Genomic DNA, 72,089 nt, shown 5'->3' on the forward strand with positions numbered 1-72,089 from the left:
CCTATACGGATTGTCCTGCACAGTGGCAGATATGTAAATACGGGGTTTCCATACCATTTCTTGCGCATTACGGTTCGAACACTCGAACACCTATACGGATTCTCCTGCACAGTGGCAGATATGTAAATACGGGGTTTCCGTACCATTTCTTGCGCATTACGGTTCGAACACTCGAACACCTATACGGATTGTCCTGCACAGTGGCAGATATGTAAATACGGGGTTTCCGTACCATTTCTTGCGCAATACGGTTCGAACACTCGAACACCTATACGGATTCCCCTGCACAGTGGCAGATATGTAAATACGGGGTTTCCGTACCATTTCTTGCGCATTACGGTTCGAACACTCGAACACCTATACGGATTGTCCTGCACAGTGGCAGATATGTAAATACGGGGTTTCCGTACCATTTCTTGCGCAATACGGTTCGAACACTCGAACACCTATACGGATTCTCCTGTACAGTGGCAGATATGTAAATACGGGGTTTACATACCATTTCTTGCGCATTACGGTTCGAACACTCGAACACCTATACGGATTCTCCTGCACAGTGGCAGATATGTAAATATGGGGTTTTCGTACCATTTCTTGCGCATTACGGTTCTAACACTCGAAACACCTATACGGATTCTCCTGCACAGTGGCAGATATGTAAATACGGGGTTTCCGTACCATTTCTTGCGCATTACGGTTCGAACACTCGAACACCTATACGGATTCTCCTACACAGTGGCAGATATGTAAATACGGGGTTTACATACCATTTCTTGCGCATTACGGTTCGAACACTCGAACACCTATACGGATTCCCCTGCACAGTGGCAGATATGTAAATACGGGGTTTCCGTACCATTTCTTGCGCATTACGGTTCGAACACTCGAACACCTATACGGATTGTCCTGCACAGTGGCAGATATGTAAATACGGGGTTTCCGTACCATTTCTTGCGCATTACGGTTCGAACACTCGAACACCTCTACGGATTGTCCTGCACAGTGGCAGATATGTAAATACGGGGTTTACTTACCATTTCTTGCGCATTACGGTTCGAACACTCGAACACCTATACGGATTCTCCTGCACAGTGGCAGATATGTAAATACGGGGTTTACCTATCATTTCTTGCGCATTACGGTTCGAACTCTCGAACACCTATACGGATTCTCCTGCATAGTGGCAGATATGTAAATACGGGGTTTCCGTACCATTTCTTGCGCATTACGGTTCGAACACTCGAACACCTATACGGATTCTCCTGCACAGTGGCAGATATGTAAATACGGGGTTTCGGGACCATTTCTTGCACATTACGGTTCGAACACTCGAACACCTATACGGATTGTCCTGCACAGTGGCAGATATGTAAATACGGGGTATACATACCATTTCTGGGGTATTACGGTTCGAACACTCGAACAGCTATACGGATTCTCCTGCATAGTGGCAGATATGTAAATACGGGGTTTCCGTACCATTTCTTGCGCATTACGGTTCGAACACTCGAACACCTATACGGATTGTCCTGCACAGTGGCAGATATGTAAATACGTGGTTTCCGTACCATTTCTTGCGCATTACGGTTCAAACACTCGAACACCTATACGGATTGTCCTGCACAGTGGCAGATATGTAAATACGGGGTTTCCATACCATTTCTTGCGCATTACGGTTCGAACACTCGAACACCTATACGGATTGTCCTGCACAGTGGCAGATATGTAAATACGGGGTTTCTGTACCATTTCTTGCGCAATACGGTTCGAACACTCGAACACCTATACGGATTCTCCTGTACAGTGGCAGATATGTAAATACGGGGTTTACATACCATTTCTTGCGCATTACGGTTCGAACACTCGAACACCTATACGGATTCTCCTGCACAGTGGCAGATATGTAAATATGGGGTTTTCGTACCATTTCTTGCGCATTACGGTTCTAACACTCGAAACACCTATACGGATTCTCCTGCACAGTGGCAGATATGTAAATACGGGGTTTCCGTACCATTTCTTGCGCATTACGGTTCGAACACTCGAACACCTATACGGATTCTCCTACACAGTGGCAGATATGTAAATACGGGGTTTACATACCATTTCTTGCGCATTACGGTTCGAACACTCGAACACCTATACGGATTCCCCTGCACAGTGGCAGATATGTAAATACGGGGTTTCCGTACCATTTCTTGCGCATTACGGTTCGAACACTCGAACACCTATACGGATTGTCCTGCACAGTGGCAGATATGTAAATACGGGGTTTCCGTACCATTTCTTGCGCATTACGGTTCGAACACTCGAACACCTCTACGGATTGTCCTGCACAGTGGCAGATATGTAAATACGGGGTTTACTTACCATTTCTTGCGCATTACGGTTCGAACACTCGAACACCTATACGGATTCTCCTGCACAGTGGCAGATATGTAAATACGGGGTTTACCTATCATTTCTTGCGCATTACGGTTCGAACTCTCGAACACCTATACGGATTCTCCTGCATAGTGGCAGATATGTAAATACGGGGTTTCCGTACCATTTCTTGCGCATTACGGTTCGAACACTCGAACACCTATACGGATTCTCCTGCAAAGTGGCAGATATGTAAATACGGGGTTTCGGGACCATTTCTTGCACATTACGGTTCGAACACTCGAACACCTATACGGATTGTCCTGCACAGTGGCAGATATGTAAATACGGGGTATACATACCATTTCTGGGGTATTACGGTTCGAACACTCGAACAGCTATACGGATTCTCCTGCATAGTGGCAGATATGTAAATACGGGGTTTCCGTACCATTTCTTGCGCATTACGGTTCGAACACTCGAACACCTATACGGATTGTCCTGCACAGTGGCAGATATGTAAATACGTGGTTTCCGTACCATTTCTTGCGCATTACGGTTCAAACACTCGAACACCTATACGGATTGTCCTGCACAGTGGCAGATATGTAAATACGGGGTTTCCATACCATTTCTTGCGCATTACGGTTCGAACACTCGAACACCTATACGGATTCTCCTGCACAGTGGCAGATATGTAAATACGGGGTTTCCGTACCATTTCTTGCGCATTACGGTTCGAACACTCGAACACCTATACGGATTCTCCTGCACAGTGGCAGATTTGTAAATACGTGGTTTCCGTACCATTTCTTGCACATTACGGTTCGAACACTCGAACACCTATACGGATTCTCCTGCACAGTGGCAGATATGTAAATACGGGGTTTTCGTACCATTTCTTGCGCATTACGGTTCTAACACTCGAACACCTATACGGATTCTCCTGCACAGTGGCAGATATGTAAATACGGGGTTTCCGTACCATTTCTTGCGCATTACGGTTCTAACACTCGAACACCTATACGGATTGTCCTGCACAGTGGCAGATATGTAAATACGGGGTTTCCGTACCATTTCTTGCGCATTACGGTTCGAACACTCGAACACCTATACGGATTCTCCTGCACAGTGGCAGATATGTAAATACGGGGTTTCGGGACCATTTCTTGCACATTACGGTTCGAACACTCGAACACCTATACGGATTGTCCTGCACAGTGGCAGATATGTAAATACGGGGTTTACATACCATTTCTGGGGCATTACGGTTCGAACACTCGAACAGCTATACGGATTCTCCTGCATAGTGGCAGATATGTAAATACGGGGTTTCCGTACCATTTCTTGCGCATTACGGTTCGAACACTCGAACACCTATACGGATTGTCCTGCACAGTGGCAGATATGTAAATACGGGGTTTCCGTACCATTTCTTGCGCATTACGGTTCGAACACTCGAACACCTATACGGATTCTCCTGCACAGTGGCAGATATGTAAATACGTGGTTTCCGTACCATTTCTTGCGCATTACGGTTCGAACACTCGAACACCTATACGGATTGTCCTGCACAGTGGCAGATATGTAAATACGGGGTTTACATACCATTTCTGGCGCATTACGGTTCGAACACTCGAACAGCTATACGGATTCTCCTGCATAGTGGCAGATATGTAAATACGGGGTTTCCGTACCATTTCTTGCGCATTACGGTTCGAACACTCGAACACCTATACGGATTCTCCTGCACAGTGGCAGATATGTAAATACGGGGTTTACATACCATTTCTTGCGCATTATGGTTTGAACACTCGAACACCTATACAGATTCTCCTGCACAGTGGCAGATATGTAAATACGGGGTTTCGGGACCATTTCTTGCACATTACGGTTCGAACACTCGAACACCTATATGGATTCTCCTGCACAGTGGCAGATATGTAAATACGGGGTTTAGATACCATTTCTTGCGCATTACGGTTCGAACACTCGAACACCTATACGGATTCTCCTGCACAGTGGCAGATATGTAAATACGAGGTTTCCGTACCATTTCCTGCGCATTACGGTTCGAACACTCGAACACCTATACGGATTCTCCTGCATAGTGGCAGATATGTAAATACGGGGTTTACATACCATTTCTTGCTCATTACGGTTCGAACACTCGAACACCTATACGGATTGTCCTGCACTGTGGCAGATATGTAAATACGGGGTTTCGGGACCATTTCTTGCACATTACGGTTCGAACACTCGAACACCTATATGGATTCTCCTGCAGAGTGGCAGATATGTAAATACGGGGTTTACATACCATTTCTAACGCATTACAGTTCGAACACTCGAACACCTATACGGATTCCCCTGCACAGTGGCAGATATGTAAATACGGGGTTTCCGTACCATTTCTTGCGCATTACGGTTCGAACACTCGAACACCTATACGGATTGTCCTGCACAGTGGCAGATATGTAAATACGGGGTATACATACCATTTCTGGGGTATTACGGTTCGAACACTCGAACAGCTATACGGATTCTCCTGCATAGTGGCAGATATGTAAATACGGGGTTTCCGTACCATTTCTTGCGCATTACGGTTCGAACACTCGAACACCTATACGGATTGTCCTGCACAGTGGCAGATATGTAAATACGTGGTTTCCGTACCATTTCTTGCGCATTACGGTTCGAACACTCGAACACCTATACGGATTGTCCTGCACAGTGGCAGATATGTAAATACGGGGTTTCCATACCATTTCTTGCGCATTACGGTTCGAACACTCGAACACCTATACGGATTCTCCTGCACAGTGGCAGATATGTAAATACGGGGTTTCCGTACCATTTCTTGCGCATTACGGTTCGAACACTTGAACACCTATACGGATTCTCCTGCACAGTGGCAGATTTGTAAATACGTGGTTTCCGTACCATTTCTTGCGCATTACGGTTCGAACACTCGAACACCTATACGGATTCTCCTGCACAGTGGCAGATATGTAAATACGGGGTTTTCGTACCATTTCTTGCGCATTACGGTTCTAACACTCGAACACCTATACGGATTCTCCTGCACAGTGGCAGATATGTAAATACGGGGTTTCCGTACCATTTCTTGCGCATTACGGTTCTAACACTCGAACACCTATACGGATTGTCCTGCACAGTGGCAGATATGTAAATACGGGGTTTCCGTACCATTTCTTGCGCATTACGGTTCGAACACTCGAACACCTATACGGATTCTCCTGCACAGTGGCAGATATGTAAATACGGGGTTTCGGGACCATTTCTTGCACATTACGGTTCGAACACTCGAACACCTATACGGATTGTCCTGCACAGTGGCAGATATGTAAATACGGGGTTTAGATACCATTTCTGGGGCATTACGGTTCGAACACTCGAACAGCTATACGGATTCTCCTGCACAGTGGCAGATATGTAAATACGGGGTTTCCGTACCATTTCTTGCGCATTACGGTTCGAACACTCGAACACCTATACGGATTGTCCTGCACAGTGGCAGATATGTAAATACGGGGTTTCCGTACCATTTCTTGCGCATTACGGTTCGAACACTCGAACACCTATACGGATTCTCCTGCACAGTGGCAGATATGTAAATACGTGGTTTCCGTACCATTTCTTGCGCATTACGGTTCGAACACTCGAACACCTATACGGATTGTCCTGCACAGTGGCAGATATGTAAATACGGGGTTTACATACCATTTCTAGCGCATTACGGTTCGAACACTCGAACAGCTATACGGATTCTCCTGCATAGTGGCAGATATGTAAATACGGGGTTTCCGTACCATTTCTTGCGCATTACGGTTCGAACACTCGAACACCTATACGGATTCTCCTGCACAGTGGCAGATATGTAAATACGGGGTTTACATACCATTTCTTGCGCATTATGGTTCGAACACTCGAACACCTATACAGATTCTCCTGCACAGTGGCAGATATGTAAATACGGGGTATACATACCATTTCTGGGGTATTACGGTTCGAACACTCGAACAGCTATACGGATTCTCCTGCATAGTGGCAGATATGTAAATACGGGGTTTCCGTACCATTTCTTGCGCATTACGGTTCGAACACTCGAACACCTATACGGATTGTCCTGCACAGTGGCAGATATGTAAATACGTGGTTTCCGTACCATTTCTTGCGCATTACGGTTCGAACACTCGAACACCTATACGGATTGTCCTGCACAGTGGCAGATATGTAAATACGGGGTTTCCATACCATTTCTTGCGCATTACGGTTCGAACACTCGAACACCTATACGGATTCTCCTGCACAGTGGCAGATATGTAAATACGGGGTTTCCGTACCATTTCTTGCGCATTACGGTTCGAACACTCGAACACCTATACGGATTCTCCTGCACAGTGGCAGATTTGTAAATACGTGGTTTCCGTACCATTTCTTGCGCATTACGGTTCGAACACTCGAACACCTATACGGATTCTCCTGCACAGTGGCAGATATGTAAATACGGGGTTTTCGTACCATTTCTTGCGCATTACGGTTCTAACACTCGAACACCTATACGGATTCTCCTGCACAGTGGCAGATATGTAAATACGGGGTTTCCGTACCATTTCTTGCGCATTACGGTTCTAACACTCGAACACCTATACGGATTGTCCTGCACAGTGGCAGATATGTAAATACGGGGTTTCCGTACCATTTCTTGCGCATTACGGTTCGAACACTCGAACACCTATACGGATTCTCCTGCACAGTGGCAGATATGTAAATACGGGGTTTCGGGACCATTTCTTGCACATTACGGTTCGAACACTCGAACACCTATACGGATTGTCCTGCACAGTGGTAGATATGTAAATACGGGGTTTACATACCATTTCTGGGGCATTACGGTTCGAACACTCGAACAGCTATACGGATTCTCCTGCATAGTGGCAGATATGTAAATACGGGGTTTCCGTACCATTTCTTGCGCATTACGGTTCGAACACTCGAACACCTATACGGATTGTCCTGCACAGTGGCAGATATGTAAATACGGGGTTTCCGTACCATTTCTTGCGCATTACGGTTCGAACACTCGAACACCTATACGGATTCTCCTGCACAGTGGCAGATATGTAAATACGTGGTTTCCGTACCATTTCTTGCGCATTACGGTTCGAACACTCGAACACCTATACAGATTGTCCTGCACAGTGGCAGATATGTAAATACGGGGTTTACATACCATTTCTGGCGCATTACGGTTCGAACACTCGAACAGCTATACGGATTCTCCTGCATAGTGGCAGATATGTAAATACGGGGTTTCCGTACCATTTCTTGCGCATTACGGTTCGAACACTCGAACACCTATACGGATTCTCCTGCACAGTGGCAGATATGTAAATACGGGGTTTACATACCATTTCTTGCGCATTATGGTTCGAACACTCGAACACCTATACAGATTCTCCTGCACAGTGGCAGATATGTAAATACGGGGTTTCGGGACCATTTCTTGCACATTACGGTTCGAACACTCGAACACCTATATGGATTCTCCTGCACAGTGGCAGATATGTAAATACGGGGTTTAGATACCATTTCTTGCGCATTACGGTTCGAACACTCGGACACCTATACGGATTCTCCTGCACAGTGGCAGATATGTAAATACGAGGTTTCCGTACCATTTCTTGCGCATTACGGTTCGAACACTCGAACACCTATACGGATTCTCCTGCATAGTGGCAGATATGTAAATACGGGGTTTACATACCATTTCTTGCGCATTACGGTTCGAACACTCGAACACCTATACGGATTGTCCTGCACTATGGCAGATATGTAAATACGGGGTTTCGGGACCATTTCTTGCACATTACGGTTCGAACACTCGAACACCTATATGGATTCTCCTGCACAGTGGCAGATATGTAAATACGGGGTTTACATACCATTTCTAACGCATTACAGTTCGAACACTCGAACACCTATACGGATTCCCCTGCACAGTGGCAGATATGTAAATACGGGGTTTCCGTACCATTTCTTGCGCATTACGGTTCGAACACTCGAACACCTATACGGATTGTCCTGCACAGTGGCAGATATGTAAATACGGGGTTTCCGTACCATTTCTTGCGCAATACGGTTCGAACACTCGAACACCTATACGGATTCTCCTGTATAGTGGTAGATATGTAAATACGGGGTTTACATACCATTTCTTGCGCATTACGGTTCGAACACTCGAACACCTATACGGATTGTCCTGCACTGTGGCAGATATGTAAATACGGGGTTTCGGGACCATTTCTTGCACATTACGGTTCGAACACTCGAACACCTATATGGATTCTCCTGCACAGTGGCAGATATGTAAATACGGGGTTTACATACCATTTCTAACGCATTACAGTTCGAACACTCGAACACCTATACGGATTCCCCTGCACAGTGGCAGATATGTAAATACGGGGTTTCCGTACCATTTCTTGCGCATTACGGTTCGAACACTCGAACACCTATACGGATTGTCCTGCACAGTGGCAGATATGTAAATACGGGGTATACATACCATTTCTGGGGTATTACGGTTCGAACACTCGAACAGCTATACGGATTCTCCTGCATAGTGGCAGATATGTAAATACGGGGTTTCCGTACCATTTCTTGCGCATTACGGTTCGAACACTCGAACACCTATACGGATTGTCCTGCACAGTGGCAGATATGTAAATACGTGGTTTCCGTACCATTTCTTGCGCATTACGGTTCGAACACTCGAACACCTATACGGATTGTCCTGCACAGTGGCAGATATGTAAATACGGGGTTTACATACCATTTCTTGCGCATTACGGTTCGAACACTCGAACACCTATATGGATTCTCCTGCACAGTGGCAGATATGTAAATACGGGGTTTACATACCATTTCTAACGCATTACGGTTCGAACACTCGAACACCTATACGGATTCCCCTGCACAGTGGCAGATATGTAAATACGGGGTTTCCGTACCATTTCTTGCGCATTACGGTTCGAACACTCGAACACCTATACGGATTGTCCTGCACAGTGGCAGATATGTAAATACGTGGTTTCCGTACCATTTCTTGCGCTTTACGGTTCGAACACTCGAACACCTATACGGATTGTCCTGCACAGTGGCAGATATGTAAATACGGGGTTTCCATACCATTTCTTGCGCATTACGGTTCGAACACTCGAACACGTATACGGATTCTCCTGCACAGTGGCAGATATGTAAATACGGGGTTTCCGTACCATTTCTTGCGCATTACGGTTCGAACACTCGAACACCTATACGGATTCTCCTGCACAGTGGCAGATATGTAAATACGTGGTTTCCGTACCATTTCTTGCGCATTACGGTTCGAACACTCGAACACCTATACGGATTGTCCTGCACAGTGGCAGATATGTAAATACGGGGTTTACATACCATTTCTGGCGCATTACGGTTCGAACACTCGAACAGCTATACGGATTCTCCTGCATAGTGGCAGATATGTAAATACGGGGTTTCCGTACCATTTCTTGCGCATTACGGTTCGAACACTCGAACGCCTATACGGATTCTCCTGCATAGTGGCAGATATGTAAATACGGGGTTTACATACCATTTCTTGCGCATTATGGTTCGAACACTCGAACACCTATACAGATTCTCCTACACAGTGGCAGATATGTAAATACGGGGTTTCGGGACCATTTCTTGCACATTACGGTTCGAACACTCGAACACCTATATGGATTCTCCTGCACAGTGGCAGATATGTAAATACGGGGTTTAGATACCATTTCTTGCGCATTACGGTTCGAACACTCGAACAGCTATACGGATTCTCCTGCACAGTGGCAGATATGTAAATACGAGGTTTCCGTACCATTTCTTGCGCATTACGGTTCGAACACTCGAACACCTATACGGATTCTCCTGCATAGTGGCAGATATGTAGATACGGGGTTTACATACCATTTCTTGCGCATTACGGTTCGAACACTCGAACACCTATACGGATTCTCCTGTACAGTGGCAGATATGTAAATACGGGGTTTACATACCATTTCTTGCGCATTACAGTTCGAACACTCGAACACCTATACGGATTCTCCTGCACAGTGGCAGATATGTAAATATGGGGTTTTCGTACCATTTCTTGCGCATTACGGTTCTAACACTCGAACACCTATACGGATTCTCCTGCACAGTGGCAGATATGTAAATACGGGGTTTCCGTACCATTTCTTGCGCATTACGGTTCGAACACTCGAACACCTATACGGATTCTCCTACACAGTGGCAGATATGTAAATACGGGGTTTACATACCATTTCTTGCGCATTACGGTTCGAACACTCGAACACCTATACGGATTCCCCTGCACAGTGGCAGATATGTAAATACGGGGTTTCCGTACCATTTCTTGCGCATTACGGTTCGAACACTCGAACACCTATACGGATTGTCCTGCACAGTGGCAGATATGTAAATACGGGGTTTCCGTACCATTTCTTGCGCATTACGGTTCGAACACTCGAACACCTATACGGATTGTCCTGCACAGTGGCAGATATGTAAATACGGGGTTTACATACCATTTCTTGCGCATTACGGTTCGAACACTCGAACACCTATATGGATTCTCCTGCACAGTGGCAGATATGTAAATACGGGGTTTACATACCATTTCTAACGCATTACGGTTCGAACACTCGAACACCTATATGGATTCCCCTGCACAGTGGCAGATATGTAAATACGGGGTTTCCGTACCATTTCTTGCGCATTACGGTTCGAACACTCGAACACCTATACGGATTGTCCTGCACAGTGGCAGATATGTAAATACGTGGTTTCCGTACCATTTCTTGCGCTTTACGGTTCGAACACTCGAACACCTATACGGATTGTCCTGCACAGTGGCAGATATGTAAATACGGGGTTTCCATACCATTTCTTGCGCATTACGGTTCGAACACTCGAACACCTATACGGATTCTCCTGCACAGTGCCAGATATGTAAATACGGGGTTTCCGTACCATTTCTTGCGCATTACGGTTCGAACACTCGAACACCTATACGGATTCTCCTGCACAGCGGCAGATATGTAAATACGTGGTTTCCGTACCATTTCTTGCGCATTACGGTTCGAACACTCGAACACCTATACGGATTGTCCTGCACAGTGGCAGATATGTAAATACGGGGTTTACATACCATTTCTGGCGCATTACGGTTCGAACACTCGAACAGCTATACGGATTCTCCTGCATAGTGGCAGATATGTAAATACGGGGTTTCCGTACCATTTCTTGCGCATTACGGTTCGAACACTCGAACACCTATACGGATTCTCCTGCACAGTGGCAGATATGTAAATACGGGGTTTACATACCATTTCTTGCGCAATATGGTTCGAACACTCGAACACCTATACAGATTCTCCTGCACAGTGGCAGATATGTAAATACGGGGTTTCGGGACCATTTCTTGCACATTACGGTTCGAACACTCGAACACCTATATGGATTCTCCTGCACAGTGGCAGATATGTAAATACGGGGTTTAGATACCATTTCTTGCGCATTACGGTTCGAACACTCGAACAGCTATACGGATTCTCCTGCACAGTGGCAGATATGTAAATACGAGGTTTCCGTACCATTTCTTGCGCATTACGGTTCGAACACTCGAACACCTATATGGATTCTCCTGCACAGTGGCAGATATGTAAATACGGGGTTTACATACCATTTCTTGCGCATTACGGTTCGAACACTCGAACACCTATACGGATTCCCCTGCACAGTGGCAGATATGTAAATACGGGGTTTCCGTACCATTTCTTGCGCATTACGGTTCGAACACTCGAACACCTATACGGATTGTCCTGCACAGTGGCAGATATGTAAATACGGGGTTTCCGTACCATTTCTTGCGCATTACGGTTCGAACACTCGAACACCTATACGGATTGTCCTGCACAGTGGCAGATATGTAAATACGGGGTTTACTTACCATTTCTTGCGCATTACGGTTCGAACACTCGAACACCTATACGGATTCTCCTGCACAGTGGCAGATATGTAAATACGGGGTTTACATATCATTTCTTGCGCATTACGGTTCGAACACTCGAACACCTATACGGATTCTCCTGCATAGTGGTAGATATGTAAATACGGGGTTTCCGTATCATTTCTTGCGCATTACGGTTCGAACACTCGAACACCTATACGGATTGTCCTGCACAGTGGCAGATATGTAAATACGGGGTTTCCGTACCATTTCTTGCGCATTACGGTTCGAACACTCGAACACCTATACGGATTCTCCTGCACAGTGGCAGATATGTAAATACGTGGTTTCCGTACCATTTCTTGCGCATTACGGTTCGAACACTCGAACACCTATACGGATTCTCCTACACAGTGGCAGATATGTAAATACGGGGTTTCGTACCATTTCTTGCGCATTACGGTTCTAACACTCGAACACCTATACGTATTCTCCAGCACAGTGGCAGATATGTAAATACGGGGTTTACTTACCATTTCTTGCGCATTACGGTTCGAACACTCGAACACCTATACGGATTGTCCTGCACAGTGGCAGATATGTAAATACGGGGTTTCCGTACCATTTCTTGCGCATTACGGTTCGAACACTCGAACACCTATACGGATTGTCCTGCACAGTGGCAGATATGTAAATACGGGGTTTCCGTACCATTTCTTGCGCATTACGGTTCGAACACTCGAACACCTATACGGATTGTCCTGCACAGTGGCAGATATGTAAATACGGGGTTTACATACCATTTCTTGCGCATTACGGTTCGAACACTCGAACACCTATATGGATTCTCCTGCACAGTGGCAGATATGTAAATACGGGGTTTACATACCATTTCTAACGCATTACGGTTCGAACACTCGAACACCTATATGGATTCCCCTGCACAGTGGCAGATATGTAAATACGGGGTTTCCGTACCATTTCTTGCGCATTACGGTTCGAACACTCGAACACCTATACGGATTGTCCTGCACAGTGGCAGATATGTAAATACGTGGTTTCCGTACCATTTCTTGCGCTTTACGGTTCGAACACTCGAACACCTATACGGATTGTCCTGCACAGTGGCAGATATGTAAATACGGGGTTTCCATACCATTTCTTGCGCATTACGGTTCGAACACTCGAACACCTATACGGATTCTCCTGCACAGTGCCAGATATGTAAATACGGGGTTTCCGTACCATTTCTTGCGCATTACGGTTCGAACACTCGAACACCTATACGGATTGTCCTGCACAGTGGCAGATTTGTAAATACGTGGTTTCCGTACCATTTCTTGCGCATTACGGTTCGAACACTCGAACACCTATACGGATTCTCCTGCACAGTGGCAGATATGTAAATACGGGGTTTTCGTACCATTTCTTGCGCATTACGGTTCGAACACTCGAACACCTATACGGATTCTCCTGCACAGTGGCAGATATGTAAATACGGGGTTTCCGTACCATTTCTTGCGCATTACGGTTCTAACACTCGAACACCTATACGGATTGTCCTGCACAGTGGCAGATATGTAAATACGGGGTTTCCGTACCATTTCTTGCGCATTACGGTTCGAACACTCGAACACCTATACGGATTCTCCTGCACAGTGGCAGATATGTAAATACGGGGTTTCGGGACCATTTCTTGCACATTACGGTTCGAACACTCGAACACCTATACGGATTCTCCTACACAGTGGCAGATATGTAAATACGGGGTTTCGTACCATTTCTTGCGCATTACGGTTCTAACACTCGAACACCTATACGTATTCTCCAGCACAGTGGCAGATATGTAAATACGGGGTTTACTTACCATTTCTTGCGCATTACGGTTCGAACACTCGAACACCTATACGGATTGTCCTGCACAGTGGCAGATATGTAAATACGGGGTTTCCGTACCATTTCTTGCGCATTACGGTTCGAACACTCGAACACCTATACGGATTGTCCTGCACAGTGGCAGATATGTAAATACGGGGTTTCCGTACCATTTCTTGCGCATTACGGTTCGAACACTCGAACACCTATACGGATTGTCCTGCACAGTGGCAGATATGTAAATACGGGGTTTACATACCATTTCTTGCGCATTACGGTTCGAACACTCGAACACCTATATGGATTCTCCTGCACAGTGGCAGATATGTAAATACGGGGTTTACATACCATTTCTAACGCATTACGGTTCGAACACTCGAACACCTATATGGATTCCCCTGCACAGTGGCAGATATGTAAATACGGGGTTTCCGTACCATTTCTTGCGCATTACGGTTCGAACACTCGAACACCTATACGGATTGTCCTGCACAGTGGCAGATATGTAAATACGTGGTTTCCGTACCATTTCTTGCGCTTTACGGTTCGAACACTCGAACACCTATACGGATTGTCCTGCACAGTGGCAGATATGTAAATACGGGGTTTCCATACCATTTCTTGCGCATTACGGTTCGAACACTCGAACACCTATACGGATTCTCCTGCACAGTGCCAGATATGTAAATACGGGGTTTCCGTACCATTTCTTGCGCATTACGGTTCGAACACTCGAACACCTATACGGATTCTCCTGCACAGTGGCAGATATGTAAATACGTGGTTTCCGTACCATTTCTTGCGCATTACGGTTCGAACACTCGAACACCTATACGGATTGTCCTGCACAGTGGCAGATATGTAAATACGGGGTTTACATACCATTTCTGGCGCATTACGGTTCGAACACTCGAACAGCTATACGGATTCTCCTGCATAGTGGCAGATATGTAAATACGGGGTTTCCGTACCATTTCTTGCGCATTACGGTTCGAACACTCGAACACCTATACGGATTCTCCTGCACAGTGGCAGATATGTAAATACGGGGTTTACATACCATTTCTTGCGCATTATGGTTCGAACACTCGAACACCTATACAGATTCTCCTGCACAGTGGCAGATATGTAAATACGGGGTTTCGGGACCATTTCTTGCACATTACGGTTCGAACACTCGAACACCTATATGGATTCTCCTGCACAGTGGCAGATATGTAAATACGGGGTTTAGATACCATTTCTTGCGCATTACGGTTCGAACACTCGAACAGCTATACGGATTCTCCTGCACAGTGGCAGATATGTAAATACGAGGTTTCCGTACCATTTCTTGCGCATTACGGTTCGAACACTCGAACACCTATATGGATTCTCCTGCACAGTGGCAGATATGTAAATACGGGGTTTACATACCATTTCTTGCGCATTACGGTTCGAACACTCGAACACCTATACGGATTCCCCTGCACAGTGGCAGATATGTAAATACGGGGTTTCCGTACCATTTCTTGCGCATTACGGTTCGAACACTCGAACACCTATACGGATTGTCCTGCACAGTGGCAGATATGTAAATACGGGGTTTCCGTACCATTTCTTGCGCATTACGGTTCGAACACTCGAACACCTATACGGATTGTCCTGCACAGTGGCAGATATGTAAATACGGGGTTTACTTACCATTTCTTGCGCATTACGGTTCGAACACTCGAACACCTATACGGATTCTCCTGCACAGTGGCAGATATGTAAATACGGGGTTTACATATCATTTCTTGCGCATTACGGTTCGAACACTCGAACACCTATACGGATTCTCCTGCATAGTGGTAGATATGTAAATACGGGGTTTCCGTATCATTTCTTGCGCATTACGGTTCGAACACTCGAACACCTATACGGATTGTCCTGCACAGTGGCAGATATGTAAATACGGGGTTTCCGTACCATTTCTGGCGCATTACGGTTCGAACACTCGAACACCTATACGGATTCTCCTGCACAGTGGCAGATATGTAAATACGTGGTTTCCGTACCATTTCTTGCGCATTACGGTTCGAACACTCGAACACCTATACGGATTCTCCTACACAGTGGCAGATATGTAAATACGGGGTTTCGTACCATTTCTTGCGCATTACGGTTCTAACACTCGAACACCTATACGTATTCTCCAGCACAGTGGCAGATATGTAAATACGGGGTTTACTTACCATTTCTTGCGCATTACGGTTCGAACACTCGAACACCTATACGGATTGTCCTGCACAGTGGCAGATATGTAAATACGGGGTTTCCGTACCATTTCTTGCGCATTACGGTTCGAACACTCGAACACCTATACGGATTGTCCTGCACAGTGGCAGATATGTAAATACGGGGTTTCCGTACCATTTCTTGCGCATTACGGTTCGAACACTCGAACACCTATACGGATTGTCCTGCACAGTGGCAGATATGTAAATACGGGGTTTACATACCATTTCTTGCGCATTACGGTTCGAACACTCGAACACCTATATGGATTCTCCTGCACAGTGGCAGATATGTAAATACGGGGTTTACATACCATTTCTAACGCATTACGGTTCGAACACTCGAACACCTATATGGATTCCCCTGCACAGTGGCAGATATGTAAATACGGGGTTTCCGTACCATTTCTTGCGCATTACGGTTCGAACACTCGAACACCTATACGGATTGTCCTGCACAGTGGCAGATATGTAAATACGTGGTTTCCGTACCATTTCTTGCGCTTTACGGTTCGAACACTCGAACACCTATACGGATTGTCCTGCACAGTGGCAGATATGTAAATACGGGGTTTCCATACCATTTCTTGCGCATTACGGTTCGAACACTCGAACACCTATACGGATTCTCCTGCACAGTGCCAGATATGTAAATACGGGGTTTCCGTACCATTTCTTGCGCATTACGGTTCGAACACTCGAACACCTATACGGATTGTCCTGCACAGTGGCAGATTTGTAAATACGTGGTTTCCGTACCATTTCTTGCGCATTACGGTTCGAACACTCGAACACCTATACGGATTCTCCTGCACAGTGGCAGATATGTAAATACGGGGTTTTCGTACCATTTCTTGCGCATTACGGTTCGAACACTCGAACACCTATACGGATTCTCCTGCACAGTGGCAGATATGTAAATACGGGGTTTCCGTACCATTTCTTGCGCATTACGGTTCTAACACTCGAACACCTATACGGATTGTCCTGCACAGTGGCAGATATGTAAATACGGGTTTTCCGTACCATTTCTTGCGCATTACGGTTCGAACACTCGAACACCTATACGGATTCTCCTGCACAGTGGCAGATATGTAAATACGGGGTTTCGGGACCATTTCTTGCACATTACGGTTCGAACACTCGAACACCTATACGGATTCTCCTACACAGTGGCAGATATGTAAATACGGGGTTTCGTACCATTTCTTGCGCATTACGGTTCTAACACTCGAACACCTATACGTATTCTCCAGCACAGTGGCAGATATGTAAATACGGGGTTTACTTACCATTTCTTGCGCATTACGGTTCGAACACTCGAACACCTATACGGATTGTCCTGCACAGTGCCAGATATGTAAATACGGGGTTTCCGTACCATTTCTTGCGCATTACGGTTCGAACACTCGAACACCTATACGGATTGTCCTGCACAGTGGCAGATATGTAAATACGGGGTTTCCGTACCATTTCTTGCGCATTACGGTTCGAACACTCGAACACCTATACGGATTGTCCTGCACAGTGGCAGATATGTAAATACGGGGTTTACATACCATTTCTTGCGCATTACGGTTCGAACACTCGAACACCTATATGGATTCTCCTGCACAGTGGCAGATATGTAAATACGGGGTTTACATACCATTTCTAACGCATTACGATTCGAACACTCGAACACCTATATGGATTCCCCTGCACAGTGGCAGATATGTAAATACGGGGTTTCCGTACCATTTCTTGCGCATTACGGTTCGAACACTCGAACACCTATACGGATTGTCCTGCACAGTGGCAGATATGTAAATACGTGGTTTCCGTACCATTTCTTGCGCTTTACGGTTCGAACACTCGAACACCTATACGGATTGTCCTGCACAGTGGCAGATATGTAAATACGGGGTTTCCATACCATTTCTTGCGCATTACGGTTCGAACACTCGAACACCTATACGGATTCTCCTGCACAGTGCCAGATATGTAAATACGGGGTTTCCGTACCATTTCTTGCGCATTACGGTTCGAACACTCGAACACCTATACGGATTCTCCTGCACAGTGGCAGATATGTAAATACGTGGTTTCCGTACCATTTCTTGCGCATTACGGTTCGAACACTCGAACACCTATACGGATTGTCCTGCACAGTGGCAGATATGTAAATACGGGGTTTACATACCATTTCTGGCGCATTACGGTTCGAACACTCGAACAGCTATACGGATTCTCCTGCATAGTGGCAGATATGTAAATACGGGGTTTCCGTACCATTTCTTGCGCATTACGGTTCGAACACTCGAACACCTATACGGATTCTCCTGCACAGTGGCAGATATGTAAATACGGGGTTTACATACCATTTCTTGCGCATTATGGTTCGAACACTCGAACACCTATGCAGATTCTCCTGCACAGTGGCAGATATGTAAATACGGGGTTTCGGGACCATTTCTTGCACATTACGGTTCGAACACTCGAACACCTATATGGATTCTCCTGCACAGTGGCAGATATGTAAATACGGGGTTTAGATACCATTTCTTGCGCATTACGGTTCGAACACTCGAACAGCTATACGGATTCTCCTGCACAGTGGCAGATATGTAAATACGAGGTTTCCGTACCATTTCTTGCGCATTACGGTTCGAACACTCGAACACCTATATGGATTCTCCTGCACAGTGGCAGATATGTAAATACGGGGTTTACATACCATTTCTTGCGCATTACGGTTCGAACACTCGAACACCTATACGGATTCCCCTGCACAGTGGCAGATATGTAAATACGGGGTTTCCGTACCATTTCTTGCGCATTACGGTTCGAACACTCGAACACCTATACGGATTGTCCTGCACAGTGGCAGATATGTAAATACGGGGTTTCCGTACCATTTCTTGCGCATTACGGTTCGAACACTCGAACACCTATACGGATTGTCCTGCACAGTGGCAGATATGTAAATACGGGGTTTACTTACCATTTCTTGCGCATTACGGTTCGAACACTCGAACACCTATACGGATTCTCCTGCACAGTGGCAGATATGTAAATACGGGGTTTACATATCATTTCTTGCGCATTACGGTTCGAACACTCGAACACCTATACGGATTCTCCTGCATAGTGGTAGATATGTAAATACGGGGTTTCCGTATCATTTCTTGCGCATTACGGTTCGAACACTCGAACACCTATACGGATTGTCCTGCACAGTGGCAGATATGTAAATACGGGGTTTCCGTACCATTTCTTGCGCATTACGGTTCGAACACTCGAACACCTTTATGGATTCTCCTGCACAGTGGCAGATATGTAAATACGTGGTTTCCGTACCATTTCTTGCGCATTACGGTTCGAACACTCGAACACCTATACGGATTCTCCTACACAGTGGCAGATATGTAAATACGGGGTTTCGTACCATTTCTTGCGCATTACGGTTCGAACACTCGAACAGCTATACGGATTCTCCTGCATAATGGCAGATATGTAAATACGAGGTTTCGGGACCATTTCTTGCACATTACGGTTCGAACACTCGAACACCTATATGGATTCTCCTGCACAGTGGCAGATATGTAAATACGGGGTTCACATACCATTTCTAACGCATTACGGTTCGAACACTCGAACAGCTATACGGATTCCCCTGCACAGTGGCAGATATGTAAATACGGGGTTTCCGTACCATTTCTTGCGCATTACGGTTCGAACACTCGAACACCTATACGGATTGTCCTGCACAGTGGCAGATATGTAAATACGTGGTTTCCGTACCATTTCTTGCGCATTACGGTTCGAACACTCGAACACCTATACGGATTGTCCTGCACAGTGGCAGATATGTAAATACGGGGTTTCCATACCATTTCTTGCGCATTACGGTTCGAACACTCGAACACCTATACGGATTCTCCTGCACAGTGGCAGATATGTAAATACGGGGTTTCCGTACCATTTCTTGCGCATTACGGTTCGAACACTCGAACACCTATACGGATTGTCCTGCACAGTGGCAGATTTGTAAATACGTGGTTTCCGTACCATTTCTTGCGCATTACGGTTCGAACACTCGAACACCTATACGGATTCTCCTGCACAGTGGCAGATATGTAAATACGGGGTTTTCGTACCATTTCTTGCGCATTACGGTTCGAACACTCGAACACCTATACGGATTCTCCTGCACAGTGGCAGATATGTAAATACGGGGTTTCCGTACCATTTCTTGCGCATTACGGTTCGAACACTCGAACACCTATACGGATTGTCCAGCACAGTGGCAGATTTGTAAATACGTGGTTTCCGTACCATTTCTTGCGCATTACGGTTCGAACACTCGAACACCTATACGGATTCTCCTGCACAGTGGCAGATATGTAAATACGGGGTTTTCGTACCATTTCTTGCGCATTACGGTTCGAACACTCGAACACCTATACGGATTCTCCTGCACAGTGGCAGATATGTAAATACGGGGTTTCCGTACCATTTCTTGCGCATTACGGTTCTAACACTCGAACACCTATACGGATTGTCCTGCACAGTGGCAGATATGTAAATACGGGGTTTCCGTACCATTTCTTGCGCATTACGGTTCGAACACTCGAACACCTATACGGATTCTCCTGCACAGTGGCAGATATATAAATACGGGGTTTCGGGACCATTTCTTGCACATTACGGTTCGAACACTCGAACACCTATACGGATTGTCCTGCACAGTGGCAGATATGTAAATACGGGGTTTACATACCATTTCAGGGGCATTACGGTTCGAACACTCGAACACCTATACGGATTCTCCTGCATAGTGGCAGATATGTAAATACGGGGTTTCCGTACCATTTCTTACGCATTACGGTTCGAACACTCGAACACCTATACGGATTGTCCTGCACAGTGGCAGATATGTAAATACGGGGTTTCCGTACCATTTCTTGCGCATTACGGTTCGAACACTCGAACACCTATACGGATTCTCCTACACAGTGGCAGATATGTAAATACGTGGTTTCCGTACCATTTCTTGCGCATTACGGTTCGAACACTCGAACACCTATACGGATTGTCCTGCACAGTGGCAGATATGTAAATACGGGGTTTACATACCATTTCTGGCGCATTACGGTTCGAACACTCGAACAGCTATACGGATTCTCCTGCATAGTGGCAGATATGTAAATACGAGGTTTCGGGACCATTTCTTGCACATTACGGTTCGAACACTCGAACACCTATATGGATTCTCCTGCACAGTGGCAGATATGTAAATACGGGGTTCACATACCATTTCTAACGCATTACGGTTCGAACACTCGAACAGCTATACGGATTCCCCTGCACAGTGGCAGATATGTAAATACGGGGTTTCCGTACCATTTCTTGCGCATTACGGTTCGAACACTCGAACACCTATACGGATTGTCCTGCACAGTGGCAGATATGTAAATACGTGGTTTCCGTACCATTTCTTGCGCATTACGGTTCGAACACTCGAACACCTATACGGATTGTCCTGCACAGTGGCAGATATGTAAATACGGGGTTTCCATACCATTTCTTGCGCATTACGGTTCGAACACTCGAACACCTATACGGATTCTCCTGCACAGTGGCAGATATGTAAATACGGGGTTTCCGTACCATTTCTTGCGCATTACGGTTCGAACACTCGAACACCTATACGGATTGTCCTGCACAGTGGCAGATTTGTAAATACGTGGTTTCCGTACCATTTCTTGCGCATTACGGTTCGAACACTCGAACACCTATACGGATTCTCCTGCACAGTGGCAGATATGTAAATACGGGGTTTTCGTACCATTTCTTGCGCATTACGGTTCGAACACTCGAACACCTATACGGATTCTCCTGCACAGTGGCAGATATGTAAATACGGGGTTTCCGTACCATTTCTTGCGCATTACGGTTCTAACACTCGAACACCTATACGGATTGTCCTGCACAGTGGCAGATATGTAAATACGGGGTTTCCGTACCATTTCTTGCGCATTACGGTTCGAACACTCGAACACCTATACGGATTCTCCTGCACAGTGGCAGATATGTAAATACGGGGTTTCGGGACCATTTCTTGCACATTACGGTTCGAACACTCGAACACCTATACGGATTGTCCTGCACAGTGGCAGATATGTAAATACGGGGTTTACATACCATTTCTGTGGCATTACGGTTCGAACACTCGAACACCTATACGGATTCTCCTGCATAGTGGCAGATATGTAAATACGGGGTTTCCGTACCATTTCTTGCGCATTACGGTTCGAACACTCGAACACCTATACGGATTGTCCTGCACAGTGGCAGATATGTAAATACGGGGTTTCCGTACCATTTCTTGCGCATTACGGTTCGAACACTCGAACACCTATACGGATTCTCCTGCACAGTGGCAGATATGTAAATACGTGGTTTCCGTACCATTTCTTGCGCATTACGGTTCGAACACTCGAACACCTATACGGATTGTCCTGCACAGTGGCAGATATGTAAATACGGGGTTTACATACCATTTCTGGCGCATTACGGTTCGAACACTCGAACAGCTATACGGATTCTCCTGCATAGTGGCAGATATGTAAATACGAGGTTTCGGGACCATTTCTTGCACATTACGGTTCGAACACTCGAACACCTATATGGATTCTCCTGCACAGTGGCAGATATGTAAATACGGGGTTCACATACCATTTCTAACGCATTACGGTTCGAACACTCGAACAGCTATACGGATTCCCCTGCACAGTGGCAGATATGTAAATACGGGGTTTCCGTACCATTTCTTGCGCATTACGGTTCGAACACTCGAACACCTATACGGATTGTCCTGCACAGTGGCAGATATGTAAATACGTGGTTTCCGTACCATTTCTTGCGCATTACGGTTCGAACACTCGAACACCTATACGGATTGTCCTGCACAGTGGCAGATATGTAAATACGGGGTTTCCATACCATTTCTTGCGCATTACGGTTCGAACACTCGAACACCTATACGGATTCTCCTGCACAGTGGCAGATATGTAAATACGGGGTTTCCGTACCATTTCTTGCGCATTACGGTTCGAACACTCGAACACCTATACGGATTGTCCTGCACAGTGGCAGATTTGTAAATACGTGGTTTCCGTACCATTTCTTGCGCATTACGGTTCGAACACTCGAACACCTATACGGATTCTCCTGCACAGTGGCAGATATGTAAATACGGGGTTTTCGTACCATTTCTTGCGCATTACGGTTCGAACACTCGAACACCTATACGGATTCTCCTGCACAGTGGCAGATATGTAAATACGGGGTTTCCGTACCATTTCTTGCGCATTACGGTTCTAACACTCGAACACCTATACGGATTGTCCTGCACAGTGGCAGATATGTAAATACGGGGTTTCCGTACCATTTCTTGCGCATTACGGTTCGAACACTCGAACACCTATACGGATTCTCCTGCACAGTGGCAGATATGTAAATACGGGGTTTCGGGACCATTTCTTGCACATTACGGTTCGAACACTCGAACACCTATACGGATTGTCCTGCACAGTGGCAGATATGTAAATACGGGGTTTACATACCATTTCTGGGGCATTACGGTTCGAACACTCGAACACCTATACGGATTCTCCTGCATAGTGGCAGATATGTAAATACGGGGTTTCCGTACCATTTCTTGCGCATTACGGTTCGAACACTCGAACACCTATACGGATTGTCCTGCACAGTGGCAGATATGTAAATACGGGGTTTCCGTACCATTTCTTGCGCATTACGGTTCGAACACTCGAACACCTATACGGATTCTCCTGCACAGTGGCAGATATGTAAATACGTGGTTTCCGTACCATTTCTTGCGCATTACGGTTCGAACACTCGAACACCTATACGGATTGTCCTGCACAGTGGCAGATATGTAAATACGGGGTTTACATACCATTTCTGGCGCATTACGGTTCGAACACTCGAACAGCTATACGGATTCTCCTGCATAGTGGCAGATATGTAAATACGAGGTTTCGGGACCATTTCTTGCACATTACGGTTCGAACACTCGAACACCTATATGGATTCTCCTGCACAGTGGCAGATATGTAAATACGGGGTTCACATACCATTTCTAACGCATTACGGTTCGAACACTCGAACAGCTATACGGATTCCCCTGCACAGTGGCAGATATGTAAATACGGGGTTTCCGTACCATTTCTTGCGCATTACGGTTCGAACACTTGAACACCTATACGGATTGTCCTGCACAGTGGCAGATATGTAAATACGGGGTTTCCGTACCATTTCTTGCGCAATACGGTTCGAACACTCGAACACCTATACGGATTGTCCAGCACAGTGGCAGATATGTAAATACAGGGTTTCCATACCATTTCTTGCGCATTACGGTTCGAACACTCGAACACCTATACGGATTCTCCTGCGCAGTGGCAGATATGTAAATACGGGGTTTCCGTACCATTTCTTGCGCATTACGGTTCGAACACTCGAACACCTATACGGATTGTCCTGCACAGTGGCAGATATGTAAATACGGGGTTTCCGTACCATTTCTTGCGCAATACGGTTCGAACACTCGAACACCTATACGGATTCCCCTACACAGTGGCAGATATGTAAATACGGGGTTTCCGTACCATTTCTTGCGCATTACGGTTCGAACACTCGAACACCTATACGGATTGTCCTGCACAGTGGCAGATATGTAAATACGGGGTTTCCGTACCATTTCTTGCGCATTACGGTTCGAACACTCGAACAACTATACGGATTGTCCTGCACAGTGGCAGATATGTAAATACGGGGTTTCCGTACCATTTCTTGCGCATTACGGTTCGAACACTCGAACACCTATACGGATTCTCCTGCACAGTGGCAGATATGTAAATACGGGGTTTTCGTACCATTTCTTGCGCATTACGGTTCGAACGCTCGAACACCTATACGGATTCTCCTGCACAGTGGCAGATATGTAAATACGGGGTTTACATATCATTTCTTGCGCATTACGGTTCGAACACTCGAACACCTATACGGATTCTCCTGCATAGTGGCAGATATGTAAATACGGGGTTTCCGTACCATTTCTTGCGCATTACGGTTCGAACACTCGAACACCTATACGGATTGTCCTGCACAGTGGCAGATATGTAAATACGGGGTTTCCGTACCATTTCTTGCGCATTACGGTTCGAACACACGAACAACTATACGGATTGTCCTGCACAGTGGCAGATATGTAAATACGGGGTTTCCGTACCATTTCTTGCGCAATACGGTTCGAACACTCGAACACCTATACGGATTCCCCTGCACAGTGGCAGATATGTAAATACGGGGTTTCCGTACCATTTCTTGCGCATTACGGTTCGAACACTCGAACACCTATACGGATTGTCCTGCACAGTGGCAGATATGTAAATACGGGGTTTCCGTACCATTTCTTGCGCATTACGGTTCGAACACTCGAACAACTATACGGATTCTCCTGCACAGTGGCAGATATGTAAATACGGGGTTTCCGTACCATTTCTTGCGCATTACGGTTCGAACACTCGAACACCTATACGGATTCTCCTGCACAGTGGCAGATATGTAAATACGGGGTTTTCGTACCATTTCTTGCGCATTACGGTTCGAACACTCGAACACCTATACGGATTCTCCTGCACAGTGGCAGATATGTAAATACGGGGTTTACATATCATTTCTTGCGCATTACGGTTCGAACACTCGAACACCTATACGGATTCTCCTGCATAGTGGCAGATATGTAAATACGGGGTTTCCGTACCATTTCTTGCGCATTACGGTTCGAACACTCGAACACCTATACGGATTCTCCTGCACAGTGGCAGATATGTAAATACGGGGTTTCGGGACCATTTCTTGCACATTACGGTTCGAACACTCGAACACCTATACGGATTGTCCTGCACAGTGGCAGATATGTAAATACGGGGTTTAAATACCATTTCTGTGGCATTACGGTTCGAACACTCGAACAGCTATACGGATTCTCCTCCATAGTGGCAGATATGTAAATACGGGGTTTCCGTACCATTTCTTGCGCATTACGGTTCGAACACTCGAACACCTATACGGATTGTCCTGCACAGTGGCAGATACGTAAATACGTGGTTTCCGTACCATTTCTTGCGCATTACGGTTCGAACACTCGAACACCTATACGGATTGTCCTGCACAGTGGCAGATATGTAAATACGGGGTTTCCATACCATTTCTTGCGCATTACGGTTCGAACACTCGAACACCTATACGGATTCTCCTGCACAGTGGCAGATATGTAAATACGGGGTTTCCGTACCATTTCTTGCGCATTACGGTTCGAACACTCGAACACCTATACGGATTGTCCTGCACAGTGGCAGATATGTAAATACGGGGTTTCCGTACCATTTCTTGCGCAATACGGTTCGAACACTCGAACACCTATACGGATTCCCCTGCACAGTGGCAGATATGTAAATACGGGGTTTCCGTACCATTTCTTGCGCATTACGGTTCGAACACTCGAACACCTATACGGATTGTCCTGCACAGTGGCAGATATGTAAATGCGGGGTTTCCGTACCATTTCTTGCGCAATACGGTTCGAACACTCGAACACCTATACGGATTCTCCTGTACAATGGCAGATATGTAAATACGGGGTTTACATACCATTTCTTGCGCATTACGGTTCGAACACTCGAACACCTATACGGATTCTCCTGCACAGTGGCAGATATGTAAATATGGGGTTTTCGTACCATTTCTTGCGCATTACGGTTCTAACACTCGAAACACCTATACGGATTCTCCTGCACAGTGGCAGATATGTAAATACGGGGTTTCCGTACCATTTCTTGCGCATTACGGTTCGAACACTCGAACACCTATACGGATTCTCCTACACAGTGGCAGATATGTAAATACGGGGTTTACATACCATTTCTTGCGCATTACGGTTCGAACACTCGAACACCTATACGGATTCCCCTGCACAGTGGCAGATATGTAAATACGGGGTTTCCGTACCATTTCTTGCGCATTACGGTTCGAACACTCGAACACCTATACGGATTGTCCTGCACAGTGGCAGATATGTAAATACGGGGTTTCCGTACCATTTCTCGCGCATTACGGTTCGAACACTCGAACACCTCTACGGATTGTCCTGCACAGTGGCAGATATGTAAATACGGGGTTTACTTACCATTTCTTGCGCATTACGGTTCGAACACTCGAACACCTATACGGATTCTCCTGCACAGTGGCAGATATGTAAATACGGGGTTTACCTATCATTTCTTGCGCATTACGGTTCGAACACTCGAACACCTATACGGATTCTCCTGCATAGTGGCAGATATGTAAATACGGGGTTTCCGTACCATTTCTTGCGCATTACGGTTCGAACACTCGAACACCTATACGGATTCTCCTGCACAGTGGCAGATATGTAAATACGGGGTTTCGGGACCATTTCTTGCACATTACGGTTCGAACACTCGAACACCTATACGGATTGTCCTGCACAGTGGCAGATATGTAAATACGTGGTATACATACCATTTCTGGGGTATTACGGTTCGAACACTCGAACAGCTATACGGATTCTCCTGCATAGTGGCAGATATGTAAATACGGGGTTTCCGTACCATTTCTTGCGCATTACGGTTCGAACACTCGAACACCTATACGGATTGTCCTGCACAGTGGCAGATATGTAAATACGTGGTTTCCGTACCATTTCTTGCGCATTACGGTTCGAACACTCGAACACCTATACGGATTGTCCTGCACAGTGGCAGATATGTAAATACGGGGTTTCCATACCATTTCTTGCGCATTACGGTTCGAACACTCGAACACCTATACGGATTCTCCTGCACAGTGGCAGATATGTAAATACGGGGTTTCCGTACCATTTCTTGCGCATTACGGTTCGAACACTCGAACACCTATACGGATTCTCCTGCACAGTGGCAGATTTGTAAATACGTGGTTTCCGTACCATTTCTTGCGCATTACGGTTCGAACACTCGAACACCTATACGGATTCTCCTGCACAGTGGCAGATATGTAAATACGGGGTTTTCGTACCATTTCTTGCGCATTACGGTTCTAACACTCGAACACCTATACGGATTCTCCTGCACAGTGGCAGATATGTAAATACGGGGTTTCCGTACCATTTCTTGCTCATTACGGTTCTAACACTCGAACACCTATACGGATTGTCCTGCACAGTGGCAGATATGTAAATACGGGGTTTCCGTACCATTTCTTGCGCATTACAGTTCGAACACTCGAACACCTATACGGATTCTCCTGCACAGTGGCAGATATGTAAATACGGGGTTTCGGGACCATTTCTTGCACATTACGGTTCGAACACTCGAACACCTATACGGATTGTCCTGCACAGTGGCAGATATGTAAATACGGGGTTTACATACCATTTCTGGGGCATTACGGTTCGAACACTCGAACAGCTATACGGATTCTCCTGCATAGTGGCAGATATGTAAATACGGGGTTTCCGTACCATTTCTTGCGCATTACGGTTCGAACACTCGAACACCTATACGGATTGTCCTGCACAGTGGCAGATATGTAAATACGGGGTTTCCGTACCATTTCTTGCGCATTACGGTTCGAACACTCGAACACCTATACGGATTGTCCTGCACAGTGGCAGATATGTAAATACGGGGTTTCCGTACCATTTCTTGCGCATTACGGTTCGAACACTCGAACAACTATACGGATTGTCCTGCACAGTGGCAGATATGTAAATACGGGGTTTCCGTACCATTTCTTGCGCAATACGGTTCGAACACTCGAACACCTATACGGATTCCCCTGCACAGTGGCAGATATGTAAATACGGGGTTTCCGTACCATTTCTTGCGCATTACGGTTCGAACACTCGAACACCTATACGGATTGTCCTGCACAGTGGCAGATATGTAAATACGGGGTTTCCGTACCATTTCTTGCGCATTACGGTTCGAACACTCGAACAACTATACGGATTCTCCTGCACAGTGGCAGATATGTAAATACGGGGTTTCCGTACCATTTCTTGCGCATTACGGTTCGAACACTCGAACACCTATACGGATTCTCCTGCACAGTGGCAGATATGTAAATACGGGGTTTTCGTACCATTTCTTGCGCATTACGGTTCGAACACTCGAACACCTATACGGATTCTCCTGCACAGTGTCAGATATGTAAATACGGGGTTTACATATCATTTCTTGCGCATTACGGTTCGAACACTCGAACACCTATACGGATTCTCCTGCATAGTGGCAGATATGTAAATACGGGGTTTCCGTACCATTTCTTGCGCATTACGGTTCGAACACTCGAACACCTATACGGATTCTCCTGCACAGTGGCAGATATGTAAATACGGGGTTTCGGGACCATTTCTTGCACATTACGGTTCGAACACTCGAACACCTATACGGATTGTCCTGCACAGTGGCAGATATGTAAATACGGGGTTTAAATACCATTTCTGTGGCATTACGGTTCGAACACTCGAACAGCTATACGGATTCTCCTCCATAGTGGCAGATATGTAAATACGGGGTTTCCGTACCATTTCTTGCGCATTACGGTTCGAACACTCGAACACCTATACGGATTGTCCTGCACAGTGGCAGATACGTAAATACGTGGTTTCCGTACCATTTCTTGCGCATTACGGTTCGAACACTCGAACACCTATACGGATTGTCCTGCACAGTGGCAGATATGTAAATACGGGGTTTCCATACCATTTCTTGCGCATTACGGTTCGAACACTCGAACACCTATACGGATTCTCCTGCACAGTGGCAGATATGTAAATACGGGGTTTCCGTACCATTTCTTGCGCATTACGGTTCGAACACTCGAACACCTATACGGATTGTCCTGCACAGTGGCAGATATGTAAATACGGGGTTTCCGTACCATTTCTTGCGCAATACGGTTCGAACACTCGAACACCTATACGGATTCCCCTGCACAGTGGCAGATATGTAAATACGGGGTTTCCGTACCATTTCTTGCGCATAACGGTTCGAACACTCGAACACCTATACGGATTGTCCTGCACAGTGGCAGATATGTAAATGCGGGGTTTCCGTACCATTTCTTGCGCAATACGGTTCGAACACTCGAACACCTATACGGATTCTCCTGTACAGTGGCAGATATGTAAATACGGGGTTTACATACCATTTCTTGCGCATTACGGTTCGAACACTCGAACACCTATACGGATTCTCCTGCACAGTGGCAGATATGTAAATATGGGGTTTTCGTACCATTTCCTGCGCATTACGGTTCTAACACTCGAAACACCTATACGGATTCTCCTGCACAGTGGCAGATATGTAAATACGGGGTTTCCGTACCATTTCTTGCGCATTACGGTTCGAACACTCGAACACCTATACGGATTCTCCTACACAGTGGCAGATATGTAAATACGGGGTTTACATACCATTTCTTGCGCATTACGGTTCGAACACTCGAACACCTATACGGATTCCCCTGCACAGTGGCAGATATGTAAATACGGGGTTTCCGTACCATTTCTTGCGCATTACGGTTCGAACACTCGAACACCTATACGGATTGTCCTGCACAGTGGCAGATATGTAAATACGGGGTTTCCGTACCATTTCTTGCGCATTACGGTTCGAACACTCGAACACCTCTACGGATTGTCCTGCACAGTGGCAGATATGTAAATACGGGGTTTACTTACCATTTCTTGCGCATTACGGTTCGAACACTCGAACACCTATACGGATTCTCCTGCACAGTGGGAGATATGTAAATACGGGGTTTACCTATCATTTCTTGCGCATTACGGTTCGAACACTCGAACACCTATACGGATTCTCCTGCATAGTGGCAGATATGTAAATACGGGGTTTCCGTACCATTTCTTGCGCATTACGGTTCGAACACTCGAACACCTATACGGATTCTCCTGCACAGTGGCAGATATGTAAATACGGGGTTTCGGGACCATTTCTTGCACATTACGGTTCGAACACTCGAACACCTATACGGATTGTCCTGCATAGTGGCAGATATGTAAATACGTGGTATACATACCATTTCTGGGGTATTACGGTTCGAACACTCGAACAGCTATACGGATTCTCCTGCATAGTGGCAGATATGTAAATACGGGGTTTCCGTACCATTTCTTGCGCATTACGGTTCGAACACTCGAACACCTATACGGATTGTCCTGCACAGTGGCAGATATGTAAATACGGGGTTTACATACCATTTCTGGGGCATTACGGTTCGAACACTCGAACAGCTATACGGATTCTCCTGCATAGTGGCAGATATGTAAATACGGGGTTTCCGTACCATTTCTTGCGCATTACGGTTCGAACACTCGAACACCTATACGGATTGTCCTGCACAGTGGCAGATATGTAAATACGGGGTTTCCGTACCATTTCTTGCGCATTACGGTTCGAACACTCGAACACCTATACGGCTTCTCCTGCACAGTGGCAGATATGTAAATACGTGGTTTCCGTACCATTTCTTGCGCATTACGGTTCGAACACTCGAACACCTATACGGATTGTCCTGCACAGTGGCAGATATGTAAATACGGGGTTTACATACCATTTCTGGCGCATTACGGTTCGAACACTCGAACAGCTATACGGATTCTCCTGCATAGTGGCAGATATGTAAATACGGGGTTTCCGTACCATTTCTTGCGCATTACGGTTCGAACACTCGAACACCTATACGGATTGTCCTGCACAGTGGCAGATATGTAAATACGGGGTTTCCGTACCATTTCTTGCGCAATACGGTTCGAACACTCGAACACCTATACGGATTCCCCTGCACAGTGGCAGATATGTAAATACGGGGTTTCCGTACCATTTCTTGCGCATTACGGTTCGAACACTCGAACACCTATACGGATTGTCCTGCACAGTGGCAGATATGTAAATACGGGGTTTCCGTACCATTTCTTGCGCATTACGGTTCGAACACTCGAACAACTATACGGATTCTCCTGCACAGTGGCAGATATGTAAATACGGGGTTTCCGTACCATTTCTTGCGCATTACGGTTCGAACACTCGAACACCTATACGGATTCTCCTGCACAGTGGCAGATATGTAAATACGGGGTTTTCGTACCATTTCTTGCGCATTACGGTTCGAACACTCGAACACCTATACGGATTCTCCTGCACAGTGTCAGATATGTAAATACGGGGTTTACATATCATTTCTTGCGCATTACGGTTCGAACACTCGAACACCTATACGGATTCTCCTGCATAGTGGCAGATATGTAAATACGGGGTTTCCGTACCATTTCTTGCGCATTACGGTTCGAACACTCGAACACCTATACGGATTCTCCTGCACAGTGGCAGATATGTAAATACGGGGTTTCGGGACCATTTCTTGCACATTACGGTTCGAACACTCGAACACCTATACGGATTGTCCTGCACAGTGGCAGATATGTAAATACGGGGTTTAAATACCATTTCTGTGGCATTACGGTTCGAACACTCGAACAGCTATACGGATTCTCCTCCATAGTGGCAGATATGTAAATACGGGGTTTCCGTACCATTTCTTGCGCATTACGGTTCGAACACTCGAACACCTATACGGATTGTCCTGCACAGTGGCAGATACGTAAATACGTGGTTTCCGTACCATTTCTTGCGCATTACGGTTCGAACACTCGAACACCTATACGGATTGTCCTGCACAGTGGCAGATATGTAAATACGGGGTTTCCATACCATTTCTTGCGCATTACGGTTCGAACACTCGAACACCTATACGGATTCTCCTGCACAGTGGCAGATATGTAAATACGGGGTTTCCGTACCATTTCTTGCGCATTACGGTTCGAACACTCGAACACCTATACGGATTGTCCTGCACAGTGGCAGATATGTAAATACGGGGTTTCCGTACCATTTCTTGCGCAATACGGTTCGAACACTCGAACACCTATACGGATTCCCCTGCACAGTGGCAGATATGTAAATACGGGGTTTCCGTACCATTTCTTGCGCATAACGGTTCGAACACTCGAACACCTATACGGATTGTCCTGCACAGTGGCAGATATGTAAATGCGGGGTTTCCGTACCATTTCTTGCGCAATACGGTTCGAACACTCGAACACCTATACGGATTCTCCTGTACAGTGGCAGATATGTAAATACGGGGTTTACATACCATTTCTTGCGCATTACGGTTCGAACACTCGAACACCTATACGGATTCTCCTGCACAGTGGCAGATATGTAAATATGGGGTTTTCGTACCATTTCCTGCGCATTACGGTTCTAACACTCGAAACACCTATACGGATTCTCCTGCACAGTGGCAGATATGTAAATACGGGGTTTCCGTACCATTTCTTGCGCATTACGGTTCGAACACTCGAACACCTATACGGATTCTCCTACACAGTGGCAGATATGTAAATACGGGGTTTACATACCATTTCTTGCGCATTACGGTTCGAACACTCGAACACCTATACGGATTCCCCTGCACAGTGGCAGATATGTAAATACGGGGTTTCCGTACCATTTCTTGCGCATTACGGTTCGAACACTCGAACACCTATACGGATTGTCCTGCACAGTGGCAGATATGTAAATACGGGGTTTCCGTACCATTTCTTGCGCATTACGGTTCGAACACTCGAACACCTCTACGGATTGTCCTGCACAGTGGCAGATATGTAAATACGGGGTTTACTTACCATTTCTTGCGCATTACGGTTCGAACACTCGAACACCTATACGGATTCTCCTGCACAGTGGGAGATATGTAAATACGGGGTTTACCTATCATTTCTTGCGCATTACGGTTCGAACACTCGAACACCTATACGGATTCTCCTGCATAGTGGCAGATATGTAAATACGGGGTTTCCGTACCATTTCTTGCGCATTACGGTTCGAACACTCGAACACCTATACGGATTCTCCTGCACAGTGGCAGATATGTAAATACGGGGTTTCGGGACCATTTCTTGCACATTACGGTTCGAACACTCGAACACCTATACGGATTGTCCTGCATAGTGGCAGATATGTAAATACGTGGTATACATACCATTTCTGGGGTATTACGGTTCGAACACTCGAACAGCTATACGGATTCTCCTGCATAGTGGCAGATATGTAAATACGGGGTTTCCGTACCATTTCTTGCGCATTACGGTTCGAACACTCGAACACCTATACGGATTGTCCTGCACAGTGGCAGATATGTAAATACGGGGTTTACATACCATTTCTGGGGCATTACGGTTCGAACACTCGAACAGCTATACGGATTCTCCTGCATAGTGGCAGATATGTAAATACGGGGTTTCCGTACCATTTCTTGCGCATTACGGTTCGAACACTCGAACACCTATACGGATTGTCCTGCACAGTGGCAGATATGTAAATACGGGGTTTCCGTACCATTTCTTGCGCATTACGGTTCGAACACTCGAACACCTATACGGCTTCTCTTGCACAGTGGCAGATATGTAAATACGTGGTTTCCGTACCATTTCTTGCGCATTACGGTTCGAACACTCGAACACCTATACGGATTGTCCTGCACAGTGGCAGATATGTAAATACGGGGTTTACATACCATTTCTGGCGCATTACGGTTCGAACACTCGAACAGCTATACGGATTCTCCTGCATAGTGGCAGATATGTAAATACGGGGTTTCCGTACCATTTCTTGCGCATTACGGTTCGAACACTCGAACACCTATACGGATTCTCCTGCACAGTGGCAGATATGTAAATACGGGGTTTACATACCATTTCTTGCGCATTATGGTTCGAACACTCGAACACCTATACAGATTCTCCTGCACAGTGGCAGATATGTAAATACGGGGTATACATACCATTTCTGGGGTATTACGGTTCGAACACTCGAACAGCTATACGGATTCTCCTGCATAGTGGCAGATATGTAAATACGGGGTTTCCGTACCATTTCTTGCGCATTACGGTTCGAACACTCGAACACCTATACGGATTGTCCTGCACAGTGGCAGATATGTAAATACGTGGTTTCCGTACCATTTCTTGCGCATTACGGTTCGAACACTCGAACACCTATACGGATTGTCCTGCACAGTGGCAGATATGTAAATACGGGGTTTCCATACCATTTCTTGCGCATTACGGTTCGAACACTCGAACACCTATACGGATTCTCCTACACAGTGGCAGATATGTAAATACGGGGTTTCCGTACCATTTCTTGCGCATTACGGTTCGAACACTTGAACACCTATACGGATTCTCCTGCACAGTGGCAGATTTGTAAATACGTGGTTTCCGTACCATTTCTTGCGCATTACGGTTCGAACACTCGAACACCTATACGGATTCTCCTGCACAGTGGCAGATATGTAAATACGGGGTTTCCGTACCATTTCTTGCGCATTACGGTTCTAACACTCGAACACCTATACGGATTGTCCTGCACAGTGGCAGATATGTAAATACGGGGTTTCCGTACCATTTCTTGCGCATTACGGTTCGAACACTCGAACACCTATACGGATTCTCCTGCACAGTGGCAGATATGTAAATACGGGGTTTCGGGACCATTTCTTGCACATTACGGTTCGAACACTCGAACACCTATACGGATTGTCCTGCACAGTGGCAGATATGTAAATACGGGGTTTACATACCATTTCTGGGGCATTACGGTTCGAACACTCGAACAGCTATACGGATTCTCCTGCATAGTGGCAGATATGTAAATACGGGGTTTCCGTACCATTTCTTGCGCATTACGGTTCGAACACTCGAACACCTATACGGATTGTCCTGCACTGTGGCAGATATGTAAATACGGGGTTTTCGTACCATTTCTTGCGCATTACGGTTCGAACACTCGAACACCTATACGGATTGTCCTGCACAGTGGCAGATACGTAAATACGTGGTTTCCGTACCATTTCTTGCGCATTACGGTTCGAACACTCGAACACCTATACGGATTGTCCTGCACAGTGGCAGATATGTAAATACGGGGTTTCCATACCATTTCTTGCGCATTACGGTTCGAACACTCGAACACCTATACGGATTCTCCTGCACAGTGGCAGATATGTAAATACGGGGTTTCCGTACCATTTCTTGCGCATTACGGTTCGAACACTCGAACACCTATACGGATTGTCCTGCACAGTGGCAGATATGTAAATACGGGGTTTCCGTACCATTTCTTGCGCAATACGGTTCGAACACTCGAACACCTATACGGATTCCCCTGCACAGTGGCAGATATGTAAATACGGGGTTTCCGTACCATTTCTTGCGCATTACGGTTCGAACACTCAAACACCTATACGGATTGTCCTGCACAGTGGCAGATATGTAAATGCGGGGTTTCCGTACCATTTCTTGCGCAATACGGTTCGAACACTCGAACACCTATACGGATTGTCCTGCACAGTGGCAGATATGTAAATACGTGGTTTCCGTACCATTTCTTGCGCATTACGGTTCGAACACTCGAACACCTATACGGATTGTCCTGCACAGTGGCAGATATGTAAATACGGGGTTTCCATACCATTTCTTGCGCATTACGGTTCGAACACTCGAACACCTATACGGATTCTCCTACACAGTGGCAGATATGTAAATACGGGGTTTCCGTACCATTTCTTGCGCATTACGGTTCGAACACTTGAACACCTATACGGATTCTCCTGCACAGTGGCAGATTTGTAAATACGTGGTTTCCGTACCATTTCTTGCGCATTACGGTTCGAACACTCGAACACCTATACGGATTCTCCTGCATAGTGGCAGATATGTAAATACGGGGTTTTCGTACCATTTCTTGCGCATTACGGTTCTAACACTCGAACACCTATACGGATTCTCCTGCACAGTGGCAGATATGTAAATACGGGGTTTCCGTACCATTTCTTGCGCATTACGGTTCTAACACTCGAACACCTATACGGATTGTCCTGCACAGTGGCAGATATGTAAATACGGGGTTTCCGTACCATTTCTTGCGCATTACGGTTCGAACACTCGAACACCTATACGGATTCTCCTGCACAGTGGCAGATATGTAAATACGGGGTTTCGGGACCATTTCTTGCACATTACGGTTCGAACACTCGAACACCTATACGGATTGTCCTGCACAGTGGCAGATATGTAAATACGGGGTTTACATACCATTTCTGGGGCATTACGGTTCGAACACTCGAACAGCTATACGGATTCTCCTGCATAGTGGCAGATATGTAAATACGGGGTTTCCGTACCATTTCTTGCGCATTACGGTTCGAACACTCGAACACCTATACGGATTGTCCTGCACAGTGGCAGATATGTAAATACGGGGTTTCCGTACCATTTCTTGCGCATTACGGTTCGAACACTCGAACACCTATACGGATTGTCCTGCACAGTGGCAGATACGTAAATACGTGGTTTCCGTACCATTTCTTGCGCATTACGGTTCGAACACTCGAACACCTATACGGATTGTCCTGCACAGTGGCAGATATGTAAATACGGGGTTTCCATACCATTTCTTGCGCATTACGGTTCGAACACTCGAACACCTATACGGATTCTCCTGCACAGTGGCAGATATGTAAATACGGGGTTTCCGTACCATTTCTTGCGCATTACGGTTCGAACACTCGAACACCTATACGGATTGTCCTGCACAGTGGCAGATATGTAAATACGGGGTTTCCGTACCATTTCTTGCGCAATACGGTTCGAACACTCGAACACCTATACGGATTCCCCTGCACAGTGGCAGATATGTAAATACGGGGTTTCCGTACCATTTCTTGCGCATTACGGTTCGAACACTCGAACACCTATACGGATTGTCCTGCACAGTGGCAGATATGTAAATGCGGGGTTTCCGTACCATTTCTTGCGCAATACGGTTCGAACACTCGAACACCTATACGGATTGTCCTGCACAGTGGCAGATATGTAAATACGTGGTTTCCGTACCATTTCTTGCGCATTACGGTTCGAACACTCGAACACCTATACGGATTGTCCTGCACAGTGGCAGATATGTAAATACGGGGTTTCCGTACCATTTCTTGCGCAATACGGTTCGAACACTCGAACACCTATACGGATTCCCCTGCACAGTGGCAGATATGTAAATACGGGGTTTCCGTACCATTTCTTGCGCATTACGGTTCGAACACTCGAACACCTATACGGATTGTCCTGCACAGTGGCAGATATGTAAATGCGGGGTTTCCGTACCATTTCTTGCGCAATACGGTTCGAACACTCGAACACCTATACGGATTCTCCTGTACAGTGGCAGATATGTAAATACGGGGTTTACATACCATTTCTTGCGCATTACGGTTCGAACACTCGAACACCTATACGGATTCTACTGCACAGTGGCAGATATGTAAATATGGGGTTTTCGTACCATTTCTTGCGCATTACGGTTCTAACACTCGAAACACCTATACGGATTCTCCTGCACAGTGGCAGATATGTAAATACGGGGTTTCCGTACCATTTCTTGCGCATTACGGTTCGAACACTCGAACACCTATACGGATTCTCCTACACAGTGGCAGATATGTAAATACGGGGTTTACATACCATTTCTTGCGCATTACGGTTCGAACACTCGAACACCTATACGGATTCCCCTGCACAGTGGCAGATATGTAAATACGGGGTTTTCGTACCATTTCTTGCGCATTACGGTTCGAACACTCGAACACCTATACGGATTGTCCTGCACAGTGGCAGATATGTAAATACGGGGTTTTCGTACCATTTCTTGCGCATTACGGTTCGAACACTCGAACACCTCTACGGATTGTCCTGCACAGTGGCAGATATGTAAATACGGGGTTTACTTACCATTTCTTGCGCATTACGGTTCGAACACTCGAACACCTATACGGATTCTCCTGCACAGTGGCAGATATGTAAATACGGGGTTTACCTATCATTTCTTGCGCATTACGGTTCGAACACTCGAACACCTATACGGATTCTCCTGCACAGTGGCAGATATGTAAATACGGGGTTTCCGTACCATTTCTTGCGCATTACGGTTCGAACACTCGAACACCTATACGGATTCTCCTGCACAGTGGCAGATATGTAAATACGGGGTTTCGGGACCATTTCTTGCACATTACGGTTCGAACACTCGAACACCTATACGGATTCTCCTGCACAGTGGCAGATATGTAAATACGTGGTATACATACCATTTCTGGGGTATTACGGTTCGAACACTCGAACAGCTATACGGATTCTCCTGCATAGTGGCAGATATGTAAATACGGGGTTTCCGTACCATTTCTTGCGCATTACGGTTCGAACACTCGAACACCTATACGGATTGTCCTGCACAGTGGCAGATATGTAAATACGTGGTTTCCGTACCATTTCTTGCGCATTACGGTTCGAACACTCGAACACCTATACGGATTGTCCTGCACAGTGGCAGATATGTAAATACGGGGTTTCCATACCATTTCTTGCGCATTACGGTTCGAACACTCGAACACCTATACGGATTCTCCTGCACAGTGGCAGATATGTAAATACGGGGTTTCCGTACCATTTCTTGCGCATTACGGTTCGAACACTCGAACACCTATACGGATTCTCCTGCACAGTGGCAGATTTGTAAATACGTGGTTTCCGTACCATTTCTTGCGCATTACGGTTCGAACACTCGAACACCTATACGGATTCTCCTGCACAGTGGCAGATATGTAAATACGGGGTTTTCGTACCATTTCTTGCGCATTACGGTTCTAACACTCGAACACCTATACGGATTCTCCTGCACAGTGGCAGATATGTAAATACGGGGTTTCCGTACCATTTCTTGTGCATTACGGTTCTAACACTCGAACACCTATACGGATTGTCCTGCACAGTGGCAGATATGTAAATACGGGGTTTCCGTACCATTTCTTGCGCATTACGGTTCGAACACTCGAACACCTATACGGATTCTCCTGCACAGTGGCAGATATGTAAATACGGGGTTTCGGGACCATTTCTTGCACATTACGGTTCGAACACTCGAACACCTATACGGATTGTCCTGCACAGTGGCAGATATGTAAATACGGGGTTTACATACCATTTCTGGGGCATTACGGTTCGAACACTCGAACAGCTATACGGATTCTCCTGCATAGTGGCAGATATGTAAATACGGGGTTTCCGTACCATTTCTTGCGCATTACGGTTCGAACACTCGAACACCTATACGGATTGTCCTGCACAGTGGCAGATATGTAAATACGGGGTTTCCGTACCATTTCTTGCGCATTACGGTTCGAACACTCGAACACCTATACGGCTTCTCCTGCACAGTGGCAGATATGTAAATACGTGGTTTCCGTACCATTTCTTGCGCATTACGGTTCGAACACTCGAACACCTATACGGATTGTCCTGCACAGTGGCAGATATGTAAATACGGGGTTTACATACCATTTCTGGCGCATTACGGTTCGAACACTCGAACAGCTATACGGATTCTCCTGCATAGTGGCAGATATGTAAATACGGCGTTTCCGTACCATTTCTTGCGCATTACGGTTCGAACACTCGAACACCTATACGGATTCTCCTGCACAGTGGCAGATATGTAAATACGGGGTTTACATACCATTTCTTGCGCATTATGGTTCGAACACTCGAACACCTATACAGATTCTCCTGCACAGTGGCAGATATGTAAATACGGGGTATACATACCATTTCTGGGGTATTACGGTTCGAACACTCGAACAGCTATACGGATTCTCCTGCATAGTGGCAGATATGTAAATACGGGGTTTCCGTACCATTTCTTGCGCATTACGGTTCGAACACTCGAACACCTATACGGATTGTCCTGCACAGTGGCAGATATGTAAATACGGGGTTTCCATACCATTTCTTGCGCATTACGGTTCGAACACTCGAACACCTATACGGATTCTCCTACACAGTGGCAGATATGTAAATACGGGGTTTCCGTACCATTTCTTGCGCATTACGGTTCGAACACTTGAACACCTATACGGATTCTCCTGCACAGTGGCAGATTTGTAAATACGTGGTTTCCGTACCATTTCTTGCGCATTACGGTTCGAACACTCGAACACCTATACGGATTCTCCTGCACAGTGGCAGATATGTAAATACGGGGTTTTCGTACCATTTCTTGCGCATTACGGTTCTAACACTCGAACACCTATACGGATTCTCCTGCACAGTGGCGGATATGTAAATACGGGGTTTCCGTACCATTTCTTGCGCATTACGGTTCTAACACTCGAACACCTATACGGATTGTCCTGCACAGTGGCAGATATGTAAATACGGGGTTTCCGTACCATTTCTTGCGCATTACGGTTCGAACACTCGAACACCTATACGGATTCTCCTGCACAGTGGCAGATATGTAAATACGGGGTTTCGGGACCATTTCTTGCACATTACGGTTCGAACACTCGAACACCTATACGGATTGTCCTGCAAAGTGGCAGATATGTAAATACGGGGTTTACATACCATTTCTGGGGCATTACGGTTCGAACACTCGAACAGCTATACGGATTCTCCTGCATAGTGGCAGATATGTAAATACGGGGTTTCCGTACCATTTCTTGCGCATTACGGTTCGAACACTCGAACACCTATACGGATTGTCCTGCACAGTGGCAGATATGTAAATACGGGGTTTCCGTACCATTTCTTGCGCATTACGGTTCGAACACTCGAACACCTATACGGATTCTCCTGCACAGTGGCAGATATGTAAATACGTGGTTTCCGTACCATTTCTTGCGCATTACGGTTCGAACACTCGAACACCTATACGGATTGTCCTGCACAGTGGCAGATATGTAAATACGGGGTTTACATACCATTTCTGGCGCATTACGGTTCGAACACTCGAACAGCTATACGGATTCTCCTGCATAGTGGCAGATATGTAAATACGGGGTTTCCGTACCATTTCTTGCGCATTACGGTTCGAACACTCGAACACCTATACGGATTCTCCTGCACAGTGGCAGATATGTAAATACGGGGTTTACATACCATTTCTTGCGCATTATGGTTCGAACACTCGAACACCTATACAGATTCTCCTGCACAGTGGCAGATATGTAAATACGGGGATTCGGGACCATTTCTTGCACATTACGGTTCGAACACTCGAACACCTATATGGATTCTCCTGCACAGTGGCAGATATGTAAATACGGGGTTTAGATACCATTTCTTGCGCATTACGGTTCGAACACTCGGACACCTATCCGGATTCTCCTGCACAGTGGCAGATATGTAAATACGAGGTTTCCATACCATTTCTTGCGCATTACGGTTCGAACACTCGAACACCTATACGGATTCTCCTGCGTAGTGGCAGATATGTAAATACGAGGTTTACATACCATTTCTTGCGCATTACGGTTCGAACACTCGAACACCTATACGGATTGTCCTGCACTGTGGCAGATATGTAAATACGGGGTTTCGGGACCATTTCTTGCACATTACGGTTCGAACACTCGAACACCTATATGGATTCTCCTGCACAGTGGCAGATATGTAAATACGGGGTTTACATACCATTTCTAACGCATTACAGTTCGAACACTCGAACACCTATACGGATTCCCCTGCACAGTGGCAGATATGTAAATACGGGGTTTCCGTACCATTTCTTGCGCATTACGGTTCGAACACTCGAACACCTATACGGATTGTCCTGCACAGTGGCAGATATGTAAATACGGGGTTTCCGTACCATTTCTTGCGCAATACGGTTCGAACACTCGAACACCTATACGGATTCTCCTGTATAGTGGCAGATATGTAAATACGGGGTTTACATACCATTTCTTGCGCATTACGGTTCGAACACTCGAACACCTATACGGATTGTCCTGCACTGTGGCAGATATGTAAATACGGGGTTTCGGGACCATTTCTTGCACATTACGGTTCGAACACTCGAACACCTATATGGATTCTCCTGCACAGTGGCAGATATGTAAATACGGGGTTTACATACCATTTCTAACGCATTACAGTTCGAACACTCGAACACCTATACGGATTCCCCTGCACAGTGGCAGATATGTAAATACGGGGTTTCCGTACCATTTCTTGCGCATTACGGTTCGAACACTCGAACACCTATACGGATTGTCCTGCACAGTGGCAGATATGTAAATACGGGGTATACATACCATTTCTGGGGTATTACGGTTCGAACACTCGAACAGCTATACGGATTCTCCTGCATAGTGGCAGATATGTAAATACGGGGTTTCCGTACCATTTCTTGCGCATTACGGTTCGAACACTCGAACACCTATACGGATTGTCCTGCACAGTGGCAGATATGTAAATACGTGGTTTCCGTACCATTTCTTGCGCATTACGGTTCGAACACTCGAACACCTATACGGATTGTCCTGCACAGTGGCAGATATGTAAATACGGGGTTTCCATACCATTTCTTGCGCATTACGGTTCGAACACTCGAACACCTATACGGATTCTCCTGCACAGTGGCAGATATGTAAATACGGGGTTTCCGTACCATTTCTTGCGCATTACGGTTCGAACACTTGAACACCTATACGGATTCTCCTGCACAGTGGCAGATTTGTAAATACGTGGTTTCCGTACCATTTCTTGCGCATTACGGTTCGAACACTCGAACACCTATACGGATTCTCCTGCACAGTGGCAGATATGTAAATACGGGGTTTTCGTACCATTTCTTGCGCATTACGGTTCTAACACTCGAACACCTATACGGATTCTCCTGCACAGTGGCAGATATGTAAATACGGGGTTTCCGTACCATTTCTTGCGCATTACGGTTCTAACACTCGAACACCTATACGGATTGTCCTGCATAGTGGCAGATATGTAAATACGGGGTTTCCGTACCATTTCTTGCGCATTACGGTTCGAACACTCGAACACCTATACGGATTCTCCTGCACAGTGGCAGATATGTAAATACGGGGTTTCGGGACCATTTCTTGCACATTACGGTTCGAACACTCGAACACCTATACGGATTGTCCTGCACAGTGGCAGATATGTAAATACGGGGTTTACATACCATTTCTGGGGCATTACGGTTCGAACACTCGAACAGCTATACGGATTCTCCTGCATAGTGGCAGATATGTAAATACGGGGTTTCCGTACCATTTCTTGCGCATTACGGTTCGAACACTCGAACACCTATACGGATTGTCCTGCACAGTGGCAGATATGTAAATACGGGGTTTCCGTACCATTTCTTGCGCATTACGGTTCGAACACTCGAACACCTATACGGATTCTCCTGCACAGTGGCAGATATGTAAATACGTGGTTTCCGTACCATTTCTTGCGCATTACGGTTCGAACACTCGAACACCTATACGGATTGTCCTGCACAGTGGCAGATATGTAAATACGGGGTTTACATACCATTTCTGGCGCATTACGGTTCGAACACTCGAACAGCTATACGGATTCTCCTGCATAGTGGCAGATATGTAAATACGGGGTTTCCGTACCATTTCTTGCGCATTACGGTTCGAACACTCGAACACCTATACGGATTCTCCTGCACAGTGGCAGATATGTAAATACGGGGTTTACATACCATTTCTTGCGCATTATGGTTCGAACACTCGAACACCTATACAGATTCTCCTGCACAGTGGCAGATATGTAAATACGGGGTATACATACCATTTCTGGGGTATTACGGTTCGAACACTCGAACAGCTATACGGATTCTCCTGCATAGTGGCAGATATGTAAATACGGGGTTTCCGTACCATTTCTTGCGCATTACGGTTCGAACCCTCGAACACCTATACGGATTGTCCTGCACAGTGGCAGATATGTAAATACGGGGTTTCCATACCATTTCTTGCGCATTACGGTTCGAACACTCGAACACCTATACGGATTCTCCTGCACAGTGGCAGATATGTAAATACGGGGTTTCCGTACCATTTCTTGCGCATTACGGTTCGAACACTTGAACACCTATACGGATTCTCCTGCACAGTGGCAGATTTGTAAATACGTGGTTTCCGTACCATATCTTGCGCATTACGGTTCGAACACTCGAACACCTATACGGATTCTCCTACACAGTGGCAGATATGTAAATACGGGGTTTTCGTACCATTTCTTGCGCATTACGGTTCTAACACTCGAACACCTATACGGATTCTCCTGCACAGTGGTAGATATGTAAATACGGGGTTTCCGTACCATTTCTTGCGCATTACGGTTCTAACACTCGAACACCTATACGGATTGTCCTGCACAGTGGCAGATAAGTAAATACGGGGTTTCCGTACCATTTCTTGCGCATTACGGTTCGAACACTCGAACACCTATACGGATTCTCCTGCACAGTGGCAGATATGTAAATACGGGGTTTCGGGACCATTTCTTGCACATTACGGTTCGAACACTCGAACACCTATACGGATTGTCCTGCACAGTGGCAGATATGTAAATACGGGGTTTACATACTATTTCTGGGGCATTACGGTTCGAACACTCGAACAGCTATACGGATTCTCCTGCATAGTGGCAGATATGTAAATACGGGGTTTCCGTACCATTTCTTGCGCATTACGGTTCGAACACTCGAACACCTATACGGATTGTCCTGCACAGTGGCAGATATGTAAATACGGGGTTTCCGTACCATTTCTTGCGCATTACGGTTCGAACACTCGAACACCTATACGGATTCTCCTGCACAGTGGCAGATATGTAAATACGTGGTTTCCGTACCATTTCTTGCGCATTACGGTTCGAACACTCGAACACCTATACGGATTGTCCTGCACAGTGGCAGATATGTAAATACGGGGTTTACATACCATTTCTGGCGCATTACGGTTCGAACACTCGAAGAGCTATACGGATTCTCCTGCATAGTGGCAGATATGTAAATACGGGGTTTCCGTACCATTTCTTGCGCATTACGGTTCGAACACTCGAACACCTATACGGATTCTCCTGCACAGTGGCAGATATGTAAATACGGGGTTTACATACCATTTCTTGCGCATTATGGTTCGAACACTCGAACACCTATACAGATTCTCCTGCACAGTGGCAGATATGTAAATACGGGGTTTCGGGACCATTTCTTGCACATTACGGTTCGAACACTCGAACACCTATATGGATTCTCCTGCACAGTGGCAGATATGTAAATACGGGGTTTAGATACCATTTCTTGCGCATTACGGTTCGAACACTCGAACACCTATACGGATTCTCCTGCACAGTGGCAGATATGTAAATACGAGGTTTCCGTACCATTTCTTGCGCATTACGGTTCGAACACTCGAACACCTATACGGATTCTCCTGCATAGTGGCAGATATGTAAATACGGGGTTTACATACCATTTCTTGCGCATTACGGTTCGAACACTCGAACACCTATACGGATTGTCCTGCACTGTGGCAGATATGTAAATACGGGGTTTCGGGACCATTTCTTGCACATTACGGTTCGAACACTCGAACACCTATATGGATTCTCCTGCACAGTGGCAGATATGTAAATACGGGGTTTACATACCATTTCTAATGCATTACAGTTCGAACACTCGAACACCTATACGGATTCCCCTGCACAGTGGCAGATATGTAAATACGGGGTTTCCGTACCATTTCTTGCGCATTACGGTTCGAACACTCGAACACCTATACGGATTGTCCTGCACAGTGGCAGATATGTAAATACGGGGTTTCCGTACCATTTCTTGCGCAATACGGTTCGAACACTCGAACACCTATACGGATTCTCCTGTATAGTGGCAGATATGTAAATACGGGGTTTACATACCATTTCTTGCGCATTACGGTTCGAGCACTCGAACACCTATACGGATTCTCCTGCACAGTGGCAGATATGTAAATACGGGGTTTTCGTACCATTTCTTGCGCATTACGGTTCTAACACTCGAACACCTATACGGATTCTCCTGCACAGTGGCAGATATGTAAATACGGGGTTTCCGTACCATTTCTTGCGCATTACGGTTCGAACACTCGAACACCTATACGGATTCTCCTACACAGTGGCAGATATGTAAATACGGGGTTTGCATACCATTTCTTGCGCATTACGGTTCGAACACTCGAACACCTATACGGATTCCCCTGCACAGTGGCAGATATGTAAATACGGGGTTTCCGTACCATTTCTTGCGCATTACGGTTCGAACACTCGAACACCTATACGGATTGTCCTGCACAGTGGCAGATATGTAAATACGGGGTTTCCGTACCATTTCTTGCGCATTACGGTTCGAACACTCGAACACCTATACGGATTGTCCTGCACAGTGGCAGATATGTAAATACGGGGTTTACATACTATTTCTGGGGCATTACGGTTCGAACACTCGAACAGCTATACGGATTCTCCTGCATAGTGGCAGATATGTAAATACGGGGTTTCCGTACCATTTCTTGCGCATTACGGTTCGAACCCTCGAACACCTATACGGATTGTCCTGCACAGTGGCAGATATGTAAATACGGGGTTTCCATACCATTTCTTGCGCATTACGGTTCGAACACTCGAACACCTATACGGATTCTCCTGCACAGTGGCAGATATGTAAATACGGGGTTTCCGTACCATTTCTTGCGCATTACGGTTCGAACACTTGAACACCTATACGGATTCTCCTGCACAGTGGCAGATTTGTAAGTACGTGGTTTCCGTACCATTTCTTGCGCATTACGGTTCGAACACTCGAACACCTATACGGATTCTCCTACACAGTGGCAGATATGTAAATACGGGGTTTTCGTACCATTTCTTGCGCATTACGGTTCTAACACTCGAACACCTATACGGATTCTCCTGCACAGTGGTAGATATGTAAATACGGGGTTTCCGTACCATTTCTTGCGCATTACGGTTCTAACACTCGAACACCTATACGGATTGTCCTGCACAGTGGCAGATAAGTAAATACGGGGTTTCCGTACCATTTCTTGCGCATTACGGTTCGAACACTCGAACACCTATACGGATTCTCCTGCACAGTGGCAGATATGTAAATACGGGGTTTCGGGACCATTTCTTGCACATTACGGTTCGAACACTCGAACACCTATACGGATTGTCCTGCACAGTGGCAGATATGTAAATACGGGGTTTACATACTATTTCTGGGGCATTACGGTTCGAACACTCGAACAGCTATACGGATTCTCCTGCATAGTGGCAGATATGTAAATACGGGGTTTCCGTACCATTTCTTGCGCATTACGGTTCGAACACTCGAACACCTATACGGATTGTCCTGCACAGTGGCAGATATGTAAATACGGGGTTTCCGTACCATTTCTTGCGCATTACGGTTCGAACACTCGAACACCTATACGGATTCTCCTGCACAGTGGCAGATATGTAAATACGTGGTTTCCGTACCATTTCTTGCGCATTACGGTTCGAACACTCGAACACCTATACGGATTGTCCTGCACAGTGGCAGATATGTAAATACGGGGTTTACATACCATTTCTGGCGCATTACGGTTCGAACACTCGAACAGCTATACGGATTCTCCTGCATAGTGGCAGATATGTAAATACGGGGTTTCCGTACCATTTCTTGCGCATTACGGTTCGAACACTCGAACACCTATACGGATTCTCCTGCACAGTGGCAGATATGTAAATACGGGGTTTACATACCATTTCTTGCGCATTATGGTTCGAACACTCGAACACCTATACAGATTCTCCTGCACAGTGGCAGATATGTAAATACGGGGTTTCGGGACCATTTCTTGCACATTACGGTTCGAACACTCGAACACCTATATGGATTCTCCTGCACAGTGGCAGATATGTAAATACGGGGTTTAGATACCATTTCTTGCGCATTACGGTTCGAACACTCGAACACCTATACGGATTCTCCTGCACAGTGGCAGATATGTAAATACGAGGTTTCCGTACCATTTCTTGCGCATTACGGTTCGAACACTCGAACACCTATACGGATTCTCCTGCATAGTGGCAGATATGTAAATACGGGGTTTACATACCATTTCTTGCGCATTACGGTTCGAACACTCGAACACCTATACGGATTGTCCTGCACTGTGGCAGATATGTAAATACGGGGTTTCGGGACCATTTCTTGCACATTACGGTTCGAACACTCGAACACCTATATGGATTCTCCTGCACAGTGGCAGATATGTAAATACGGGGTTTACATACCATTTCTAATGCATTACAGTTCGAACACTCGAACACCTATACGGATTCCCCTGCACAGTGGCAGATATGTAAATACGGGGTTTCCGTACCATTTCTTGCGCATTACGGTTCGAACACTCGAACACCTATACGGATTGTCCTGCACAGTGGCAGATATGTAAATACGGGGTTTCCGTACCATTTCTTGCGCAATACGGTTCGAACACTCGAACACCTATACGGATTCTCCTGTATAGTGGCAGATATGTAAATACGGGGTTTACATACCATTTCTTGCGCATTACGGTTCGAGCACTCGAACACCTATACGGATTCTCCTGCACAGTGGCAGATATGTAAATACGGGGTTTTCGTACCATTTCTTGCGCATTACGGTTCTAACACTCGAACACCTATACGGATTCTCCTGCACAGTGGCAGATATGTAAATACGGGGTTTCCGTACCATTTCTTGCGCATTACGGTTCGAACACTCGAACACCTATACGGATTCTCCTACACAGTGGCAGATATGTAAATACGGGGTTTACATACCATTTCTTGCGCATTACGGTTCGAACACTCGAACACCTATACGGATTCCCCTGCACAGTGGCAGATATGTAAATACGGGGTTTCCGTACCATTTCTTGCGCATTACGGTTCGAACACTCGAACACCTATACGGATTGTCCTGCACAGTGGCAGATATGTAAATACGGGGTTTCCGTACCATTTCTTGCGCATTACGGTTCGAAAACTCGAACACCTATACGAATTGTCCTGCACATTGGCAGATATGTAAATACGGGGTTTCCGTACCATTTCTTGCGCATTACGGTTCTAACACTCGAACACCTATACGGATTCTCCTGCACAGTGGCAGATATGTAAATACGGGGTTTTCGTACCATTTCTTGCGCATTACGGTTCTAACACTCGAACACCTATACGGATTCTACTGCACAGTGGCAGATATGTAAATACGGGGTTTCCGTACCATTTCTTGCGCATTACGGTTCGAACACTCGAACACCTATACGGATTCTCCTACACAGTGGCAGATATGTAAATACGGGGTTTACATACCATTTCTTGCGCATTACGGTTCGAACACTCGAACACCTATACGGATTCCCCTGCACAGTGGCAGATATGTAAATACGGGGTTTCCGTACCATTTCTTGCGCATTACGGTTCGAACACTCGAACACCTATACGGATTGTCCTGCACAGTGGCAGATATGTAAATACGGGGTTTCCGTACCATTTCTTGCGCATTACGGTTCGAAAACTCGAACACCTATACGGATTGTCCTGCACAGTGGCAGATATGTAAATACGGGGTTTCCGTACCATTTCTTGCGCAATACGGTTCGAACACTCGAACACCTATACGGATTCTCCTGTATAGTGGCAGATATGTAAATACGGGGTTTACATACCATTTCTTGCGCATTACGGTTCGAACACTCGAACACCTATACGGATTCTCCTGCACAGTGGCAGATATGTAAATACGGGGTTTTCGTACCATTTCTTGCGCATTACGGTTCTAACACTCGAACACCTATACGGATTCTCCTGCACAGTGGCAGATATGTAAATACGGGGTTTCCGTACCATTTCTTGCGCATTACGGTTCGAACACTCGAACACCTATACGGATTCTCCTACACAGTGGCAGATATGTAAATACGGGGTTTACATACCATTTCTTGCGCATTACGGTTCGAACACTCGAACACCTATACGGATTCCCCTGCACAGTGGCAGATATGTAAATACGGGGTTTCCGTACCATTTCTTGCGCATTACGGTTCGAACACTCGAACACCTATACGGATTGTCCTGCACAGTGGCAGATATGTAAATACGGGGTTTCCGTACCATTTCTTGCGCATTACGGTTCGAAAACTCGAACACCTATACGGATTGTCCTGCACATTGGCAGATATGTAAATACGGGGTTTCCGTACCATTTCTTGCGCATTACGGTTCTAACACTCGAACACCTATACGGATTCTCCTGCACAGTGGCAGATATGTAAATACGGGGTTTTCGTACCATTTCTTGCGCATTACGGTTCTAACACTCGAACACCTATACGGATTCTACTGCACAGTGGCAGATATGTAAATACGGGGTTTCCGTACCATTTCTTGCGCATTACGGTTCGAACACTCGAACACCTATACGGATTCTCCTACACAGTGGCAGATATGTAAATACGGGGTTTACATACCATTTCTTGCGCATTACGGTTCGAACACTCGAACACCTATACGGATTCCCCTGCACAGTGGCAGATATGTAAATACGGGGTTTCCGTACCATTTCTTGCGCATTACGGTTCGAACACTCGAACACCTATACGGATTGTCCTGCACAGTGGCAGATATGTAAATACGGGGTTTCCGTACCATTTCTTGCGCATTACGGTTCGAAAACTCGAACACCTATACGGATTGTCCTGCACAGTGGCAGATATGTAAATACGGGGTTTCCGTACCATTTCTTGCGCAATACGGTTCGAACACTCGAACACCTATACGGATTCTCCTGTATAGTGGCAGATATGTAAATACGGGGTTTACATACCATTTCTTGCGCATTACGGTTCGAACACTCGAACACCTATACGGATTCTCCTGCACAGTGGCAGATATGTAAATACGGGGTTTTCGTACCATTTCTTGCGCATTACGGTTCTAACACTCGAACACCTATACGGATTCTCCTGCACAGTGGCAGATATGTAAATACGGGGTTTCCGTACCATTTCTTGCGCATTACGGTTCGAACACTCGAACACCTATACGGATTCTCCTACACAGTGGCAGATATGTAAATACGGGGTTTACATACCATTTCTTGCGCATTACGGTTCGAACACTCGAACACCTATACGGATTCCCCTGCACAGTGGCAGATATGTAAATACGGGGTTTCCGTACCATTTCTTGCGCATTACGGTTCGAACACTCGAACACCTATACGGATTGTCCTGCACAGTGGCAGATATGTAAATACGGGGTTTCCGTACCATTTCTTGCGCATTACGGTTCGAACACTCGAACACCTATACGGATTGTCCTGCACAGTGGCAGATATGTAAATACGGGGTTTCCGTACCATTTCTTGCGCATTACGGTTCGAACACTCGAACACCTATACGGATTGTCCTGCACAGTGGCAGATATGTAAATACGGGGTTTCCGTACCATTTCTTGCGCATTACGGTTCGAAAACTCGAACACCTATACGGATTGTCCTGCACAGTGGCAGATATGTAAATACGGGGTTTCCGTACCATTTCTTGCGCAATACGGTTCGAACACTCGAACACCTATACGGATTCTCCTGTATAGTGGCAGATATGTAAATACGGGGTTTACATACCATTTCTTGCGCATTACGGTTCGAACACTCGAACACCTATACGGATTCTCCTGCACAGTGGCAGATATGTAAATACGGGGTTTTCGTACCATTTCTTGCGCATTACGGTTCTAACACTCGAACACCTATACGGATTCTCCTGCACAGTGGCAGATATGTAAATACGGGGTTTCCGTACCATTTCTTGCGCATTACGGTTCGAACACTCGAACACCTATACGGATTCTCCTACACAGTGGCAGATATGTAAATACGGGGTTTACATACCATTTCTTGCGCATTACGGTTCGAACACTCGAACACCTATACGGATTCCCCTGCACAGTGGCAGATATGTAAATACGGGGTTTCCGTACCATTTCTTGCGCATTACGGTTCGAACACTCGAACACCTATACGGATTGTCCTGCACAGTGGCAGATATGTAAATACGGGGTTTCCGTACCATTTCTTGCGCATTACGGTTCGAAAACTCGAACACCTATACGGATTGTCCTGCACATTGGCAGATATGTAAATACGGGGTTTCCGTACCATTTCTTGCGCATTACGGTTCTAACACTCGAACACCTATACGGATTCTCCTGCACAGTGGCAGATATGTAAATACGGGGTTTTCGTACCATTTCTTGCGCATTACGGTTCTAACACTCGAACACCTATACGGATTCTACTGCACAGTGGCAGATATGTAAATACGGGGTTTCCGTACCATTTCTTGCGCATTACGGTTCGAACACTCGAACACCTATACGGATTCTCCTACACAGTGGCAGATATGTAAATACGGGGTTTACATACCATTTCTTGCGCATTACGGTTCGAACACTCGAACACCTATACGGATTCCCCTGCACAGTGGCAGATATGTAAATACGGGGTTTCCGTACCATTTCTTGCGCATTACGGTTCGAACACTCGAACACCTATACGGATTGTCCTGCACAGTGGCAGATATGTAAATACGGGGTTTCCGTACCATTTCTTGCGCATTACGGTTCGAAAACTCGAACACCTATACGGATTGTCCTGCACAGTGGCAGATATGTAAATACGGGGTTTCCGTACCATTTCTTGCGCATTACGGTTCGAACACTCGAACACCTATACGGATTCTCCTGCACAGTGGCAGATTTGTAAATACGTGGTTTTCGTACCATTTCTTGCGCATTACGGTTCGAACACTCGAACACCTATACGGATTCTCCTGCACAGTGGCAGATATGTAAATACGGGGTTTTCGTACCATTTCTTGCGCATTACGGTTCTAACACTCGAACACCTATACGGATTCTCCTGCACAGTGGCAGATATGTAAATACGGGGTTTCCGTACCATTTCTTGCGCATTACGGTTCGAACACTCGAACACCTATACGGATTCTCCTACACAGTGGCAGATATGTAAATACGGGGTTTACATACCATTTCTTGCGCATTACGGTTCGAACACTCGAACACCTATACGGATTCCCCTGCACAGTGGCAGATATGTAAATACGGGGTTTCCGTACCATTTCTTGCGCATTACGGTTCGAACACTCGAACACCTATACGGATTGTCCTGCACAGTGGCAGATATGTAAATACGGGGTTTCCGTACCATTTCTTGCGCATTACGGTTCGAAAACTCGAACACCTATACGGATTGTCCTGCACAGTGGCAGATATGTAAATACGGGGTTTCCGTACCATTTCTTGCGCATTACGGTTCGAACACTCGAACACCTATACGGATTCTCCTGCACAGTGGCAGATATGTAAATACGGGGTTTCCGTACCATTTCTTGCGCATTACGGTTCGAAAACTCGAACACCTATACGGATTGTCCTGCACAGTGGCAGATATGTAAATACGGGGTTTCCGTACCATTTCTTGCGCAATACGGTTCGAACACTCGAACACCTATACGGATTCTCCTGTATAGTGGCAGATATGTAAATACGGGGTTTACATACCATTTCTTGCGCATTACGGTTCGAACACTCGAACACCTATACGGATTCTCCTGCACAGTGGCAGATATGTAAATACGGGGTTTTCGTACCATTTCTTGCGCATTACGGTTCTAACACTCGAACACCTATACGGATTCTCCTGCACAGTGGCAGATATGTAAATACGGGGTTTCCGTACCATTTCTTGCGCATTACGGTTCGAACACTCGAACACCTATACGGATTCTCCTACACAGTGGCAGATATGTAAATACGGGGTTTACATACCATTTCTTGCGCATTACGGTTCGAACACTCGAACACCTATACGGATTCCCCTGCACAGTGGCAGATATGTAAATACGGGGTTTCCGTACCATTTCTTGCGCATTACGGTTCGAACACTCGAACACCTATACGGATTGTCCTGCACAGTGGCAGATATGTAAATACGGGGTTTCCGTACCATTTCTTGCGCATTACGGTTCGAAAACTCGAACACCTATACGGATTGTCCTGCACATTGGCAGATATGTAAATACGGGGTTTCCGTACCATTTCTTGCGCATTACGGTTCTAACACTCGAACACCTATACGGATTCTCCTGCACAGTGGCAGATATGTAAATACGGGGTTTTCGTACCATTTCTTGCGCATTACGGTTCTAACACTCGAACACCTATACGGATTCTACTGCACAGTGGCAGATATGTAAATACGGGGTTTCCGTACCATTTCTTGCGCATTACGGTTCGAACACTCGAACACCTATACGGATTCTCCTACACAGTGGCAGATATGTAAATACGGGGTTTACATACCATTTCTTGCGCATTACGGTTCGAACACTCGAACACCTATACGGATTCCCCTGCACAGTGGCAGATATGTAAATACGGGGTTTCCGTACCATTTCTTGCGCATTACGGTTCGAACACTCGAACACCTATACGGATTGTCCTGCACAGTGGCAGATATGTAAATACGGGGTTTCCGTACCATTTCTTGCGCATTACGGTTCGAAAACTCGAACACCTATACGGATTGTCCTGCACAGTGGCAGATATGTAAATACGGGGTTTCCGTACCATTTCTTGCGCATTACGGTTCGAACACTCGAACACCTATACGGATTCTCCTGCACAGTGGCAGATTTGTAAATACGTGGTTTTCGTACCATTTCTTGCGCATTACGGTTCGAACACTCGAACACCTATACGGATTCTCCTGCACAGTGGCAGATATGTAAATACGGGGTTTTCGTACCATTTCTTGCGCATTACGGTTCTAACACTCGAACACCTATACGGATTCTCCTGCACAGTGGCAGATATGTAAATACGGGGTTTCCGTACCATTTCTTGCGCATTACGGTTCTAACACTCGAACACCTATACGGATTGTCCTGCACAGTGGCAGATATGTAAATACGGGGTTTCCGTACCATTTCTTGCGCATTACGGTTCGAACACTCGAACACCTATACGGATTCTCCTGCACAGTGGCAGATATGTAAATACGGGGTTTCGGGACCATTTCTTGCCCATTACGGTTCGAACACTCGAACACCTATACGGATTGTCCTGCACAGTGGCAGATATGTAAATACGGGGTTTACATACCATTTCTGGGGCATTACGGTTCGAACACTCGAACAGCTATACGGATTCTCCTGCATAGTGGCAGATATGTAAATACGGGGTTTCCGTACCATTTCTTGCGCATTACGGTTCGAAAACTCGAACACCTATACGGATTGTCCTGCACAGTGGCAGATATGTAAATACGGGGTTTCCGTACCATTTCTTGCGCATTACGGTTCGAACACTCGAACACCTATACGGATTCTCCTGCACAGTGGCAGATATGTAAATACGGGGTTTCCGTACCATTTCTTGCGCATTACGGTTCGAACACTCGAACACCTATACGGATTCTCCTACACAGTGGCAGATTTGTAAATACGTGGTTTTCGTACCATTTCTTGCGCATTACGGTTCGAACACTCGAACACCTATACGGATTCTCCTGCACAGTGGCAGATATGTAAATACGGGGTTTTCGTACCATTTCTTGCGCATTACGGTTCTAACACTCGAACACCTATACGGATTCTCCTGCACAGTGGCAGATATGTAAATACGGGGTTTCCGTACCATTTCTTGCGCATTACGGTTCTAACACTCGAACACCTATACGGATTGTCCTGCACAGTGGCAGATATGTAAATACGGGGTTTCCGTACCATTTCTTGCGCATTACGGTTCGAACACTCGAACACCTATACGGATTCTCCTGCACAGTGGCAGATATGTAAATACGGGGTTTCGGGACCATTTCTTGCCCATTACGGTTCGAACACTCGAACACCTATACGGATTGTCCTGCACAGTGGCAGATATGTAAATACGGGGTTTACATACCATTTCTGGGGCATTACGGTTCGAACACTCGAACAGCTATACGGATTCTCCTGCATAGTGGCAGATATGTAAATACGGGGTTTCCGTACCATTTCTTGCGCATTACGGTTCGAACACTCGAACACCTATACGGATTGTCCTGCACAGTGGCAGATATGTAAATACGGGGTTTCCGTACCATTTCTTGCGCATTACGGTTCGAACACTCGAACACCTATACGGATTCTCCTGCATAGTGGCAGATATGTAAATACGTGGTTTCCGTACCATTTCTTGCGCATTACGGTTCGAACACTCGAACACCTATACGGATTGTCCTGCACAGTGGCAGATATGTAAATACGGGGTTTACATACCATTTCTGGCGCATTACGGTTCGAACACTCGAACAGCTATACGGATTCTCCTGCATAGTGGCAGATATGTAAATACGGGGTTTCCGTACCATTTCTTGCGCATTACGGTTCGAACACTCGAACACCTATACGGATTCTCCTACACAGTGGCAGATATGTAAATACGGGGTATACATACCATTTCTTGCGCATTATGGTTCGAACACTCGAACACCTATACAGATTCTCCTGCACAGTGGCAGATATGTAAATACGGGGTTTCGGGACCATTTCTTGCACATTACGGTTCGAACACTCGAACACCTATTTGGATTCTCCTGCACAGTGGCAGATATGTAAATACGGGGTTTAGATACCATTTCTTGCGCATTACGGTTCGAACACTCGAACACCTATACGGATTCTCCTGCACAGTGGCAGATATGTAAATACGAGGTTTCCGTACCATTTCTTGCGCATTACGGTTCGAACACTCGAACACCTATACGGATTCTCCTGCATAGTGGCAGATATGTAAATACGGGGTTTACATACCATTTCTTGCGCATTACGGTTCGAACACTCGAACACCTATACGGATTGTCCTGCACAGTGGCAGATATGTAAATACGGGGTTTCGGGACCATTTCTTGCACATTACGGTTCGAACACTCGAACACCTATATGGATTCTCCTGCACAGTGGCAGATATGTAAATACGGGGTTTACATACCATTTCTAACGCATTACAGTTCGAACACTCGAACACCTATACGGATTCCCCTGCACAGTGGCAGATATGTAAATACGGGGTTTCCGTACCATTTCTTGCGCATTACGGTTCGAACACTCGAACACCTATACGGATTGTCCTGCACAGTGGCAGATATGTAAATACGGGGTTTCCGTACCATTTCTTGCGCAATACGGTTCGAACACTCGAACACCTATACGGATTCTCCTGTATAGTGGCAGATATGTAAATACGGGGTTTACATACCATTTCTTGCGCATTACGGTTCGAACACTCGAACACCTATACGGATTCTCCTGCACAGTGCAGATATGTAAATACGGGGTTTTCGTACCATTTCTTGCGCATTACGGTTCTAACACTCGAACACCAATACGGATTCTCCTGCACAGCGGCAGATATGTAAATACGGGGTTTCCGTACCATTTCTTGCGCATTACGGTTCGAACACTCGAACACCTATACGGATTCTCCTACACAGTGGCAGATATGTAAATACGGGGTTTACATACCATTTCTTGCGCATTACGGTTCGAACACTCGAACACCTATACGGATTCCCCTGCACAGTGGCAGATATGTAAATACGGGGTTTCCGTACCATTTCTTGCGCATTACGGTTCGAACACTCGAACACCTATACGGATTGTCCTGCACAGTGGCAGATATGTAAATATGGGGTTTCCGTACCATTTCTTGCGCATTACGGTTCGAACACTCGAACACCTATACGGATTGTCCTGCACAGTGGCAGATATGTAAATACGGGGTTTACTTACCATTTCTTGCGCATTACGGTTCGAACACTCGAACACCTATACGGATTGTCCTGCACAGTGGCAGATATGTAAATACGGGGTTTACATATCATTTCTTGCGCATTACGGTTCGAACACTCGAACACCTATACGGATTCTCCTGCACAGTGGCAGATATGTAAATACGGGGTTTACATATCATTTCTTGCGCATTACGGTTCGAACACTCGAACACCTATACGGATTCTCCTGCATAGTGGCAGATATGTAAATACGGGGTTTCCGTACCATTTCTTGCGCATTACGGTTCGAACACTCGAACACCTATACGGATTCTCCTGCACAGTGGCAGATATGTAAATACGGGGTTTCCGTACCATTTCTTGCGCATTACGGTTCGAAAACTCGAACACCTATACGGATTGTCCTGCACAGTGGCAGATATGTAAATACGGGGTTTCCATACCATTTCTTGCGCATTACGGTTCGAACACTCGAACACCTATACGGATTCTCCTGCACAGTGGCAGATATGTAAATACGGGGTTTCCGTACCATTTCTTGCGCATTACGGTTCGAACACTCGAACACCTATACGGATTCTCCTGCACAGTGGCAGATTTGTAAATACGTGGTTTTCGTACCATTTCTTGCGCATTACGGTTCGAACACTCGAACACCTATACGGATTCTCCTGCACAGTGGCAGATATGTAAATACGGGGTTTTCGTACCATTTCTTGCGCATTACGGTTCTAACACTCGAACACCTATACGGATTCTCCTGCACAGTGGCAGATATGTAAATACGGGGTTTACATACCATTTCTTGCGCATTACGGTTCGAACACTCGAACACCTATACGGATTCTCCTGCACAGTGGCAGATATGTAAATACGGGGTTTCGGGACCATTTCTTGCACATTACGGTTCGAACACTCGAACACCTATATGGATTCTCCTGCACAGTGGCAGATATGTAAATACGGGGTTTACATACCATTTCTAACGCATTACGGTTCGAACACTCGAACACCAATACGGATTCCCCTGCACAGTGGCAGATATGTAAATACGGGGTTTCCGTACCATTTCTTGCGCATTACGGTTCGAACACTCGAACACCTATACGGATTCTCCTGCATAGTGGCAGATATGTAAATACGGGGTTTCCGTACCATTTCTTGCGCATTACGGTTCGAACACTCGAACACCTATACGGATTCTCCTGCACAGTGGCAGATATGTAAATACGGGGTTTACAAACCATTTCTTGCGCATTATGGTTCGAACACTCGAACACCTATACGGATTCTCCTGCACAGTGGCAGATATGTAAATACGGGGTTTCGGGACCATTTCTTGCACATTACGGTTCGAACACTCGAACACCTATATGGATTCTCCTGCACAGTGGCAGATATGTAAATACGGGGTTTAGATACCATTTCTTGCGCATTACGGTTCGAACACTCGAACACCTATACGGATTCTCCTGCACAGTGGCAGATATGTAAATACGAGGTTTCCGTACCATTTCTTGCGCATTACGGTTCGAACACTCGAAGACCTATACGGATTCTCCTGCATAGTGGCAGATATGTAAATACGGGGTTTACATACCATTTCTTGCGCATTACGGTTCGAACACTCGAACACCTATACGGATTCTCCTGCATAGTGGCAGATATGTAAATACGGGGTTTCGGGACCATTTCCTGCACATTACGGTTCGAACACTCGAACACCTATATGGATTCTCCTGCACAGTGGTAGATATGTAAATACGGGGTTTACATACCATTTCTAACGCATTACGGTTCGAACTCTCGAACACCTATACGGATTCCCCTGCACAGTGGCAGATATGTAAATACGGGGTTTCCGTACCATTTCTTTCGCATTACGGTTCGAACACTCGAACAGCTATACGGATTGTCCTGCCAGTGGCAGATATGTAAACACGGGGTTTACATACCATTTCTTGCGCATTACGGTTCTAACACTCGAACACCTATACGGATTCTCCTGCACAGTGGCAGATATGTAAATACGGGGTTTTCGTACCATTTCTTGCGCATTACGGTTCTAACACTCGAACACCTATACGGATTCTCCTGCACAGTGGCAGATATGTAAATACGGGGTTTCCGTACCATTTCTTGCGCATTACGGTTCGAACACTCGAACACCTATACGGATTCTCCTACACAGTGGCAGATATGTAAATACGGGGTTTACATATCATTTCTTGCGCATTACGGTTCGAACACTCGAACACCTATACGGATTCTCCTGCATAGTGGCAGATATGTAAATACGGGGTTTCCGTACCATTTCTTGCGCATTACGGTTCGAACACTCGAACACCTATACGTATTCTCCTGCACAGTGGCAGATATGTAAATACGGGGTTTACAAACCATTTCTTGCGCATTATGGTTCGAACACTCGAACACCTATACGGATTCTCCTGCACAGTGGCAGATATGTAAATACGGGGTTTCGGGACCATTTATTGCACATTACGGTTCGAACACCCGAACACTTATATGGATTCTCCTGCACAGTGGTAGATATGTAAATTCGGGGTTTAGATACCATTTCTTGCGTATTACGGTTCGAACACTCGAACACCTATACGGATTCTCCTGCACAGTGGCAGATATGTAAATACGAGGTTTCCGTACCATTTCTTGCGCATTACGGTTCGAACACTCGAACACCTATACGGATTCTCCTGCACAGTGGCAGATACGTAAATACGGGGTTTACATACCATTTTCTTGCGCATTATGGTTCGAACACTCGAACACCTATACGGATTCTCCTGCACAGTGGCAGATATGTAAATACGGTGTTTCTGGACCATTTCTTGCACATTACGGTTCGAACACTCGAACACCTATATGGATTCTCCGGCACAGTGGTAGATATGTAAATACGGGGTTTAGATACCATTTCTTGCGCATTACGGTTCGAACACTCGAACACCTATACGGATTCTCCTGTATAGTGGCAGATATGTAAATACGGGGTTTACATACCATTTCTTGCGCATTACGGTTCTAACACTCGAACACCTATACGGATTCTCCTGCACAGTGGCAGATATGTAAATACGGGGTTTTCGTACCATTTCTTGCGCATTACGGTTCTAACACTCGAACACCTATACGGATTCTCCTGCACAGTGGCAGATATGTAAATACGGGGTTTCCGTACCATTTCTTGCGCATTACGGTTCGAACACTCGAACACCTATACGGATTCTCCTGCAGAGTGGCAGATATGTAAATACGGGGTTTCCGTACCATTTCTTGCGCATTACGGTTCGAACACTCGAACACCTATACGGATTCTCCTGCACAGTGGCAGATGTGTAAATACGGGGTTTACATATCATTTCTTGCGCATTATGGTTCGAACACTCGAACACCTATACGGATTCTCCTGCACAGTGGCAGATATGTAAATACGGGGTTTCGGGACCATTTCTTGCACATTACGGTTCGAACACTCGAACACCTATATGGATTCTCCTGCACAGTGGCAGATATGTAAATACGGGGTTTAGATACCATTTCTTGCGCATTACGGTTCGAACACTCGAACACCTATACGGATTCTCCTGCACAGTGGCAGATATGTAAATACGAGGTTTCCGTACCATTTCTTGCGCATTACGGTTCGAACACTCGAACACCTATACGGAATCTCCTGCACAGTGGCAGATATGTAAATACGGGGTTTACATACCATTTCTGGCGCATTACGGTTCGAACTCTCGAACACCTATACGGATTCTCCTGCACAGTGGCAGATATGTAAATACGGGGTTTCGGGACCATTTCTTGCACATTACGGTTCGAACACTCGAACACCTATATGGATTCTCCTGCACAGTGGCAGATATGTAAATACGGTGTTTACATACCATTTCTAACGCATTACGGTTCGAACACTCGAACACCTATACGGATTCCCCTGCACAGTGGCAGATATGTAAATACGGGGTTTCCGTACCATTTCTTGCGCATTACGGTTCGAACACTCGAACACCTATACGGATTGTCCTGCACAGTGGCAGATATGTAAATACGGGGTTTTCGTACCATTTCTTGCGCATTACGGTTCTAACACTCGAACACCCATACGGATTCTCCTGCACAGTGGCAGATATGTAAATACGGGGTTTCCGTACCATTTCTTGCGCATTACGGTTCGAACACTCGAACACCTATACGGATTCTCCTGCACAGTGGCAGATATGTAAATACGGGGTTTTCGTACCATTTCTTGCGCATTACGGTTCTAACACTCGAACACCCATACGGATTATCCTGCACAGTGGCAGATATGTAAATACGGGGTTTCCGTACCATTTCTTGCGCATTACGGTTCGAACACTCGAACACCTATACGGATTCTCTTACACAGTGGCAGATATGTAAATACGGGGTTTCCGTACCATTTCTTGCGCATTACGGTTCGAACACTCGAACACCTATACGGATTCTTCTACATAGTGGCAGATATGTAAATACGGGGTTTCCGTACCATTTCTTGCGCATTACGGTTCGAACACTCGAACACCTATACGGATTCTCCTGCACAGTGGTAGATATGTAAATACGGGGTTTACAAACCATTTCTTGCGCATTATGGTTCGAACACTCGAACACCTATACGGATTCTCCTGCACAGTGGCAGATATGTAAATACGGGGTTTCGGGACCATTTCTTGCACATTACGGTTCGAACACTCGAACACCTATATGGATTCTCCTGCACAGTGGGAGATATGTAAATACGGGGTTTAGATACCATTTCTTGCGTATTACGGTTCGAACACTCGAACACCTATACGGATTCTCCTGCACAGTGGCAGATATGTAAATACGAGGTTTCCGTACCATTTCTTGCGCATTACGGTTCGAACACTCGAACACCTATACGGATTCTCCTGCACAGTGGCAGATATGTAAATACGGGGTTTACAAACCATTTCTGGCGCATTATGGTTCGAACACTCGAACACCTATACGGATTCTCCTGCACAGTGGTAGATATGTAAATACGGGGTTTCGGGACCATTTCTTGCACATTACGGTTCGAACACTCGAACACCTATATGGATTCTCCTGCACAGTGGGAGATATGTAAATACGGGGTTTAGATACCATTTCTTGCGTATTACGGTTCGAACACTCGAACACCTATACGGATTCTCCTGCACAGTGGCAGATATGTAAATACGAGGTTTCCGTACCATTTCTTGCGCATTATGGTTCGAACACTCGAACACCTATACGGATTCTCCTGCACAGTGGCAGATATGTAAATACGGGGATTACATACCATTTCTGGCGCATTACGGTTCGAACTCTCGAACACCTATACGGATTCTCCTGCACAGTGGCAGATATGTAAATACGGGGTTTCGGGACCATTTCTTGCACATTACGGTTCGAACACTCGAACACCTATATGGATTCTCCTGCACAGTGGCAGATATGTAAATACGGGGTTTACATACCATTTCTAACGCATTACGGTTCGAACACTCGAACACCAATACGGATTCCCCTGCACAGTGGCAGATATGTAAATACGGGGTTTCCGTACCATTTCTTGCGCATTACGGTTCGAACCCTCGAACACCTATACGGATTATCCTGCACAGTGGCAGATATGTAAATACGGGGTTTCTGTACCATTTCTTGCGCAATACGGTTCGAACACTCGAACACCTATACGGATTCTCCTGCACAGTGGCAGATATGTAAATACGGGGTTTACATATCATTTCTTGCGCATTACGGTTCGAACACTCGAACACCTATACGGATTCTCCTGCATAGTGGCAGATATGTAAATACAGGGTTTCCGTACCATTTCTTGCGCATTACGGTTCGAACACTCGAACACCTATACGGATTCTCCTGCACAGTGGCAGATATGTAAATACGGGGTTTCTGTACCATTTCTTGCGCAATACGGTTCGAACACTCGAACACCTATACGGATTCTCCTGTATAGTGGCAGATATGTAAATACGGGGTTTACATACCATTTCTTGCGCATTACGGTTCGAACACTCGAACACCTATACGGATTCTCCTGCACAGTGGCAGATATGTAAATACGGGGTTTTCGTACCATTTCTTGCGCATTACGGTTCTAACACTCGAACACCCATACGGATTCTCCTGCACAGTGGCAGATATGTAAATACGGGGTTTCCGTACCATTTCTTGCGCATTACGGTTCGAACACTCGAACACCTATACGGATTCTCCTGCACAGTGGCAGATATGTAAATACGGGGTTTACATACCATTCCTGGCGCATTACGGTTCGAACACTCGAACACCTATACGGATTCCCCTGCACAGTGGCAGATATGTAAATACGGGGTTTCCGTACCATTTCTTGCGCATTACGGTTCGAACACTCGAACACCTATACGGATTGTCCTGCACAGTGGCAGATATGTAAATGCGGGGTTTCCGTACCATTTCCTGCGCATTACGGTTCGAACACTCGAACACCTATACGGATTGTCCTGTACAGTGGCAGATATGTAAATACGGGGTTTACATACCATTTCTTGCGCATTACGGTTCGAACACTCGAACACCTATACGGATTCTCCTGCACAGTGGCAGATATGTAAATACGGGGTTTACATATCATTTCTTGCGCATTACGGTTCGAACACTCGAACACCTATACGGATTCTCCTGCATAGTGGCAGATATGTAAATACGGGGTTTCCGTACCATTTCTTGCGCATTACGGTTCGAACACTCGAACACCTATACGGATTCTCCTCCACAGTGGCAGATATGTAAATACGGGGTTTACAAACCATTTCTTGCGCATTATGGTTCGAACACTCGAACACCTATACGGATTCTCCTGCACAGTGGCAGATATGTAAATACGGGGTTTCGGGACCATTTCTTGCACATTACGGTTCGAACACTCGAACACCTATATGGATTCTCCTGCACAGTGGGAGATATGTAAATACGGGGTTTAGATACCATTTCTTGCGCATTACGGTTCGAACACTCGAACACCTATACGGATTCTCCTGCACAATGGCAGATATGTAAATACGAGGTTTCCGTACCATTTCTTGCGCATTACGGTTCGAACACTCGAACACCTATACGGATTCTCCTGCACAGTGGCAGATGTGTAAATACGGGGTTTACATACCATTTCTTGCGCATTACGGTTCGAACACTCGAACACCTATACGGATTCTCCTGCACAGTGGCAGATATGTAAATACGGGGTTTCGGGACCATTTCCTGCACATTACGGTTCGAACACTCGAACACCAATATGGATTCTCCTGCACAGTGGTAGATATGTAAATACGGGGTTTACATACCATTTCTAACGCATTACGGTTCGAACTCTCGAACACCTATACGGATTCCCCTGCACAGTGGCAGATATGTAAATACGGGGTTTCCGTACCATTTCTTTCGCATTACGGTTCGAACACTCGAACACCTATACGGATTGTCCTGCACAGTGGCAGATATGTAAATACGGGGTTTCCGTACCATTTCTTGCGCAATACGGTTCGAACACTCGAACACCTATACGGATTCTCCTGTATAGTGGCATATATGTAAATACGGGGTTTACATACCATTTCTTGCGCATTACGGTTCTAACACTCGAACACCTATACGGATTCTCCTGCACAGTGGCAGATATGTAAATACGGGGTTTTCGTACCATTTCTTGCGCATTACGGTTCTAACACTCGAACACCTATACGGATTCTCCTGCACAGTGGCAGATATGTAAATACGGGGTTTCCGTACCATTTCTTGCGCATTACGGTTCGAACACTCGAACACCTATACGGATTCTCCTACACAGTGGCAGATATGTAAATACGGGGTTTACATACCATTTCTTGCGCATTACGGTTCGAACACTCGATCATCTATACGGATTCTCCTGCACAGTGGCAGATATGTAAATACGGTGTTTCCGTACCATTTCTTGCGCATTACGGTTCGAACACTCGAACACCTATACGGATTCTCCGGCACAATGGCAGATATGTAAATACGGGGTTTACATACCATTTCTTGCGCATTACGGTTCGAACACTCGAACACCTATACGGATTCTCCTGCACAGTGGCAGATATGTAAATACGGGGGTTTCGGGGCCATTTCTTGCACATTACGGTTCGAACACTCGAACACCTATATGGATTCTCCTGCACAGTGGCAGATATGTGAATCCGGGGTTTAGATACCATTTCTTGCGCATTACGGTTCGAACACTCGAACACCTATACGGATTCTCCTGCACAGTGGCAGATATGTAAATACCAGGTTTCCGTACCATTTCTTGCGCATTACGGTTCTAACACTCGAACACCTATACGGATTCTCCTGCACAGTGGCAGATATGTAAATACGGGGTTTAGATACCATTTCTTGCGCATTACGGTTCTAACACTCGAACACCTATACGGATTCTCCTGCACAGTGGCAGATATGTAAATACGGGGTTTCCGTACCATTTCTTGCGCATTACGGTTCGAACACTCGAACACCTATACGGATTCTCCTGCATAGTGGTAGATATGTAAATACGGGGTTTTCGTACCATTTCTTGCGCATTACGGTTCGAACACTCGAACACCTATACGGATTCTCCTGCACAGTGATAGATATGTAAATACGGGGTTTACGTACCATTTCTTGCGCATTATGGTTCGAACACTCGAACACCTATACGGATTCTCCTGCACAGTGGCAGATATGTAAATACGGGGTTTCGGGACCATTTCTTGCACATTACGGTTCGAACACTCGAACGCCTATATGGATTCTCCTGCACAGTGGCAGATATGTAAATACGGGGTTTAGATACCATTTCTTGCGCATTACGGTTCGAACACTAGAACACCTATACGGATTCTCCTGCACAGTGGCAGATATGTAAATACGAGGTTTCCGTACCATTTCTTGCGCATTACGGTTCGAACACTCGAACACCTATACGGATTCTCCTGCACAGTGGCAGATATGTAAATACGGGGTTTACATACCATTTCTGGCGCATTACGGTTCGAACTCTCGAACACCTATACGAATTCTCCTGCATAGTGGTAGATATGTAAATACGGGGTTTCCGGACCATTTCTTGCACATTACGGTTCGAACACTCGAACACCTATATGGATTCTCCTGCACAGTGGCAGATATGTAAATACGGGGTTTACATACCATTTCTAACGCATTACGGTTCGAACACTCGAACACCTATACGGATTCCCCTGCACAGTGGCAGATATGTAAATACGGGGTTTCCGTACCATTTCTTGCGCATTACGGTTCGAACACTCGAACACCTATACGGATTGTCCTGCACAGTGGCAGATATGTAAATACGGGGTTTCCGTACCATTTCTTGCGCAATACGGTTCGAACACTCGAACACCTATACGGATTCTCCTGTATAGTGGCATATATGTAAATACGGGGTTTACATACCATTTCTTGCGCATTACGGTTCTAACACTCGAACACCTATACGGATTCTCCTGCACAGTGGCAGATATGTAAATACGGGGTTTTCGTACCATTTCTTGCGCATTACGGTTCTAACACTCGAACACCTATACGGATTCTCCTGCACAGTGGCAGATATGTAAATACGGGGTTTCCGTACCATTTCTTGCGCATTACGGTTCGAACACTCGAACACCTATACGGATTCTCCTACACAGTGGCAGATATGTAAATACGGGGTTTACATACCATTTCTTGCGCATTACGGTTCGAACACTCGAACATCTATACGGATTCTCCTGCACAGTGGCAGATATGTAAATACGGTGTTTCCGTACCATTTCTTGCGCATTACGGTTCGAACACTCGAACACCTATACGGATTCTCCGGCACAATGGCAGATATGTAAATACGGGGTTTACATACCATTTCTTGCGCATTACGGTTCGAACACTCGAACACCTATACGGATTCTCCTGCACAGTGGCAGATATGTAAATACGGGGGTTTCGGGGCCATTTCTTGCACATTACGGTTCGAACACTCGAACACCTATATGGATTCTCCTGCACAGTGGCAGATATGTGAATCCGGGGTTTAGATACCATTTCTTGCGCATTACGGTTCGAACACTCGAACACCTATACGGATTCTCCTGCACAGTGGCAGATATGTAAATACCAGGTTTCCGTACCATTTCTTGCGCATTACGGTTCTAACACTCGAACACCTATACGGATTCTCCTGCACAGTGGCAGATATGTAAATACGGGGTTTAGATACCATTTCTTGCGCATTACGGTTCTAACACTCGAACACCTATACGGATTCTCCTGCACAGTGGCAGATATGTAAATACGGGGTTTCCGTACCATTTCTTGCGCATTACGGTTCGAACACTCGAACACCTATACGGATTCTCCTGCATAGTGGTAGATATGTAAATACGGGGTTTCCGGACCATTTCTTGCACATTACGGTTCGAACACTCGAACACCTATATGGATTCTCCTGCACAGTGGCAGATATGTAAATACGGGGTTTACATACCATTTCTAACGCATTACGGTTCGAACACTCGAACACCTATACGGATTCCCCTGCACAGTGGCAGATATGTAAATACGGGGTTTCCGTACCATTTCTTGCGCATTACGGTTCGAACACTCGAACACCTATAGGGATTGTCCTGCACAGTGGCAGATATGTAAATACGGGGTTTCTGTACCATTTCTTGCGCAATACGGTTCGAACACTCGAACACCTATACGGATTCTCCTGTATAGTGGCAGATATGTAAATACGGGGTTTACATACCATTTCTTGCGCATTACGGTTCGAACACTCGAACACCTATACGGATTCTCCTGCACAGTGGCAGATATGTAAATACGGGGTTTCGGGACCATTTCCTGCACATTACGGTTCGAACACTCGAACACCTATATGGATTCTCCTGCACAGTGGTAGATATGTAAATACGGGGTTTACATACCATTTCTTACGCATTACGGTTCGAACACTCGAACACCTATACGGATTCCCCTGCACAGTGGCAGATATGTAAATACGGGGTTTTCGTACCATTTCTTGCGAATTACGGTTCTAACACTCGAACACCCATACGGATTCTCCTGCACAGTGGCAGATATGTAAATACGGGGTTTCCGTACCATTTCTTGCGCATTACGGTTCGAACACTCGAACACCTATACGGATTCTCCTACACAGTGGCAGATATGTAAATACGGGGTTTAGATACCATTTCTTGCGCATTACAGTTCGAACACTCGAACACCTATCCGGATTCTCCTGCACAGTGGCAGATATGTAAATACGAGGTTTCCGTACCATTTCTTGCGCATTACGGTTCGAACACTCGAACACCTATACGGATTCTCCTGCACAGTGGCAGATATGTAAATACGGGGTTTACATACCATTTCTTGCGCATTACGGTTCGAACACTCGAACACCTATACGGATTCTCCTGCACAGTGGCAGATATGTAAATACGGGGTTTCGGGACCATTTCCTGCACATTACGGTTCGAACACTCGAACACCTATATGGATTCTCCTGCACAGTGGCAGATATGTAAATACGGGGTTTACATACCATTTCTAACGCATTACGGTTCGAACTCTCGAACACCTATACGGATTCCCCTGCACAGTGGCAGATATGTAAATACGGGGTTTCCGTACCATTTCTTGCGCATTACGGTTCGAACACTCGAACACCTATACGGATTGTCCTGCACAGTGGCAGATATGTAAATACGCGGTTTCCGTACCATTTCCTGCGCATTACGGTTCGAACACTCGAACACCTATACGGATTGTCCTGTACAGTGGCAGATATGTAAATACGGGGTTTACATACCATTTCTTGCGCATTACGGTTCGAACACTCGAACACCTATACGGATTCTCCTGCACAGTGGCAGATATGTAAATACGGGGTTTACATATCATTTCTTGCGCATTACGGTTCGAACACTCGAACACCTATACGGATTCTCCTGCATAGTGGCAGATATGTAAATACGGGGTTTCCGTACCATTTCTTGCGCATTACGGTTCGAACACTCGAACACCTATACGGATTCTCCTGCACAGTGGCAGATATGTAAATACGGGGTTTACAAACCATTTCTTGCGCATTATGGTTCGAACACTCGAACACCTATACGGATTCTCCTGCACAGTGGCAGATATGTAAATACGGGGTTTACATATCATTTCTTGCGCATTACGGTTCGAACACTCGAACACCTATACGGATTCTCCTGCATAGTGGCAGATATGTAAATACGGCGTTTCCGTACCATTTCTTGCGCATTACGGTTCGAACACTCGAACACCTATACGGATTCTCCTGCACAGTGGCAGATATGTAAATACGGGGTTTACAAACCATTTCTTGCGCATTATGGTTCGAACACTCGA

Source organism: Camellia sinensis, chromosome 12, assembly GCF_055761805.1.
Source record: "Camellia sinensis isolate YWXY chromosome 12, ASM5576180v1, whole genome shotgun sequence".
Lineage (NCBI taxonomy): Eukaryota > Viridiplantae > Streptophyta > Magnoliopsida > Ericales > Theaceae > Camellia > Camellia sinensis.